General features: G+C 54.3%; 4 protein-coding genes across 8 annotated transcripts in view; 1 reads left to right on the forward strand and 3 right to left on the reverse strand.

Moving 5' to 3' along the window:
* Positions 1–17,053: 17,053 nt before the first annotated feature.
* On the forward strand, positions 17,054–29,598 carry CCND1 (cyclin D1). Its single transcript, XM_010351907.3, has 5 exons — positions 17,054–17,462; positions 18,992–19,207; positions 19,745–19,904; positions 23,760–23,908; positions 26,285–29,598. Exons 1-5 carry the CDS (start codon positions 17,265–17,267, stop codon positions 26,447–26,449), a joined length of 888 nt encoding a protein of 295 aa, XP_010350209.1. The 5' UTR covers positions 17,054–17,264; the 3' UTR covers positions 26,450–29,598.
* Positions 29,599–30,152: 554 nt separating this feature from the next.
* LTO1 (LTO1 maturation factor of ABCE1) lies at positions 30,153–50,542 on the reverse strand. Of its 5 annotated transcripts, XM_074401806.1 has the most exons (7): positions 50,339–50,542; positions 48,737–48,842; positions 47,275–47,345; positions 43,207–43,324; positions 38,194–38,362; positions 31,659–31,762; positions 30,153–31,567 (listed from the first exon to the last, which is right to left on the reverse strand). In XM_074401806.1, exons 1-7 carry the CDS (start codon positions 50,386–50,388, stop codon positions 31,343–31,345), a joined length of 843 nt encoding a protein of 280 aa, XP_074257907.1. In that variant the 5' UTR covers positions 50,389–50,542; the 3' UTR covers positions 30,153–31,342. The 5 variants fall into 5 exon arrangements, with proteins under 5 accessions (XP_074257907.1, XP_074257908.1, XP_074257909.1 ...); XM_074401807.1 differs by having other exon boundaries at positions 31,499–31,762; XM_010351908.3 differs by lacking the exons at positions 30,153–31,567; positions 31,659–31,762; positions 38,194–38,362 and adding exons at positions 40,877–42,285; positions 42,782–42,895 and having other exon boundaries at positions 50,339–50,535.
* On the reverse strand, positions 31,757–33,433 carry LOC101043075 (uncharacterized). Its single transcript, XM_074400315.1, is given in 8 exon segments — positions 31,757–32,382; positions 32,385–32,434; positions 32,436–32,566; positions 32,568–32,643; positions 32,645–32,727; positions 32,729–32,861; positions 33,106–33,227; positions 33,308–33,433. Coding segments are annotated over 8 exon segments (771 nt in total). The 3' UTR covers positions 31,757–32,332.
* An 18,332-nt stretch (positions 50,543–68,874) lies between the features above and the next one.
* FGF19 (fibroblast growth factor 19) overlaps positions 68,875–68,946 on the reverse strand; it is a 4,516-nt gene continuing 4,444 nt past the window's right edge. The window contains exon 3 of the mRNA XM_003941165.3: positions 68,875–68,946. This exon is cut by the window's right edge and continues 243 nt beyond it. Within this exon, the coding sequence (XP_003941214.1) occupies positions 68,875–68,946 (72 nt within the window).

Below are 68,946 nucleotides of genomic sequence, written 5' to 3' on the forward strand. Positions count from 1 at the left end.
CATTGTCTGAGGTGCCCGCTGTAATTTGTTTTTTTTTTTTTTTCTGGAGAATATACTAACAGCCCTTCTTGGCTTCTTGAGAAAAGAACAGAGAAACTATTTATACCCTTTTTTAATTTTTTATCACTTTGGAAAATATGTTCTGGGCAGCATTTTCCAAGTCATATTTCTGGAATACTTCCAAAGGATGTTGATAGATATTACATTAAAAGAATATTCTCATTGCAAACACGGATGTTTCTATATTTCAGGATATGTCAGTGCCTTTTACATGCTAATGTGCATTGTGGATCTCCAAAACGATGTGGCATTTGCTCAATTAATTTGACCCCAGAATCTTTTTCATGGTAACTTTATTAACAGCTTACAGAGCATTAGGCTGCTGGTGATCAGACGGAGAATAAGAAAAGTCTTTTGTTTTGCTTTGTTTTGAGATAGAATCTCGCTCTGTCGCCAGGCTGGAGTGCAGGGGTGCTATCTCAGTTCACTGCAACCTCTGCCTGCCAGGTTCAAGGGATTCCCCTGCCTCAGCCTCCCAAGGAGCTGGGATGACAGGCTCGCACCACCACGCCTGGCTAATTTTTTTGCTGTTGTTTTTTTCAGTAGAGGTAGGGTTTCAACATGTTGGCCAGGATGGTCTTGATTTCCTGACCTCGTGATTCACCCGCCTCAGTCTCCCAAAGTGCTGGGATTACAGGTGTGAGCCCCCATACCTGGCCAAGAAACGTATTTTGTGTAAAGACGTTATTGGCATAAGAAAAATCTTTGAAACTACCTGGGTTGCTGCCAGTGGAGGGAAGTTTATCCAGTTCATCCTCACTTAGTAACAGTCCTTTGAGTGTAAATTCTCTGTCGTTTGCCAGTTAGATAAGCAGGCTTTGTAGATTTTTTACTTAAGTTGTTGAGCCAGGAACTGAACAGGAGCAGAGAGCCCTGTGGCTTGTCACTAGAGACCCATTTCCTTGGTTGCCACTGCTCAGTGGTCCCTGCTTAATTGGGAAGACCCACAGGACTGCATTCTCATCTAGCCCAGAGATGTTATCAAAAATCACATGCCCTGCCGAAGTCAAACCGGAAAGTATATTTGGCGCCAGATGTTTGTGTATCTTTGTTAACCTTTAGAAAGGGGAAGAAGCTAGAGCCTGGTTCCCCATCAGTGGTATCAGCTCGGCTCGCTGACCCCCTGATTAGATCTTAAAGTCAGGATGAGGAGTTTGCACTGTATAAACTCATTCAGGTCTTATTCCTTCTTACGTTACGTTGGTTTGGTTGCCTTCAATTTCCTAGGACGCATTTCTGCTTGAAAATGTCCGGTCTTCTCCCAGCCAAATGGAGGGGCAGCAGAAATTCAGCCCATATTGGTCACAATGGATTGGGCGGAGTTGAACCACAGAAATATCAGTATAAAACCAGAGCCTAGAAGGTTCTACCAACGCCAATGTGTGGCATATGCTCGAAAAGACACTGTGCTGAGTGCAGGCCCAGTGGTACTCTGCAGGGGCAGAGAGGGGGTAGGAAGCCTTGGCCTCGGCTGTGGGTATTTATCCTTCCACCCCACCCCACTCCATCCCTCCCTCCCCCACCCATCCTGCTTCCACCCCATCCCTCCCTATTTTCCACAGTGCTCTCTTTCTCTCTCTCTCTCTCTCTCTGTCACACACACACACACACACACACACACACACACACACACCCATCCATACACAAACACTAAGTTTGTCTTCTCAGTGGCCTTCTGATCTTGCTGATGTAGAAACCAAGAAAAATGCACAAAAGCAGTCATTAGCCAAAAAGAACCCCTGTGTTCCTGGCAACATTCAAATGTCCCTGGTAATCAGGAAGGTTTCTTGTGCAGTCACCCTGCCTGGAATGACCATCACTGCTCAAGCCCAAGATGTGTCTTCAAACACCAGTCCATTCAGTCCTCCATTCCTCGGTCCACCACATCTGTGCGAAGCTCCCACAGTGCACAGCACCCCAGGACACACGTGGTTTCCCTCCTGCCTCAAAATGTTTCTAGTCTAGGGCAAACCTGTCCAACCCATGGCCCACAGGCTGCATGTGGCCCAGGACAGCTTTGAATGTGACCCAACACAAATTCATAAACTTTCTTCAAACATCATGAGACTTTGGGGGGATTTTTTTTTTTTTTTTTAGCTCATCAGCTATGTTAGTGTTAGTGCATTTTCTATGTAACCCAAGACAATCCTTCTTCTTCCAGTGTGGCCCAGAGAAGCCAAAGATTGCACAGCCCTTGTCTGGGGCATGGATGATATCAAACACTGATCTCTAGCAAATATGAAACTCAATAGCCGGGTGCATTTAGAACTAGAAGATAAACATGACCAGTGACTTTTATCTCCAAACTCCCAAAGCCAGCCAGAAAAAGGCTCTTCCCAGCCGCCTGGGAGAGTGCGGCCTTCCCAGCCCGGCCCAGCCTAGGAGCGTTTGCAGTATGTCTTTGATGACTGCTCACGGTGGCCATGTGCTTCGGTCACAAGCAGAGGTTTGCAAGGTTATCACATTAACTGTGCCTGATCCCTTGCACTCAAATTACAGGCTGAAGCCACAAAATTGTCTCCCAATCAGAGGCCTCTTGCCGAACACCCCCGCAAACACCGAGGCTCCTTAATCAGCAGCGAGTGGATGAGACGGTGAACCCTGCGATGGGCAGAACGCTGATTTTTCCAATTTTGCAAAGTACCTCGGCAGCTTCCCTCTAATTTTCCTTTTCATGTTCTTTTGAGGAGGTTTGTGTATTGCCAGTCGAGGTTCTATGGTAAAAAAATGTAAAAACCCACAACAGGGACAAAATGCAGAAAGCAGCAGAGAGCTGCCTGCCGAGCCTCCGCCTGGCTCCATCCAGCCCTGGTGCTCCAGTTGGGCATCTTAGCATGAGAAGCTGGAAGGCCATGATCTCTGTGTTTTCATAACTTGTCACCAGCTGCCCTTGCAGATAGACTCCCTACCTCCTGGTCCTCCATTCTGCTTCAAAACTCAAGCCAGGCCCGGTGCAGTGGTTCATGCCTGTAAAATCCCAGCACTTGGGAGGCTGCGGAGGACACACGATGAGGTCAGGAGATCGAGACCAACCTGGCCAACATGGGGAAACCCCATCTCTACTAAAAATACAAACATTAGCCAGGCATGGTGGCATGCACCTGTAGTCCCAGCTACTTGGGAGGCTGAGGCAGGAGAATCACTTGAACCCGGGAGGCAGAAGTTGCAATAAGCTGAGATAGCACCACTGTATTCCAGCCTGGTGACAGAGCAAGACTCTGTCTCAAAAAAAAAAAACTCAAGCCACTTCACCTTCTCTAAAGAGAAGTCTCCCCTGAGCTGCCAGCCATGTGGGATCCCTCTCCAGAGTTAGTTAACAGAAAGCTCTTGGAGAGCCCGGGGTGGCGGTGGGAGGGAATGGGTGGTCACAGACTCCGGAGGAAGGCACTCTTCCGTAGAGCAATGTGGGCAGCTGTGCGAGCTGCTGAGCCACGGCGTGGTGGGGTGGGACTGCAGTGGGGTCTCGTGTTGAAGGCCCAGGTGCTGGGCTCTTAGGGGCAGGGGCACCTCTCTGCAAGGACAGCTGAGTCCCATGGGCTGGAAAAGAGGTGTGGTGGGCCTGTGGGGGTGGGGAGAAGCTGACTTGGGTGAAGAGGGTCTTGGAATGCCAGGGAGTGATTTTAGAACACCTTCCACCTTCGGGGGTTCCGAGCCGCTCACAGTGCCTGAGTGCAGAGTAGCATCATAAGACAGGTCCTTGGGTGCAGCCTGCCAGGCGGATGGACAAGGGGAGTGGTGACATACAGCAAGCTTCACAGGCCCAATGCCACACCGCGTGATGAGCCTAACAGCAGCTGACACCTTCAGCACCAGCTGTGTGCCAGGCCCCGGTCAGCCACTTTACAGGAATTGACTTGTTAAATCCTCCCATTGTTATCACCCCATTTTACAGGGAAGTAAAGCAAGGCACATGGAGAAAGCAACTTAATCAAGGCCACACAGTCAGCCAGCAGCAGCGCTGAGCTGGAAGCCAGGGGTCTGGCCCCAGAGCCACACGCACCATCACTGCACATCCTTGCTTTGCTGAGCTGTCATCTCTCAGCAGACCTGGAGGCAAGGAAGATGACAGGCCTGTATGCTCGCTTAGAAATGAAAGGACTAAATCAGGAAGTGGAAACATGCCTCTCCTTTTGTATTAGTTAGTCACTGCCATGTAACGAGCTGCCCCAAAATGTTGTTTAAAACAATGCCCATCTGTTATCACCTAGTTGACGTGGGTCAGGAATCAGTGAGGGCCTTAGTGTGGTCCCCGGCTCAGGGTCTCTCACAGGCTGCAATGAAAGGGTCTTGGGGGGCTGCAGCCATCTCAAGGGTGGACTTTCAGGCCTGCTCCCGTGGCTGTCAGCAGCCTGCAAGGACTTGCTGGCTGTGAGCTGGACACTGCAGTTCCTGGCCATGTGGACCACCCAGAGGACAACTCGCAACACAGCAGCTGGCTTCTCCAAGGGCAAGGAATCCCAGACAGCCAGCAAGGCAGAGGGCACAGCCTTTTCAGAACGCAGTCTTGGAAGGGATGTCCTACCACGTTTCCTTGAAAGTCACAGGCCTCACCCACAACCAAGGAGTGGGGGGTTGCAAAAGGAGACTAGTGTCAGGAGACAGGACCACCAGGTGCCATTCTGGAGACGGTCTGCCACAACTTTTCAAATCAGAGCCTATTTGTGTTATTTAAAAAATTCATGTTCAGCACTGAAAAACACAAAAAATCCCTGATCGGCACTGAAAAATGCAAAAAGTGTAAAATTAAAAACTCTCCAGCTTTCCCGTCTCCTCTTTATCATTAGCCCTCGTTGGGCCTCCTTTGTCCCTGCGGCGGCTGTGGCTCAGACTGGGTCCTGCTTCATCCCTCAGAACCGGGACTTTTCTCCCTGTCCGGGCACTTTGTCCTCACGTGCACCCGACACTCCCAGAAGGCCCCCGTCCCTGCATTTGCGCCCACTGACTCTCCTGTCTCTTCCACGGAGGCAGACAAACCATTCACATTCCCAGCCAGAGCCAGCCCCTCTGCCTGTGCACTGTGCCCCCTCCACAGCCTCCTGAAGGCCATTGCAATGTTTGCCTCCCCCTGCCTCATTTTCCCTTTCTCCTGGAATGTTCCCATCAACAAACAAGTATGCTGCTATTTCTCCCATTGAAAAAAAAAAAATAAAACCCCCCCTGTGACCCATTCTCCTCTCCAACTTCCTTCCCTTTCCAGCAAAGCTGATTTCTCCCCTGGCAGCTCTGCTCTCGGGCTTCCTGCTCCTCCCCACAAATACTGACCCTGCTAAGGGCCACTGTCCTTTGCCATGGACTGAGGCTCTGCCACATCAGTGTTCTTGCTTCGTGTTCTTCATGGCAGAGGACAGGCCTCACTGAGGGCCAGGAAGCCTAAGGGGATCGTAGTGTGGAAGGGAATAGGTTAAGTGCCAAACCTTGAGTCATTGCCCATCATTCCTGGGAAGCACCACAGGAAGCTCAGCCCTGCACACGCCCCCCTCATCCTGGTCCCTGTGCCCTAAGACCTGGCATGGCAATTCCACGTCTCTTCCTCTCATCTAGAGCACTGCCCTCTTCAAGCCTCTTGCCCTTCCAATCTCCGCCTGTCTTCAAGGAAACTGCCCCCAACTGCCAATATCACTAATACAAAGTGGCCGAAATAAGACACAAATCTATTTTTTCCTCTCATGTACAAGTATGACTTGGTATGGTGGCACTACTCTGTAATTGAGTAAAGCACGCTCATCGCTGTGACGTTCTTCATCCACATCATTCAACAAGTCACTGCTATGTTTGCACCTCATCAGGAAGAGGAAAAGGAGAAGGGAAGGGCATGTCCCTGCCTTTTAATGCCCCAACCCAGGAGTTTCAATCAGCACTTGCTCTCACTGCCCCATTGGCTAGGAGTTAGTCACGTGGCCATCCCCGGCTACAAGGAATGCTGGGAAATGTAGTCTTTAGCTGCGTAGTAGGTGCCCCGTTAAAAATTCTATTGCTATGAAAGGAGAGTATCAAAGGTATCAAAGGACACTGAGCAATGCCTGACACCCAGAACCCTATCCCCCAGCAGTACTTTTCGCCATCAGTCTGTACAACGCTCCTGGGAGGAGTGGAGGGGCTGGGAGACCCTGGCGGTCCGGCAGCCTTCAAGGCGGTCCTGATTTGCCCTAGTAGACAGCAGGCTGCTGCTGGATCAGACACGCATGTGTCTCCCAAGGACCTCATGAATTCTTAAAGGTGGTGTGGTCAAAGTTCACGCTAAGGAGAACATGGCTGCCCTACTGCTTCTTACTCAGCAGCCACCCCACCGGCCCTGTGGCGAGAGCGCTGTACGTTGATGCTGTGTCTGCCATTTCTCTTTGCATTTCCTCCTGCTTTGGGCCCAGGCTCTGCATCTTAGGAGGCAGAATCCAGGCCTCCTGTGCTTCTCAGTTGCCATCATCCAGTGACACGAAGGCCTGCTTTTGCATTTACATGCAGCATCTGCCCTGGGACCAGACCAATTAAATTCTACCTGAAACACCAGCCTCCCATTCCACTGTCTGCTGGAAAGGAGGTCATGGGGAATTTAGGATCCTCCTGATCCTGGTAACTGGGGGGCTGGGCAAGTGGCTCCTCCCTCTATGATGGAGAGAATCCCATGTGGCTACTGCCCAGTAAACCACAAGGGATTTGGCTCAGGTGTTCCCAGGACAGCAAGGGAGCCTGGGGACTGGAAAATACCTTGGCGTCTTTTGCAGTTGTTTCTAGTTGGATTCTTTTCTCTACTATAAAGGTAGCATTTGTTCAGAACAGAATACAGTATGTGGAAGCACATAACTGAGTATAGAAAAGGGAAAATTTGGCTGGGTGCAGTGGCTCACGTCTGTAATCCCAGCACTTTGGGAGGCTGAGGTGGGTGGATCTCCTGAGGTCAGGAGTTTGAGACCAGCCTGGCCAACATGGCAAAACCCCATCTTTACTAAAAATACAAAAAAATTTTAAAAAGCTGGACATGGTGGGACATACCTGTAACTCTAGCTACTTGGGAGGCTGAAGCAGAAGAATCACTTGAAACCAGGAGGTGGAGGCTGCAGTGAGCTGAGACCGCATCACTGCACTCCAGCCTGGGTGACAGAGCAAGACTCTATCTCAAAAAAAAGGCAGGGGTGGGGGGGGTGGGGAATCACTCCGATCATCCCCAAAGTCTCAGCTCCTACTCTTTTGCTATATGTCCTTCAAAGCAGCTATTTATTTTGCTGAATTGATGCTGGTTTTACCTTTTGTATCTTGCTTTTGCTTGGTTTAATGTTCTTCCACCCAGTGAACACACCGTAATTTACTATTTCCATCTCCTTGAACGTGAGGTGGTTTCTAGGGCGCCTCTTACAAATATAATTAGCAGTGATGTAACAGATCTCCATGTAACTTGCAAAAGTGATCAGTCCTGGTATCTTCCTCATCCTAGTTTTTGGTTCCAAGCAACAGAAAGCAACGCTGGCAGATTTAAGCAGAAAAGGAAAAGCAGATGCAGAAGACATGCAGGAACAAGGGAGGAATGAAAAGAATCACAATGAAATCATGCTGCAGATCCAATCTCATGAGGAGCCAGGGCCACCCCTCCCACCCTGACAACAGACCCTGCAGTAGAACTGCCGTGGCCCAGACCTTGTCACCAGAGCCCATGATTCTGTGATTCGCACCACAGATACTGCTGCTCCTAAACTAGGATGCCCCACCCAGTTCGACACTAGAGGACGTTTCCTATTTTTTCTGATTCTTCCCACCCCCAGCTCTCAATTCAAAATCTCTGTCAAAAAAGATGAAATGTATAAATAATACTATTTGTGATGACATCAAAATATCAAGTACTTAGGAAGAAATCGAATAAAAGATACACAACGCAAAACACACACACGATGAAATTCAAGACGTCCTAAACAACCACAGGGGGCTGTATCACACCCATGAATCACTAGATTGAATGACTCTTTTTGTGAAAGTGTCAATTCCCCCAAAATTGATCTGTAGATCCAATACAATCCCAATCAAAATGCCAGCATCGCGTGTGTGTGCGCATGTGTGCGTGCGTGCGTGCATGTGTAAACTGATTCTGAAATGTTTATGGAGCCCTAAGGGCCAGGAGTAGCCCCGGGCAATCGCAAAGGAGAAACGCGTTGGAGAGCTTAAACTGCCTGATACCAAGAGTTCCTAGTATACAGCTTCCGTGGTGCTCCCAGGTCAAGGACTGAAAAACAGACCAGGATAGAAAGACCGGGAACAAGAGATTTGTGTTAAATAAGTAGATCTTAGCTGCCCTTTTCACACACAAAAAAGGAACTATGTGAGTTGACAGGTATGTCCACCTGATTCGCCACGGTAGCCATTTTACTATGTGTATGTATCTGATAACATCATGCTGTAAAGTGTATTTCACAAATACATTTTTTAGCAGCATTATTCATAATAGCCAAAAAGTGGAAAAATTCTCTTTCTTTAAAGTGCAGACATTTTATTCCTCAAAGGGGAAACTGGTTGATAATAAGAGGAAAAAGGAGAATTAAGGCCAGGCGCGGTGGTTCTTGCCTGTAATCCTAGCAGTTTGGGATCCCAAGGTCAGAGGATTGCTTGAGCCCAGGAGTTTGAGACCAGCCTGGGCAACATAGTGAGGCCCCATGTCTACAAACATTAAAAAATTAGTTGGGTGGGGCGGCAAGTCCCAGCTACTTGGGAGGCAGAGGCAGGAGGACTACTTGAGACCAGAAGTTCAAAGCTACAGGAAGTTCTGATCATGCCACTGCATGCCAGCCTGGGCAACAGAGCAAGACCCTGCAGCTCAGGGGGAAAAAAAGGACGAACGTTGTGAGAGAGAAATGAAAACAGCATCCACAGTACACGTCCACCTCTGTGTTCATGGCAGCATTGTCCACAGTAGCCAAAGGTAGTGAGCAAAGGCCCATCTGCTGGTGAATGGAGACACCAGTTGTGGTCTATCAATACTATTGATAGTATTCGACCATTAAGACGAACGAAGCATGGACACACGCTGCATGTGGGCCTTGAAAACAGGATGCTGAGTGGAAAAAGCCAGACACAGGAGGCTGCAGAGCACACGATTCCATCTATTGGAAATGTCCAGAGCAGGCGGATCCACAGAGAAAGCCCAGGAATGGTTGTCAGGGGCTGCAGGGATGAGGGAAAAGGAGTAATTACAGATGGGTACAGGGTTTCTTCGGCGGCTGATGAAAATGTTCTCAGAGGGTGATGGCGGCTGTCCAGTACCCCAAAATCCACTGAACTGCATGCTTGAAATGGCTGAGCTTTATGGTAGGTAAATTATTTTTCCATAAAGCTGTTTTGTAAAAAATAAAAAGCTGAACTCTGCTCTTTCTAGGTGCTTTGTAGTTTACCGTTTTTCTCTGCATTTTGGAGTCAGAGCGAGAAGGTATCTCAGCTGTGCCGTAGCCGAATGATGTGGTGGGCTTTGGTTTCTTCATCTGTAAAATGGGGATAAAGGGCCTCTCCTTGGAGCTGCCATGAAGATTAAATTAGACGCCCTCTGTGAGGACGCAGTGCGGCTGGAGAGCACAGTAAGCATCTCAGGGGACTAAGCTATCACCGCTAGCAGGACTCATTGGTATCTGCCCGGGGAGCAGCCAGGGTCTAGGGAGCAGCCCGAAGATTGAATTAGACCGCCCTCTGTGAGGACGCAGGGCAGCTGGAGAGCACCGTAAGCGTCTGGGGGGGGGGGGGTCTCGCTATCACCACCAGCAGGACTCACAGGTATCTTCCCCCAGGGAGCAGCCGGGGTCTAGGGAAAAGGGCTCCTACCCTGTGTAGGCTCCTAACTTTCCCATCTCCTCCCTGTTTCTCACCTGCCCACCCACCCTCCTGGCAGTGTGACTCCCCAAGTCCTCCGGCGCCTCCCCTATATTACACCCCCCCAGTACTATAGTCTTATCTCTCATATACTGTCTTATCTCTCATATACTGTCTTATCTCTCATCTCTTCTTTCCGAAAAGCCTCTGTCTAGCACCTTGGAGCTGGCATGGGAACTCACTGGTGGGTGGATTCCAAGCTTGGCTTCATCAGATGGCAACCAAAGGGCAGGGGCCTGGGGGGCAAGGGAGCTCCAGGATCTCTCTCCCTTTGGAGAGGCCCCGGTCCATCTTCCCAGAAAGCTGCTCTGGCCTCACCGCCATGACCTCGCGCCCCTGGCCCCTCAATAACCTTCAGTGGCTGCCTTCTTGCAGCTGTAATTCCCCTCCTGGGATGCTACGAAAGGGATTCCGGGAATTTTTTTTTTTTTTTTTTTTTTTCAGGAACTCAAAAGGGATGGAGGAAACAATATATTTTCCCTGGACAAGGCAGCTAAGGGAAGGCCTCAGGATACCTTTGCCTTTGCCTAGAAGTATACCAACCCTCAGCCCAGAGGGCCAGCAGAGACCCCGTGCTCAGTGTCTGGGGGCACAGGGAATGCCTTCCAGGCTGGCAGGCCCAGGAGCCCTCTCTCTCCAAGGGCCCCCCGTCCGCCTGCCCCCACCTTCACCATAGCAAGATACTAAGAGCAGAGGCTGGCCTGGCAGTCTGCGTCCAGGCCCTGAACAACTTGGCCTTGGTGACTTCTTGACACTTGTGTCTTGTTGTTTCCAGCGGTGACACTGACCCACACCTTTGGCCAGCGTCCCTTGTGACTGCCCCCTCCTGCTTGAGCAGGATGGCTCCTATTACGCAACGGTGCCAGGAACCTGGCCAGTCCATCCAGAGACAGGGCAGAGCCCTGGGCTACTGACCCTCTTGGGCCAGCAGAAACCCTCCCTCTGTCTCTGCCTCTCATCCTGGCATTGACATTTATGCCCTTAATTCAAAGTCTTCTTTTTTTAAATCAACGTTTCTACTCCTTTTGCAGAGTAAGAGAAAGAAGAGTTGGGAGAGAAGAAAGAAGGAAAGATTCATGTGATTGTTTTTTTGTTTTTTTGTTTTTTTTTTTTTCAGGTGAAAGTTTGTTCCATGATTTAAATCTCATGTCCACAAACAGCTCAGGAGAAGTCAGCATAGAGAAGCAAGCTGACAGATTACAAAGTCATTTGTAAAATCCTCTTTCTGAATATAAACTGAACGTTTAATTAATTCCACATACTGCATGTGGCACACGGCCTTCATCCTGCCTAAGAACAAATACATGAATGAATAAATCAGGCAGGCCTTGACACACGCCAGGCCCTGTGCTAAATGCTTTCCACATATTACCTTAATTATTCCTCACCGTGGCCTTGCGAGGAAAACTATCATAGCCCGTTTTACAGATGGGGACAGAGATTTGTCCAAGGCCACACAACTAGTGGCAGATGTAGGTCTGTGTGTGACATTCTTGCTGGATTTCATAAATGTGGCTGCCACCTGCCTGAAATTTTGAAAAAAAAAAAAGAAAAGTGGTTTGGCTTTGCATGAATTCTTGAAAAAGTAGATTTTTATCTTTATCGCCTTCTAGGCAAGCTGGATTTGTTCCGACAGTGCCCATGAGATGGAGGAGGGCGGAGCCCCTACAGACCATCACCACTGCCGATGTCGTGAACCTGAACAAGGCACCTGGTTTCTTTGTGCCTCCACTTCCTTGCCATTAAATGCATTTCCCTGAAATTAAGTGTGTGAAAGTATAAGTTGGCTGGAAGAAACAGCTCGTAGTAGTGAGAAGATGTGACTGGGTGGTAAGTGAAGGCTCTTCTCCAAACCCACAGGAGATGAAGCTCAAAGCAAGTGGCCACGCTTTGCTTGGCCTCAGGGCTAGAGGTGTGTCTAGGAGCACGGGGATCAATGCAGCCTCCTCCACCCTAGGGCACATAACGTGTCTCCCTCCCTGAGATAGCAGAAACAGGTCTCTGGCCAAGCCAGGATTCAGCGAGATGGTCCAGGAGGGGTCTGAGGATTCCTCTGACGCATCCAAGCCTGGGGAGACAACACGACCTAGCCTGGGTCTCAGGGGACCCCAGTTATCCATCCCTGAACCTCATGAGCCCAGGAGGGCATCCTGTGGGTTAAGGTCGGGCTCACAGCGTCCAGGGATGCACTAGATTCTTTATCTTAAACTGACCCGGGGGAGGAGGGGGGCGGGGAAGCCACCCTTTAGGACTTAAAAAAAAAAAAAAAAGTAGCTATAGGAGTATCTGGACGTTTTCGTATTTGTTAAGCACCTTCTTGCTCCCTGCTTTCCAACCACAGTGCACTGGACCATCAGAAGGCTGCAGCTAGTCTTTGGTGCTTTACCAGCGGCTGAGAAGGTGGAATAGTCATGGCCCGGTTCTGTCACATTCCTCAACCGGACTGTCGCCCTATTACAGATGGCCGATCTCCCCACTACAGATTCCAGTAGGGCCCAGCACCCTCCTTCCTGCCGGTCTTTACAGATGAACATGCTATCGCTCCAGCAGTACATCCCGCCTTATTACGTAAAAAAGCAGCCCCCATCTACCAGCACGGAAGGAGTAAGTTCGGCACCACCGTGGAACCGGTGCTAGCGTTCAGCGTCCTGGGAGGTCCGCACGCGCTCGGGAACCGTCATGCGCGCCTTTTCTAAGCCTTACGGTACAAGCGGACGCAGGACAACCACGTGGCGGTGGAACCGAGGCCCCGCGGGAATGCGCGGAATGCGCGGCGCGGCCTCGCGCGGCTCCCGAGCCTCGGCCCAGGGTCCGGCGGCGCGCGCTCTCACCTCCCCTTTACCTCGCCTGGCCGCACTCCGGCCCTGACCCTGCCACGCAGGACTCGCCGAGCAAGTCGTGCCCCGCGTGAACACTCAGGAGCGGAATGGGGACCGAGCACGGCCCATCAGTCCCTCAGACCCTGTGAACCCAGAATTCCCAAACGGGTCCGAATCCGAGTCCAGCCCCCGGCCCTTAAAGCACGGGCTCCAGGAACCCCAGGGGAAGGGCGCGGGGCTTTAGGTAGGCGACCCGTCCCCAGCAAAACAAAACAAAACAAAACAAAACAAAACAAAACAAAACAAAACAAAACAAAACACACCTCTCTTTCCCTCCCCTGCTGGGTGAGTGTCCCCCAGAACTCCGAGGCGCCCCACAATGACGACCCTGTCCCTCCATCCACCCCCAAGTGCCAAGGCGAGGGATGGAAGCGCTTTCGAGCGTTCCAAGGTCGTTAAGGCGCACCCTGGAGAGGCGCGGGCATGCGGGGTCCTCCCCGCAGCCTTCCGGAAAGGGTGGGGGAGGGCGTGGCAAGGTCCGGAGTGGGGCATGCCGTGGGAGCCCCCGAGGGCCTCGGCGCGGATCCCCCGCGGGGAAAACTGGCTCCCGCGAGCCGCCGCCGCAGGTCTCCTAGGCCCCCGGAGTCCCGCAGCGTCGCCCTGCGTCTCGGTGCAGCGCGGAAGTCTACTCAGCCTCCAGTGGGCCGCGGCCAGGCCTGACTGCGGGGGAGCCGGGCGGGACGTGACCTCCGGGGTCACCCCCAACCCGCTTTCTCCCGCGTGGTCGGAGGCGGTTTTCTTCTCCATCTGGGCGCCTACTCCCCACCACTTGGTCTGAGAGGGGCCGGGGCCAGCTGGAAGGCCAGGAAATCCCTAGTGGATTTGGAGGTTCATATTACTCGGGGTATCAGGCGAAGCGTCTTGAGGGGCGGCGGGAGTCAAGGAATTAGAATCGCCTTTCGCCTCGGGATCCCAGTTGTGTCGCTGGAGCCAGGGCCGCCCCCTACCTGTTGGGTTTGAGTTTTAACTCCCGCGCCCACCGCGCCTTCAGCCTTCGGAGCTCGGGGAGGGGTCTCGTTTCCCCGCGGCCCGCCCGACCAACAACTGGGGCGCTGGAGGAAGGGGTGGTCTGTGTGTGACTGAAACTAATTGATCAGGAGCGGAAACGCATGTCTGCGGTTGGGGCGATAGGGGGTGCGGCTGTCCCGGGTGGGCACTGGGGCCGCAGTTCGCCCCGGCCCTCCTCGCGGTTTTGGGGCGCTGGGGATCGGCGCTACGTAACTCAAGCAGAGCTGCCGAAGCACGTGGGCCGCCAAGCGCACCCCAAAAACGAGTCGTGTGGGGGGAAGGGGAGCTCGAGCGCCCTCGGAATCCAGGGGCCGGCTTTCGGAAGCGTTTTCTCGGGCGACTTAAGGGCTTAACAATGGAAAACTCGCGGAGCGGGAGCCAAGTCCTTTCAAGTCGCCGCCAGGTATGCGGCTGCAGGTGACCCCACCTGGGTGCGCCCGCCCGCCAGCCAGCCGCCCCGGTCCCACAGTAGAAAGGCGGGTGCCGGAGGTCGCCGGCGAAGGGTCGGCGCTGGGCCCCACACCACCCGCCCCCAACCCAAGCCCCCAGCCCCGCGGCGCGCAGTCGCGCTGAGTCCCGGGGTCTGCGCCGCGGCGCGCCGGTTCCTGAATGAACGCGCTCCCTTCCCCCGCTTGAATGAAGGTTCCCACAGCCAGGGACGGTGGCGAACACGCGCCTGCAGCGGAATTCGCCCTCTCCGGGCAGACCATCCGCCCGGGCCGCGGGCACCGGGGCGGGGGCCAAGGGGCGAGGAGAGCGGGACGGTGATTGAAGTTACTTTTGGATTTTCTTTCAAACCAACGTGGTTACCCTCCCGAGTGGGCCACTTGCCCTTTGTCTCCAAATGGTCACCAAGAAGTAAGAACAGAGCACTTTAAATGAGCCCAGAACCCGCAATTCCTGCTTCGTGGTGGGTTTTAAAAAGACAGTGTAAAGTAAAACTGCAACAGAAAAGTTTTTTAAAGTTGCTTTTCTCTGGAAAAAAAAAAAAAACTAAAATCAAAATGCTTTCTCTGCGCTTCTCGAAGCAATGGCCCTCAAAAGCCCAGAGCTGTTGGCTCCCTCGGAAGACCCAGGGGCCCGGAGCAGGGCTCCCTGGGGGCTGGGCAGCTGGCGCGCCCCTCCGGGCCCCAAATTCCAGCGCCTCCCCCGCGGGTTCCTGGACGGCTCTTTACGCCCGCTAGCCGGGCTTGCAATTTTGCGCCCGTCCCTGAGCCGGGAAATCAGCGAAGTTCCTCGTTGAGATCTGCCTGGTCCGCCTAGTAACAGCGCCGCGCCCCCATTGGCTCATGCTAATTCCAGTTTCCTCTGTCCTGCGCCCGGGATGGGGGGTGAAGCTCCCTCCAGGACCCGGAGCCGGTTTTGCCGGAGTGGGCGAGCCTCTTTATGCCCTGCTGCCCCTACCCGACTCCAGCCGCTTCGCGCCTCCGGCTGGGCCAGGGCACACGCGGGGCTCGGGGCCCCTAAGCCCCCCGGGATGGGAGAGGCCCGGTGATAGCTCGGGGCCCCATAAATCATCCAGGCGGCCGCCGGGTCCGGATTTTATGAATGAAAAAGCAGCTGGGCCGCCCTCGTGCGCGGGCGGATGCTCTGAGGCTTGGCTATACTGGGGCCGAAGCGATTGTGGGTGCCCGGGGAGTGGGGAGGCACGTCGGTGGGTGCTCCCTGCTGGGGCCACCTACCGCTCCCCATGCGCAATCTAGGGGTAGTTTCCCCCCAGAATCCGGAATATTAGTAATCCTAGTTCCCGGCGGGGGAGGGGGCGCGGGAGGAATTCGCCCTGAAAGGTAGGGGTGGGAGGGGGGTCGCATCTTGCTGTGAGCACCCTGGCTAAGGGGAGGGGACTTTTTCTCTCCGTTTTCTTTGAGCTTTCACTGTTAAGAGGATACGGTGATTTGATGACACTAAACTATATTCAGAAGGAAGTAAATGAACAGTTTTCTTAATTAGGGGCAGATATGGTAAAAAACAAAACAAAACAAAGTTAAGACAGTAAAATGTCCTTTTATTTTTTTTAATGCACCAAAGAGGCAAAACCTGTAATTAAAAAAATAAATAAAACACTATGTATTTTAATTCACATTTGCTTAAGTTTGCGATAATATTGGGGACCCTCTCATATAACCACGAACGCCTATCGATTTTGTTAAAAATCAGATCAGTACACTCATGTGTTTAATTGATAATTGTCCTGTATCATGCCCGCCCTTGCCAGCCCCCCTCACGCTCACCAGTGCAGACCCAGGGCAAATTATAAAGGTGAAGGGACGTCTACACCCCCAACAAACCAATTAGAAACCTTCCGGCGGTCTTGTCCCAGGCAGAGGCGACTAATATTTCCAGCAATTTAATTCCTTTTTTAATTAAAAAATGAGTCAGGACGGAGATCAGTTTCTCGGCTTTCCTTTCAAAGGTGTGTTTGGCCCGATTAACTTGCCGGCACCTGAAGGGAGGGGGTGCGTTTGGGGACCCCCGCAAGGATGGACTGGTCAAGGTAGGAAGACAGCCCGAAGAGTCTCCAGGCTAGAAGGACAAGATGAAGGAAATGCTGGCCACCATCTTGGGCTGCGGCTGGAATTTTCGGGCATTTATTTTATTTTATTTTTTGAGCGAGCGCGTGCTAAGCTGAAATCCCTTAAATGTTTAGCGTTACCCCCTTGGGCATTTGCAACAACCCCCATGTGCGCCGAAATGAAAAGTGCACTGGGTGGTGTGCCCCGTCCTCCGTCCCTGCATGCTAAATAAAATAGTTCTTGAAATTTACACGTGTTAATGAAAATGAAAGAAGATGCAGACGCTGAGATTCTTTGGCCGTCTGTCCGCTCGTGGGTGCCCTCGTGGCGTTCTTGGAAATGCGCCGGTTCTGCCGGCTTGGATATGGGGTGTCGCCGCGCCCCAGAGTCCCCCCTCCTCGCGGTCTCCCTAGGCTGCGTGTGGCCTGTCGGGCTTCCCAGTTGTCCCCTACTGCAGAGCCACCTCCACCCCACCCCCAAATCCCGGGGGACCCATTCGAGTCGGACCAGGCCCCCTGCACCCCTCTTTTCTGGCGGGGAGAAAGGCTGCAGCGGGGCGATTTGCATTTCTATGAAAACCGGGCTACGGGGGCAACTCCGCCGCAGGGCAGGCGCGGCGCCTCGGGGATGGCTTTTGGGCTCTGCCCCTCGCTGCTCCCGGCGTTTGGCGCCCGCGCCCCCTCCCCCTGCGCCCGCCCCCGCCCCCTCCCGCTCCCATTCTCTGCCCGGCTTTGATCTCTGCTTAACAACAGTAACGTCACACGGACTACAGGGGAGTTTTGTTGAAGTTGCAAAGTCCTGGAGCCTCCAGAGGGCTGTCGGCGCAGTAGCCGCGAGCAGCAGAGTCCGCGCGCTCCGGCGAGGGGCAGAAGAGCGCGAGGCAGCGCGGGGCAGCAGGAGCGAGAGCCGAGCGCGGACGCAGCCGGAACCCACAGCCCTCCCCAGCTGCCCAGGCAGAGCCCCAGCCATGGAACACCAGCTCCTGTGCTGCGAAGTGGAGGCCATCCGCCGCGCCTACCCCGATGCCAACCTCCTCAACGACCGGGTGCTGCGGGCCATGCTGAAGGCGGAGGAGACCTGCGCCCCCTCCGTGTCCTACTTCAAATGTGTGCAGAAGGAGGTCCTGCCGTCCATGCGGAAGATCGTGGCCACCTGGATGCTGGAGGTGCGGGGCTTCGGGCGGCTCTCTTAAGACCTCCCTGCAACTTGTTGCCCAGACCCACGTTTCTTTGCTCCTCACTCCCCTCTCTTCTCTCCCGCTAGACCTTTGAAGTTTGCCGGGGTGTTGCTAGGGATCCGTATTTTCAAAATAAAAATTGTGGGTATTTTCTGGAGGAGGAAGGGGTGGGGGTGGGGGTGCTAGGAGTTGCGTTTCCTGGGACGGGAGGAGGGGGTCGGGGAGGGGTGCCTTCAGGGGAAGCCAGTGCCAGGAGCACCCCAATGGGCCCTAGGGTGCGGGCTGGCAGGCTAAGTGCGCTTTGTGCCCCCCGCCTGCGCCCCAGCCATGCTGCGGCTCCTCTCCCAGCCGCAGCGGCCGAGAACTTCCAACTCCGGGGGGAGGGGGCATAGATTTGATTTTTAAATTAATATCCATGGACACGTATGCAAGGGGCGCTCGTGCCAGTATTATGCGCCATCTTTGCTCTTTTATTGCACAGCAAAAGTGTTTATTAATAATTGGGGGCAGGGTGGGGGCGGGGAGCGACTGCCGGGCGCTGGGGCCGCAACTAGGGGCCCGGCGGCCGCCCGGAGCCCGCGGGAGGGGCGCGGGGACGCAGCATGGGTAGTTTGGGGGGGACCCCGCTGGGGAAGGGGGGCCCTTTGTTCGAGCAGCGCGTCCCGGGGCGCCCCGCACGGGCAGCCTGGGCCGGAGAGCACGCCGAGCTGCAAGGTCGCGTGGCCCCCAAGACGCCAGGGCTGGATCCCCGTCTGCAGGGATCTCGGCTTGGGGGACCTTCTCCGAGCGAGCCGGGGGCCTGGGAGCACATTTTCAGACCTTCGGTGGGCGCCTGAGGGGCCCGCAAGTATTTTTAAATAATTTTTGAAAGTGCGGCGTGGTGCCCTTGCGAGAGGGAAACGCCGCCCGCGCTTGGGGGGAAGGGGGTCCCCGGAGTTTGAATTCCTGGGGCTACCCCCGGAGCCTGTAACAAACTCCCGACCCCCGGCCTGGGTAAAGGGCCGTCCGAGGGTCATTTTCAGGGTATTTTTACGCACTTAGTTATTTTTTTAATATTTTTAAATATTTTTTGAAAAGATGACGTCTGGGGAAATGCGGCGCGGCGGCCTGGGACGCCACCTTTGTGTCTCGCAGGCGCGGCGCCCAACGCCGCGGCCCTTTGCGCGGCCCCGCACCCCAGTGGGTGTCGACCCCCAGCCAGAGGGGCCACGGAGCTCCAGGGCGGGCCGGGGTCCCCGGGGCCGGCAGCCCGCGCCGCCGCCCAGCTGTGCCCGCTCCCGCCCCCACCATGCCAGCCTCGCGGGGACTTTCCCTTTCAGTTTCGGGGAGGGTGGATACTGGGGACGCGCGCGAGAGGGGGCGCATCACAGGAAGCTTCTGCCGCCCCCGGCCCCGACCCCTCAGCCCTCCAGAACTGGTGGTCCTGCCGAGCGCGATGGGCGTGCGAGGGCGGGGGTGGGGTGGGGTGGGGGTGGCGCGACCTGGCGGCGGCGGTCACGGGCCCGGTGCCCCCGCAGGTCTGCGAGGAGCAGAAGTGCGAGGAGGAGGTCTTCCCGCTGGCCATGAACTACCTGGACCGCTTCCTGTCGCTGGAGCCAGTGAAAAAGAGCCGCCTGCAGCTGCTGGGGGCCACCTGCATGTTCGTGGCCTCTAAGATGAAAGAGACCATCCCCCTGACGGCCGAGAAGCTGTGCATCTACACCGACAACTCCATCCAGCCCGAGGAGCTGCTGGTAACCGCGGGACCCCCGCCGCCCCCCGTCCCCCGCGAGCCGCAGGACCACTAGGCCGGGGAAGGTGCAGGGGGCGGCAGCCGGCTCGCCTCGGATACATCTGTCCGTCCCGAGGGAGGGCGGCCCCTCTGCCGGGTGTCCCTGTCCGGGGAGCGGGTGGGATCCTAGCCGCCCCGCGCGCGCTTGCCTGCGACTCCCACCGCGTTCGCGCTACGCGGTGTGGCCGAAAAGTGGGCGGCGCGCGCCCTCCAGCGGCTGCACCCGGAACGCCGCGCTCCGCGCTGAGCCTCCCGTTCCAGCTGGTGGGAGGTCTTTCCGTTTCCACTTGCAGAGCCTCTTCACGCGGCGGGCGCCTTTTCTGTTTTGATCTGGGATCATGTGATGCCCCAGCTCCCTGGACCCCTCAGCATTCACCAGTCCTGCTCCCCCACCCCCAGGACCGCACGAGACGCAGGGGCCAGGGCCATGCTGCCGGCTTCCCTGCGTCCCCGGGCCGGCCCGCACCTCCCCTGATAGCCGCTCGCCCTGTGTTCGCAGCAAATGGAGCTGCTCCTGGTGAACAAGCTCAAGTGGAACCTGGCCGCCATGACCCCGCACGATTTCATCGAACACTTCCTCTCCAAAATGCCAGAGGCGGAGGAGAACAAACAGATCATACGCAAACACGCGCAGACCTTCGTTGCCCTCTGCGCCACAGGTAGGGCAGGCCCAGCAGCCCCTGGCCTCCCCTTGAGAGCCAGCACCTTAGGTGGCCTGGCTGGCTTCTTGCTCTGCACCTGGGTGCTGTCCGGGAGGACGTCCCTAGGCCCCCACCCGCGCTGGGAAGAGTTCTTCCAGCTCTGGTGAGCAGAGGCGCTGGCTCGTTTGCGCTGGATGGAGGGGGATTTGCCCTGAGGGCCGCGCCACCACGCAGCCAGCCTGTGTCTAGATGCTGTGGCCTCACCCTCCGGGCCGGGCAGCCTGTGGCCACTCCATGCCGAAAGGGGGTTTACCTTGGCCGCCGGGCCGCCTCCTTTCCCCACCCACCTCCAGCCCTTCTTGTGTCCTTAAGGAGCCTGAGCTGCGGGGGCCCCCTCCTGGCCTCTCCCAGGCTGGGCCACTTGCCAGAGGCGCCTCCAGGGGCGGGGAGAGCTGTCGGCCCGCCTGCACCACGTGTTCTGGGCTGCTGAGTGCAGGGGTGTCCAGCAGAGGAGCTCAGCTGCCTGAGGCCCTGCCAGGGGTGCTGCCAGTCTGCTGGGCTCAGCTGAGCCCTGGGGAGCACTTCAGAGCAGTCTCAGCTTGGGCCGCCACCGTGGGCAGCAGAAGTACCCAGACCTCACCTCCACTGGCATGGTCCCCAGACCCCTTCCTGGCATGGCCCTGGCCCCAGAACCCAGTAGGGACAGACACATGCATACTCAGGGTGCTGCCTCCTGCTGTCCCCAGCCCTGCCTCTGACCCCTCTGTGACCGCCTCCTTCCCTGGTTACCCTGCTGGGGGGCCCATGCCCCTATCCCACCCAGCTCTGCTGTGGCCCACTTTTGGTCAAGCCTCAGTTGTCACATCTGTTTGTGGGCTCACTCTGGGTGACCTAGGCCACAAGGTCCGGGACATCAAAGACGCAATAGCATCTTCTCCCCCCGTCCCGTGAGGGCAGAGCCCCCCAAGCCTATTTCAGCGCTCCTCTGACACATAGCCAGCAGCTACTATTCCAGAATGGTTTCTGGTTTAGGCGTGAGAGCTCCCCCACCTCCTCCACCTGCTTGGGGCATGACCCCCTCCCCCACGTTTCTAAGCAAGTCCCCACCGTGGTCAGATGAAGATGCCAAGAATGCCATCCAGCCTGGATGGGTCTGAGGGGTAGGGGTGGTCCTGCAGCACACAGGGAGGCGTTCTCTGGCTGCTGCTCCTCAGAGAGAGGCCTCCGGAGACTCCACACAGCCTTTTATGGAGCTGAATGTGGCTTCAGAGAAATGCAGTTTCCTGGAGACATGGTGGGGACCGTCCTTGCACAGCATCCCTGCAGGGTGGCTCCAGCGGCGGAGCTCCCCTCCCAGGGTCCCCGGGTGTTGGTGGGAGGCAGGGGGCAGGTGCAGTCTCGCCCTCCCCGCTACTGCACACGCTGTGTCTGTGAAGGCGCCCCCGGTGGTGGGTAAAGGAAGAGGAATACTTGGGGACCCAGCTGCTCTCGGTGGCTGTGGAGTCCGCTCCAGGGTGGGCCCCGAGGGAGGGGCAGGAGGCTAGGGCACCCACCCGTGCAGAGTGCTCCGGGTCCTGACCCATGTGCACCCCATTGAGCCTAACTGCCTGGGTCCTGCTGGAAGTCCGTGGAGACGAGAGTGACTCAGGGCTGCTTAAAGTCAGAAACGGGCTGAAGGAGGTAGAGGCGTGGGAGAGTCTAGGAAGGTGTTTCTGCCCTCCACGTGGCGCAGGTTACATTTAAACGTGATGCCAGGGCGGCTTCTCCCTGCGCCAGTCATCCCTGGCCCTGGGTCCCCAGCAAGTGTGCACATGGCACATACGCTCACACATGTGGGTTTCAGGGCACGTGCCCTCGGCGCTGCAGGGGGCCAGGTGAGAAACGTCCAGTGCCACGGAGCTGCCAGGACAGCTGTCACCTCCCTTTACAACTGGGCAGCAGAAAGGGTCCAATCCTGGTGCTTTGGTGTTTCATTCTGGGTGGCTCCTAATCTAAACACACTGCCACACACTTGGGGGTGGGGGGAGCAGGAGCTTCCGGAACGAAGTGGGAGTGACTCCGCTCTGCGTGTGCCCCTGGATGAGATGGGGCTCTCAGGGTGCGGGGCCAGCTCAAACCCGTGGCTCCCTGCAGAAGCAGTCTCTGTGTGCAGTTCTGATTTGCCTCATTGAAAAGGTTTTCATTCATGGCTCCCGGCTCTCAGACTGTGGAACTGCTCCCATTTAAAGGGGAAAAGAGGTGGCTCAGCTCGTTAAGGATTTCTTTTTTTAAGTCCTTGCGGCGCCCAGCAGCCAGCTTTGTCTCCCCTTCAGGGTGGCTGCCTTTCTTCCCAGCCCCTCGCCGGCGCCCCTCTCTCTTTAACAAGGCCGAAGTTGTTGATTCTCTCGGGATGAAGTCTCCGATGGGCCGCCGCACCCCTGGCGGCCCGTGGGGGCCTCTCTCCCTTTGTGCCTGGGTCGGCTCCCATTCAGCTCCCCCGACCCCCCTTGTTCCCGGGCGCTCAGTGGCGCGAGATGAGGCGATGGGGCCGGCAGAGATGCCACACTCGGCCCGGCCGGCGTCCAGCTCCCGCGTCAGGCCCCCGGTTCCCGTGCAGAACTCCTCGTGGGTGCGACCCAAAGGCTGCCCCCAGGCTCTGCTGGGGCACATTCCACGCTGGCCCACCTGTCCACGGTAGGTGCGCGGCTGCCCTGAGGAGGGGTGGCCGGCGTTCCCTGCCGCAAATGGGGACATGATTGGTGGCGAGGCTCTCTATTGGAAAGAGCCAGCCTGCTGTTTGTCTGGGAGGTCAGTCGTGGAGTGACCTGAGGCACCCGCCTGGTGGGCAGATGAGCCCCAGTGTCTGACAGTGACCATGGGGGTTTTGTGCAGACTCCAGAGCCTGATGAGCCACCCTGGATTGGTGTCCCCCTTGGAAGTGGGCCTAGATGTGGGGAACAGTCCCTGGGAAGCCCCAGGGTCGGGGATGGGCACCTTCCTAGGAAAGCTGCTCCCTCCAGGGCCCGGCTCCTGGCCCAGTCCTCCAGGGGTGTCCCATGGTGACTGGGGTGGGAACCCCACACCTCTTCCCTTACTTAGGAAGTCGCTGGAATTGCTGGGCTACATCAGATGGCCCAGAGAAGCCCTTTTGTCACCCGCCAGATACACAGTGTTGAGTGGAGGGCTGGGGTGGAGTTGGGTTGTACTTGGTCTGTGCTCTGAAGGTCACCGTGACCGTCACATGGTCCCATGGTAAGGGCCGTGGGTTGCTGGAGAGCTCTTCCTTCCCTAGTGAGCCAAGCCAGGCTCTCCTGATGCCGGGGCCTGACAGGGCGCCACACCATCACGGCCACCCTTAAGGCCACCAGCCAGGGCTTGCCCCTCGACGGACATGGGGAATGGTTTCATCAGTGCCCTACAGCCCCATGGCCTGGCCCAGGTGGAGGCCTGGGTGTCATCCATGTGATGACCCTTCAGAATATGACTTGTCTCCAATCCCTACTGCTGGAGGGTGGCAGGTACTCGGATTAGGGTCGCAGAGGCACCATCTCTGTCCTTGCGTTCATATCATCTCGTTTTGTTTTTGTGAATAAGTGATGACGTTCACAGGCTGGAGATGCTGATAGGGATGTCCCATGGCTTTCTCTTTGCTTGATTGTGTTTGAGTCGACAGCTGACGTTCCAGGAGGGTCCCTGGGCCGGGCTCCTGCTCTCCCGGTGCGCAGGGGAGGCTGGAGGCTGGGGAGAGCCTGGATTTGGAGCCTCGCAGTCTGGATGGGTCCCTCCAGGCCGGGTCGCTTGCTCAGAGCCAGCACTCAGGGACGCCCGGATCACCGAGGCCCTGCGTGAGGGTCCCCTGCCCACAGTCCCCTTGCCTCTCTCCTTCTGCTGCAGATGTGAAGTTCATTTCCAATCCGCCCTCCATGGTGGCGGCGGGGAGCGTGGTGGCCGCAGTGCAAGGCCTGAACTTGGGGAGCCCCAACCACTTCCTGTCCTACTACCGCCTCACCTGCTTCCTCTCCAGAGTGATCAAGTGTGACCCGGTGAGTGGGGGCGATGGCCGAGTGGGCTGGCGGGCAGCAGACATCCAGTGCCACAGAAATGCTGAGGCTGGTGCCAAGGCCCCCAAGGGTGAAAAGGTTGGGGCTGGGTCCTTTGGACGCCAGGCCACGGGCTCGGAGCACCACCAGCTTCTTCCCCTGCTCCTAGAACTCACCGACCGGCTGGGAGTCCTCACAGGTCTGTCACATCCCCTGGGGCTTCCAGGAGCTGGAGCGTCTTCCTGGGCGAAGCGTCCAGGACAGAGGCCCCAGGCGGCCCCAGCCAGTGATCCGTGTGGTGATGGTGTGTGGGGATAGGCCCAGGCAAGCTTTGTTTGGGCCACAATGTGCGTGGCCAATAAATAGATGCTTGAAAGGGGCTCCTGTGAGGTCCGAGAGGCAGGACAACGGGCGGATAGCGACAGCCTCGTTGTTCACGGCCTCTTTGAGAGGCGGCCGCTGTCAGACCCGGGGATGACTGTGTCTTTCTTCTTAAAAATGCCATTGTTTTATTCCCGAGTCTTTTCTTAAAGAATTAAAATGACAATCAAAAGGGTTTGTGGCATTTACCAAATTAGACCGGAGAGGTGGCCGGGTCAGCCGTGAGCCCCGCGGTGTGTGAGGGAGTGACCGCCTGACCCCCGCTCGGGGCCGGGTGGGCCTGCGAGCCCTGTTTGGGCTCTGGCCTGGGCCGTCTCTTGGTGGTCCGCCCTCCAGCCTCCCAGGGGCTCTCAGCAGATGCTGTGTCGGGTCCACCTGCCTGTCCCCTGCCCGGCGGTGCCTCTGCCCAGGGACACTGCCCGGTGGTGCCTCTGGAAGAGGAAGTGTTTTTGCCACGGGATGCTGGAGGCGGCCAGGGCACCGTCCCCTCCCTGCTGTGACCTGTGCCGTGGCCTCTTTGCACCCTGCCCCGTGTCATCCCGTGGGGGTGGTGAGCTGTCCTCACTTACTGGAGGGTGGAGGGCAGCAGCCCACAGTTCACTCAGAAAAATGGCTCAGAAATGCCATCTGAGGCCTCCCGAAGCCCAGCAAAGGGAAAGCACCCCGCACCACCCTCCCATTCTTCATGAAACTCAGCATCTGCCCTTCTCACTGCAAACTCCACGCCCTGACCGGAAACCGCCTCCCCCCAGGGGCCTCTGCCCTGCGACGCCCGGAGCCTAGCTACCGGTGTGGGCTTGGAGTAGGTCATGGGGGGACGGGGGGCTGCAGGTGAAGGGGGGCTACAGGCGAAGGGTTCCTGGGTAGAGCTGCCAGGCCCCTGGGGCTGGGAACTGAGGGTGGCTGGCGTTTTAGGTTGAATATCAGGACTCTTGGGTCTCACTCCGGGTCTCTGGCCTCAGTTTCCCCATCTTTACAGTGGGACTGTTTTCGCTGCCAACGCGGCCAGCTTCATTTCCGTGAGAATGCATCTGAAAGGCAGGAGAGGAACGGCCTCCTTATAGAGGCTTGGAGCTCTAAAATGTCATGACTCCAGGGGTCCAGCTAGAAGCCCTTCCAGCGTGGGTCGTAGCCTGTCACGCCATGCCTTCATGCGCGGCACATGGAGGGCTGTGGCCCCGCTCTGCTCCTAGTGGAAAGTCTGTTTCTGCTGCCTAGAGACCTGCCTTCAAGCCCTCGTGTGGCTTCCTGGCAGCTGGGACGCACACAGCCCCAGCACCTGGAGCTGGTTCTCTATCCAGAAGCCCCCAGGGCAGAAAGCAGCCGCTTAAGGCTGTCTGGGACTTGCCCGTAGAGGAGCCTGGGAGAGGCCCCTGGGCACAGGGGTTCCAGATTTTCACCGCTGCCCCTTCCCACTGCTGGCATGGTGTGGCCGCTGCCAAGGAAGTGTGGAGCCCCCGAGGGTACAGGAAGGACTTCCAGGAGCTTCTGTTGCAGTCCGCCCTGGGCTGAGCATCTCTGCGGCCGCGGCAGTGGTTGCGGGCCATGCCGGGCTGATGGGTGGCCCAGGACGCAGGCCTGAGTGGGAGAGGTTGGAGGGGGAGAGGTCAGGGCTCCAGGTCCCCCTGGCCGCCTGTCCAGATCAGATCAGATGGCACTGAATGCCCCAGGGAGCTGACAGGCCAGTGGGAACAGGAGATCCAGGTGCTGTTGGGCATGGGGACGGGCAGGAGCGGTGCAGGGTGGGTGGGCAGCATCTGGTGTCCTGTGGCTCGGGAGGCCAGGCAGGAGGTGGAGACTCGGTCCTGAGTGCCCCGTTGACAGGTGACGGCAGCTCCCTCGTCTCACTCGGGTTCGGGGGAGGCAGCATGGGCCGAGGAAGTTTTTGGCTTAGTCTCGCCCTTATAAAAGCCTTCCAGGTCATGGCGCCTGGGAAGGGGCCCTTGCTGCAGGCCCTTCTAAGGCTCCCTCTCGCCGCCTGTCCCCACCCCGTCTCAGGACTGCCTCCGGGCCTGCCAGGAGCAGATCGAAGGCCTGCTGGAGTCCAGCCTGCGCCAGGCCCAGCAGAACCCGGACCCGAAGGCCTCTGAGGAGGAGGAGGAGGAGGAGGAGGAGGTGGACCTGGCCTGCACACCCACCGACGTGCGGGACGTGGACATCTGAGGGCGCCAGGAAGGCGGGCGCCACCGCCACCCGCAGCAAGGGTGGGGCGGGCCCCGGGTGCTCCCTGACAGCCCCTCCTCTCCGGGGCACTTTGATAGCAGAAGGGAAAGCTTCATTCTCCTTGTCGGTTTTTTTTTTTTTTCCTTGGCTCTTTCTCCCTTCCATCTCTGACTTAAGCAAAAGAAAAAGATTACCCAAAAACTGTCTTTAAAAGAGAGAGAGAAAAAATAGTCTCCGCGTAACCCTGAGCGGCGGGGGGCAGGAGAGTTGTGCTACAAAAATAGAGCATTTTCTACCCCAGTAATCAACTAGTTTTTATATTAACGTACTTGTTTCTCTGTTGTAAGCGTAGGTATTAACACAAAGGAGAGGTCTCGGGAGAGGATTAGGTTCGATTCTTTGCGTGTTAAAAAAAAAAAAAAAAAGCATAAAAACATTTTTAAAAAAAATAGAAAAATTCAGCAAAGCATTTTTTAAAGTAGAAGAGGGTTTTAGGTAGAAAAAGGTATTCTTGTCCTGAGGAGCACAGCTGTAGCGCGGTTGTAGGCGTCTCTGTAACTGGCTTGCTCATCTGCATGTAGTCACTTTATAAGTCATTGTATGTTATTATATTCCGTAGCTAGATGTATAACCTCTTCACCTTATCCATGGCTGAAGTCGCCTCTTGGTTACAGTAGCGTAGCGTGCCCGCATGTGTGTCCTTTGTGCCTGTGGCCACCACCACCGTGGGGGTTTGTGAGGCACCAGCCAGCGTGGCGGGGTCGGGAAAGGCCACCCGTCCCACTCCTACGATACGCTACTGGAAAGAGAAGACGAAATCGTGGCATAATATATTCTATTTTTATACTCTTCCTATTTTTGTAGTGACCTGTTTATGAGATGCTGGTTTTTTTACCCAACGGCCCTGCAGCCAGCTGACGTCCAGGTTCGATCCACAGCTCCTTGGTTGTTGGTTTTCTTTACTCCATATTCTAAAACCATTCCATTTCCAAGCACTTTCAGCCCGATAGGTGTAGGAAATAGCGCTGTTTTTGTGTGTGCAGAGGGAGAGCAGGTTTCTAATGGAATGGTTTGGGAATATCCGTGTACTTGTGTGTGAGTAGGACTGCGAGGCAGGTTCAGGCCACCGTGGTGGCAGCGGGGGTGAGTGTTTGGGAGGCTGCGTGCCAGCCAGGAAGAAAAGGTTTGCATTCTCACATTGCCAGGATGATAAGTTCCTTTCCTTTTTTTTTTTTTTTTTTTTTTCTCTTAAAGAAGTTGAAGTTTAGGAATCCTTTGGTGCCAACTGGTGTTTGAAAGTAGGGACCTCAGAGGTTTACCTAGAGAGCAGGTGGTTTAAGGGTTATCTTAGATGTTTCACACCGGAAGGCTTTTAAACACTAAAATATATAATTTATAGTTAAGGCTAAAAAAGTATATTTATTGCAGAGGATGTTCATAAGGCCAGTATGATTTATAAAGTAATGCAATCTCCCCTTGATTTAGACACACACACACACACACACACCCCTTCTGCCTTTGATGTTGCAAGTATCATACAGTTTGTTTTAAAGCTAGGTCCTTTTATAGGTGAGAACAATCTGGAGGAAGACCGCACGAAGACATGAACTCAGCCTGTTTGGCGTTTCCCAAAGTCATCTGATTGAAAAGGTGTCACAAGGAAAGTTAGGGTACTTGGCAGAAGTTCAGTTCCTAGATATTCTTATCCTTGCCCCTTCCTTTACAAAAACTTAGCGACAAAATAGACCATTTGCACATCTTGGCTATGGAATTCTTGTAATTTTTATTTAGGAAGTGTTGAAGGCAGGTGGCCAGAGTGTGGAGGCTGATGTGTGAGGGATGATGGGCGGGAGGAGGGAGGAGGCTCCCGAGGGGACGGGCAGTGCCCACACCAGGGACAGGCTGCAGCTCCTGGGGGGACGGGGCGGTGCCCACGCCAGGGACAGGCTGCAGCTCCGTTTTCTTTCTGCGCTGCTACCGTTGACTTCCAGGCACGGTTTGGAAACATTCACATCGCTTCTCTGTATCTCTTTCACATTGTTTGCTGCTACTGGAGGATCAGTTTTTTGTTTTACAATGTCATATACTGCCATGTACTAGTTTTAATTTTCTTTTAGAACATTGTATTACGGATGCCTTTTTTGTAGTTTTTTTTTTTTTTTTTAATGTGATCAATTTTGACTTAATGTGATTACTGCTCTATTCCAAAAAGGTTCCTGTTTCACAATACCTCATGCTTCACTTAGCCATGGTGGACCCAGCTGGTAGGTTCTGTCTGCTTCGGCACACAGACACGCGGGCGCGATCCTGCACCAGTGACCCCGGAGACCAGGCTGTGTCCATCTTCTCTTCCCTGCGCCTGTGATACTGGGCTCTTCATCGGATCGTAGCGTCATCATAGTTTTTACAGCTGTGTCATTCTTTGCGTGTAGCTATGGAAGTTGCATAATTATTATTATTATTATAACAAGTGTGTCTTACGTGCCGCCACGGTGCTGGGCCCGTAGGACTCTGCTTAGGGATGATTGGAATAGCTTCTGGAATTTGTTCAAGTTTTGGGTGTGTTTAATCTGTTATGTACTAGTGTTCTGTTCGTTATTGTTTTGTTAATTACAGCATAGTGCTGATTTAAAGAGACTCCAAATCTCAATGAAGCCAGCTCACAGTGCTGTGTGCCCGAGTCACCTAGCAAGCTGCCGAACCAAAAGAATTTGCACCCCTCCCCCACCGGGCCCGCATGGCTGGAGCCCTGCCCTGGCAGGGTCATCCTGTGCTTGGAGGCCATCTCGGGCACAGGCCCATCCCGCCCCACCCCTCCGGAACACGGCTCACGCTTACCTCAACCATCCTAGCTGCGGCGTCTATCTGAACCACGCAGGGCCCTTGAGGGACACTTTGTCCGTCGTGATGGGACGAGGGCACGAGTCCTAGATGTGTGTGTTGAGAGGCCAAAGGCTGGTGGCAGGTGCACGGGGCACTGCAGAGTCTGTCCTGTGACGCACAAGTCTGAGGGTCTGGGCGGCGGGCGGCTGGGTCTGTGTTTCTGGTTGCACCGTGGCGCTCCCTAGCACCAACATGTAACCGGCATGTTTCCAGCAGAAGACAAAAGACAAACATGAAAGTCTAGAAATAAAACCGGTAAAACCCCAGCATGGTGCCTGCCTGTTTGTTTCCTGGGCTGGTGGGAAGCCAGGGGCGTGCGTCCTGGTGCCTCGGAACCAGGGCGGGGTGGCAGGCTCAGCAGTGCGGGAGGCCACATGTGAGCTGTGAGGACTTCCGCAGCATCTCAACCTCCACCCATAAGACGATCCTCACGCCACCCACTGTGACAACCGTGAGTGTCTCCTGACACTGCCACACACCGGGGGCTGGGGACAGTCCAGCCAGGATTGGGCACACTCCTCCGACTGGTAGGAAGCTCTGAGCCCAGGTGTGTGAAGTGGGAAGGGGTCTCCCGTCCCAGGCAGGATGGCTGGGTGAATCCACCCACACGAGACAACAGGTCTGGCCTGGGTGACGTGAGCGGTGCCCATTGATTGGGAATATCTCCCGCCCCTTGCCTCGCCAGTTTGTCTTCCCAGGTTATTTGCAGATCAGAGAATAAATAACAGCCAGCATTCGTTAACCCTCTTCTGGCGCAAACTTCTGTTTGCTCTGGGTGAATCACCGTCCTTTGGCGACGCCAGGCTCCGGGAGAGCAAAGTTTTTTTAAAAAAAACTTTGATCAAGAGTGTCAGGGTCATGATCCAGGGACCTGAAGGCCGTCTTATAGGACGTCCATGATGTCCCCCTTTGGATTTTAGGAGCACGTGACTGGACTTAACTTCAAACCCCGGGTGGAGGTGGGCAGCGGGAATGCCCTGGGAAGGTGTCCATGGACCTTGGTCACAGCTCCTGGACCCATCTGTGAGGCTGGTCTCTCCTCACCCCAAGCCAGGTGGAAGCCCAGGCCCCACGCCACTGATGAGTGCTACTTGTCAGCTGCAGGTTGAATCTCCATGGCCTGTCTGCCCTTTCTGCCTCATAGAGCGCTTCTCCCAGGGCCCACAGTGGGGCTGGGGTGGTCACTGTGTTGGCTCCACAGGCGGCCGCCCTGGGAGGAAGGTGGGGTGTGGAGGGGACACCTGGCCCTCGTAGGTCACCAGCCTCTCCCCTGAGGGTGGGGGCTCCGGGAGCCTTCCCCAAGGGAGCCCCATATTGAGTGGGTGGGGGGCCTGCATGTTGCCCCGACAAGTCACACCAGCAAGAGCTCGAGGGACAGTCGGAGCCAGAGGGGACACTGGTGGCCAGTCGGGTGGCTTCCGAGGCCCAGCTCCTTGCTCCTGGGGCAAATCACCCTGAAGGCAGAGGGGCCAGGTCAGCACCATTGCAGCTGTCCAGACATAGGGCAAGGGCCAGACCCTGTGTCAGGGCACATCCCCACCTCCGGCCTGCAGCTGGGTTCATGTCCATCCCCTGAGAGCACACGGGCGTAGCAGGAGGCCCGAGCAGGGAGGGAACTCCAACCATCGCACAGGGAACCGGTGGTTGTTTCACGGAGCACGCAAGGTCACCAGCAGATCCTGCCAGGTTTGAGCAAGGATGTGGAGAAGAAGCCCAAGAGCCACTTTGCTGGGCAGGGAGAGGAGCCACATGGGTCTAGGAAGGTACTTCGGTGTTTGCAAGTGTTTTAAGATGGAAGAGGGATGTGTAGGCTGATAGGTCTGGCAGAGCCAAAAGGCAGCGACGCGTCTACTGGGAGAGATGGAGCTGAGCGCGGGGCTCAGGCAGGCTGGCAGCGCACGGCAGGGGCCCTGAGTGGGTCAGGCAGGGTCACAGCCAAGTGCAGGGAGGGCTTGGGGCCCGAGTGAAATGATTGCAAGCTCCCCCCAACCCCAGCCCTGTCTCTCTGTCTCAGCATCTGTGGCATCCAGTGATGAGCGAGTCTGTACACCCCGACCCTGGGCTGTGCCAAGATGGGTGGGTCTGTACATCCCCCTGGTTATGCCATGAGCTCCAAGGCTGTATTAGCCCTTTTTCACACTGCTGATAAAGACCTACCCACCTCGGAGGCGAACGCTGCAGTGAGCCAAGATCGGGCCACTGCACTCCAGCCTGTGCAACAGAGCCAGACTCCACCTCAAATAAAATAAAATAAAATAAAATAAAAGACATACCCAACACTGGGTAATGTATAATTTATAAAGAAAAAGAGGTTTAATAGACTCACAGTTCTACGTAGCTGGAGAGGCCTCACCATCATGGCAGAAGGCAAAAGGGCTGTCTTCCATGGAGGCGGGAAGAGAGAATGAGAGTCAAGTAAAAGGGTAACCCCTGTAAAACCAACAGATTTCCTGAACTTACTCACTCCCGCGAGAACGGTCTGGAGGAACCGCCCCAAAGAGTCAATGATCACCCACCGGGTCCCTCCCATGACACGTGACTACAAGTCAAGAAGACATTTGGGTGGGGACAGCCAAACCATAGCAAAGGTGTCGTCTGGCCACTCTGGGCCTTCGTTTCCAACTCTCAAACTCCACTGACATCACCCAGGTGCCTGCGGCCGCCTCCTGGGATACAGTGAAGACCTTGTCCCTTGTTGAGGTATCTGTGCTGCCCAGGAGGTGACAGTAAAAACTGACCCTTGAGGAGCTTCAGAGACAAAGCCCGAAGCAGTCAGCCCTCCCTGCAGCCCCTTCCCAGAAGCCTGCTCACATGCGCCCTGCCACCCCTATGGCTCATGAGGGGCCCTGCCCTGCCTCCTGGCCCATCTTCCTGCAGCCGGACAGCCCTTACCCACTCTTCACCCTCTGCCCCCACCATGCCACCTTCCTGTCTCCCCTCAACCCTGCACAAGATCCCTGGGACTCAGCCCGTCTCTCCCCAGCCTTACCCCCCGCCCCGCTAACCTCGATGTCTTTGTCCAGGGGCTCCCGACACACCAGATGGCATCACGCATCTGTCCTCTGCCCACAGGAACCTTCATCTCCACACTCCCTGTGAGGACCGTCTCTGAAGGCTTCCCCACCTCGCACTGGACAGGTGGCTCTGGGAGCCCAGGATTGTCATGCCTGGGTGCTTTCCTGCTCGGGCTGAGCCCCTCCAGGATGGAAATCTCCCCGGTTCCTGTCTGCCACCCTTGGTCCCACTCTGGCAAACAGTGGGTCCTAGGAAGGGGGCCGAATGGAAGGGAGGAGTGCCAGCTCCCACAGGACAGCTGCTGGGCTGAGTTGCAGAGCCATAGGTCCAGCCTGCCCTGCGTGCTGGCAGCTGGCTCCACAGCTGAAAGGGCTGGGGGTTTCCCCAGGGACCCGGACAGCGCCTACAGTTGTGACAACGAGAAGTGGGCGGCCCCGAGGGGACAGAGGAAAGCGGCTGGGTGGAGTGGGCACTGGGACTTCAGACCATGCTTGTGGCATAACAGTGGGTGGGGCTGCCGCAGGGGTGGGGCAGTACCCGCCCGTGGGATTCCAGAGCAGCCAAGCCCAGCAGCGGTGCGGTGGTGGCATGTGTGCGGCACTCCCTCTAGCCACCCTGCATGCGGTGTGACCCTCCTCGAAGCACCCCAGCAAGCAGAGTCACAGCCTCGCTCCACACAGCGCCGGGGGGGCCTGGCCTCCAAGTTTGGTGGGGAAGGCTGGCTTGCCTCCTGGCACCCGCTCCTTCACCGGTCCCACCGTAAGGCTGTGTCCTCAGAGTCAGCGCTGCAGCCAGGGCCAGCAAGGGCAGGCCTGTGCAGGGGCAGCAGTGTGGGGCGCGCGTCCCCGCACGCTGGGCCAGCCTCGCAGCTCACAGGGCTCTGTCATCCCAGGAATGTCTTTGATCGAGAGTTTATGCAAGACGAGGAAAGCAAGCCCAAGACCTCTAATCCGTTCCCACAGTCCCCTGCCCGCCGGGGCCCCACAGACCCAGCGCCACACCGCCAGGCCGGAGCAGACAATAGCCGGGGATGGGTGGGCGGGCAGCGCCGGGGCCGCTGGCCTTGGGGCCCACATCCGGGAGCATTGTCACTGCCACTCACGGGGGCACACAAGGAGGGCTGGGGAAGACAGAATGCGGAGCCCTCTGCTGAAGGGGCTTCGGTGGGCCTTGAGCCTTTCAAAGACGGCCGTGTCCATTAATCCTTTTAATTTGCACCTAGCGGCAGCTGAGACAAGCCTCTCAACCGACAGCCACTTTAAGAGCTGAGTGGTCTCACCCGAGGATCAGCTCCTATTCGGGACCCCGGGCCCTCCGAGCCCGTCGGGCAGTCCCCCTTGCCTTTGTTTAATCATGGGAGGCACCGCGGCTGGAGGTTCCTGAGCACGCCCTGTGTGCCAGGCCTGTGCCCAACGCCGAGCAGTTTCTCTCCAAGTGTTGAAACGGCCCCATGGCTTGACGACACGGAGGGGACACCACCCTGGTGAGAGCCACCGATGCAGCCCGGCCCTCCCAGCGCCTGCACTCTCTCTCCTGCAGTCATCCCAGCGCTAGGTCAAGGACTGGCAGGCTTCCTGTGAAGGCCACATAGAGGCTTTAGGCTCTTGCCCTGTGCCAAAGCAGCCGCAGCCGCTCTGTGAACGAGCGAGCGTGGCTGTGTGCCAATAAAGCTTTATTTACAAAAAGAGGCAGCAGACTGGATTCGGGCTGAGGGTGGTAGTGTGCTGACCCCTGCTGTGGATGAGTAAGTGACTGAGCCAGGACCGCACAGCTAGTGCGTGACCAACCTGCCTGCTGGGTCAGCTTCACGGAGAAGAAAGGGCTCAGGCTGCAAAAATGAAAACACAGGAGCCTTCGTCCGGCCGCCTGCAGCCAGGCCCCATGCACGCAACTCAGGGCCCTGCTTCGCCAGCTCCGCCTGTTGCGAGGCTCCCAGGCAGCCACCCCTGTGAGCAGTGTCTTGGCCAGTGGCCTGGAGAAGGGCAGCCAAGCAGGCTGGCAGTGGACGGCTGAGGGCGAGCAGTGGTTTCAAACTCACAAGCATGCAGAGACACACGTTAGGCACATGTGTTGCAGTAAAAGGCCCTGGAGTTGATCTCAGATCTGCAACTTCCCAGCTGAGCGGCTTCTCCCGGCTTCAGTGGCCACATCTGTGGCATGGAGAAAGCCTGCGGGAGCACAGCCTGTGATGGGGAGCTGTCTCCATCTCAGACCCACAATGACCAGCACAGAACAGGGGCTCCACATAAATGAATTATTTCTGGGGTGCTGAGGATTCACTGGCTCAGGGTGTGTGGAGCGCTGCGGAGCACGGAGCCTGGGTGCGGTGACTGCTCCAGGAACGCCATCACCCCCTCGGCGCGTCGGCATAATGACCATCGCGGCTCCACGTGCCACCTGGGCCTGGAAGCACAGGCCCCATGCCATGGTGGCCCCCTGGGTGGTGGTACTGAGGCCAACCTGATGTCCCTCCTTTGGCCCATCAAGTGGGCAGTTCTGGGTTTTCTTGCCACCATGGATGCCCTCTCCTGCTGTTGACAGTGCCCAGATTTTGCTCCGCCATTGCCAGATCTGTGGCTTGAGTGGGACCAACGCCATCCCCGGCTCCAGGCCAGGCCCTGATAAGCTCAAACCAACAGCACATCCACGCCCAGCAGAGGAGCGGCAAGTTCATGGATGGGTGAGAAATCAAACAGAGCCAATGAGTCTCGAGGAGACATTTTCTGGGGTTTCTGAAAAAGAGAATGCTTCCCCCTCTTCCTTAGGATTCCCAGAAGAGTAACATGAGCCTGGGGAGGGCGATGCCCCTCTGCAGCCCCAGGGGAAGACTGTGTTGCCCCCAGGGCCTCTGAATGGAGACTGAGCACAAGGCCAGTCCTGAGGGAAAGCAGAGAATGGGTAATGGGTCTCCAGACAAGCTGCTGGATCAAGCCTTTCCTGAAGTCATCCCCCTTTTGTTCCAAGAGCCAATCATTGTCCTTTATTGAGTCAGTCTGATGTGGGCACCGTGTCATCTGGTTTTCAAAGACCCTTAACTATGATAGCCTGTGTGTTTTCTACCTCTTCTAGATTTAACTAGCATGACCAATATAAACAACAGGAGCTGCTGACAAAATTGCCATCTGATCCTGGAATTTTAACACGTCCATCTTGCTTAGCTGGGAGTTCCACAGGGTCAGGGAATGACTCCTCTTGGGGCCACCAGTGCCCACAGGTTTGCCTAGAACTGCTCTGCCTGAAGGGACGGGTCCGTCTTCCACAGCACACTCTGTGACCAAACTGACTTGAAGACAGGGCCTGCCCGCACCTGTCTCCCGAGTTCCGAGGCCGGAGAGTGCCCGCAGGGGCTGAGACTGGGGGGCAGCTCAAGCCAGCCTGCTCTGGTGGAGACTGACTCAGGCCCCCGTGTAGGGCAGCTGTGCCTCCCAGAAGGCAGAGGCCTCTTGGGGAGGGAGCCTTGAGGTAACAGCATCTTTTGGGGGCTCCCGCCACCTGCCCTCAGTGGTGGCCGAGGCCGGGGGAGCTGAGGCAAATCCCTGAAGAGGTCCGGCGTGCAGGGCCGGAAGGGTCTGGATCCTATGGTGCAGCCGCCCGGCACAGGGGCTCCAGCAGAGCAAGCTGGCTCGAGCCGCCCCCGCCCCGCCAGCCCCCGCGGGCTCTCTCTGGCACTCGGGCGGGCCCTGCCTCCAAGTCAGTCTGGTCACAGAGTGTGCTGTGGAAGATGGACCTGTCCCTGCAAACAGAGCAGTTCCTGACCGGCAAACAAAAGCCCAGGCACAGAGAGGGCCGTTGTAGGTTTTTTTCTCTGACTGCTGTCATGAATTGTCACAAACTCAGTGGCTTAAAACCCCCGAAGTTTCTCTCATCATTCCAGAGGCCGCAGCGCGCGCAGGGCCCAGCTCTCCCGCTGCCGCTGGTTTCGGGCCACCTTTGGCTCTTCTCGGCTGCTCCACCCTCACAGGGCCAGTGGCCATGTCTCACATGGCAGTCTCTCCCCTCTCCTCAAGAAGACACCAGTCATATTGGGCGAAGGGGCCACCCAACTCTAGTATGATGTCATCTTAACTTTTATCTTTTTTTTTTTTTTTTGAGATGGAGTCTTGCTCTGTTGCCAGGCTGGAGTGCAGTGGTGTGATCTTGGCTCACTGCAACCTCCGCCTCCCTGGTTCAAGTGATTCCCCTGCCTCAGCCTCCCAAGTAGCTGGGATTACAGGCACACACCACCATGCCCAGCTAATGTTTTGTATTCTAATAGAGATGGAGCCTCACTATGTTAGCCAGGATGGTCTCAATCTTCTGATCCTGTGATCCGCCTGCCCCCTCTCAAAGTGCTGTGATTACAGGTGTGAGCCACCGTGCCCGGCCAACTTACATCTTAATAAAATCTACAAAGACTCTATTTCTTATTTCCAAATAAAGCCACAGGTAGCAGAGGCTGGGACTTCAACATTTCTCTTTGTGGATACAATTCAATTGGCAACAGACTTGAGCTCTCAAAGCCTAGAAGCAGGCTCCACAGTCCCCTCGAATTCCAGGGGCACATGGTCGCTGGAGCCAGCCAAAGGACATCAGTCTGTGAGCCTCTTCCTCAGCGCCTATCACATACTCTCCACGTTCAGACATCGCCCGGAATAGAGGCTGCCATCCCTGCAATCCAAGGCCCTGCCACTCTGGTAAAGGGTGCCAGGGAGACACAGCCAAGGCAGTGTCCTGATGGGGTCACCAAGGGGCAGACGGGGCAAGGGCTCCATGCCGGCTGAGTGTGCCAGCCAGAGAGTTATGGAAAAGTTTAGGAGCAGGGAGCGACTTTCCTTCTTGGAGTTAATCTGAGAGGTCCGGCTGAACGCCTTAGTCACGTCGGCTTGGACAGCTCGCCGAACGCTCGGGGCCTGGCTTCTCGCCTGCAGGCCCCGTGTCCTGTGAAGCACCGAACACAGTGACCCATTTTTCTCAGATATTAAGAGTTCTGTGACTTCAGTTTCCTGAGTCACAATCCAGTTCCTCATTTGATCCATTCAGGATCAGAATGGCTGTGGCAATTAGGATAAACGTGCGTGTTCATGACACTTTTGGGTATCTCCAGATGACGCTGGTGTTTTCAGGTAGAGTGGAGAGGGTCCTCTGTGGTGGCGTGAGGCCAGAGGAGCGCTCGCAGACTCAGTATGAAGGCCGTCGCCTCCTTTCCCACCTTCTCATTCCCTCCCCTCCCCTGGGCTCCCGAAGTGCCATGGGTGTCCCTAGGTGAGCCCTGCTCACAGGGGCTGGGGCAGCTAAGGACCCATTCAGTCACGCCTCTCCTCCAGGTAGCCAGCGTGGGTCTTCTGTAAATTCATTTTTGCCTCAGTCTGGCCTCAGTCTGCTAGATCACGGGTCCCCCTCCCCAGGCCGTGGGCCGGCACCAGTCTATGACCTGTTAGGAACGGCCACACGGCAGGAGGTGAGCAGCAGCCCCGTTGGACGGGACCGCCTGAGCTCCGCCCCCTGTTAGATCAGTGGCCGCATTCGATTCTCACAGGAGCGTGAACACTGTCGCGAACTTCTTCCGTGAGGGATGGAGGCTGCACGCTCCTTATGAGAATCCACTGTCTGATGACCCAACGTGGAATGGCTTCATCCCAAAGCAACCCCACCCCCAAGCCCCAGCCACGGAAAACCTGTCCTCCACAAAACCAGTCCCCCACGTCAACAAGGCCGGGGACTGGTCCCAAAAACAGGCTGCAAGAATCTCAGAAAAACAAGGCTCTGCCTCGGTGAAGACATATGTAAATTAACGGGTCAGGAAGCGAGTCATTGAAACAATCTGCACCAGCCCTGCTGCGCCCCGCAAGCTGAAGTCGGCCACTTACTGTGACCACTGGACTTGTCCTCAGCCGGGCCACCTGTCTCTGCAAAGTGAGGGCGGTAGCCCCGCCTCCAGCTCCGGTGGGTCATCGGGGACAGGGCGGGCCGCCAGCAGCCACTCAGCACACAGGCCTCTCGTTCCCTGTTCCGAATCTTCTCATTCTTTTCTTGCCACTGGTCAGAGAAAACATTTCGAGGGATGAATGTAAAATCAAGCGAGACGTGCCCGTGTTTTAGGACAGCAGCGGGCTCCCTGGGCAGTTCCCTTGGGCCACTCAGTGACTCCGACAGGTGACTCTGAACTGAGGTGAGGACTTCAGCAGAGGGCTGACTACTCTTGCTGGGGCCTCAAGGTTAACATTCTAGAAAAACTAATTGAAGTAACTTCAACTTTTACATAAAATGGCTTTCTTTTCTCCCAAGTCCCAATTTAACGATGTACCCAGCAGCACAGCCAGGGTCCTGGCAGGGCTGAACTGTGTCCCACGAGCCTCGTGTGGAAGCCTCAGCCCCCAGTGCCTCCGAATGTGACCGTGTTTGAGAGTGAGGTTTTTAACAGGTCACTTAGTTCAAATGAGGCCGTCAGGGTTGGCCCGAATGCGGCCTGACTGGGGTCCTTGTAGAGACGAGGACACACACACAGAACGACCACGTGAGGACACGGGTCGTGAAGGCAGCTGCCTGCAAGGCACGGACAGAGGCCTCGGGAGGTGGCGGTCGTGACGCCTGGGGCTCGGACTCCAGCCTCCAGAACTGAGGTGGACTGCTGCTGAAGCCACCCCAGCGGTGATGTCAGGGCAGCCCGAGCCGAGACGGTGGCAGGAAGCACACTGGAGCTCCTGACGGGGAGGCAGGAGCAGGCCGGAGCCTTGGGAAAGCAACCAGAAGGGAGGAGTCCAGCCCCAGCAGCTCCCAAACTCCAGGCTGGACAGAGGCTGACACCCAGAACTCGCGGGACGGGACGGGACCGGCAGGGATGGGGAAGACAGCCATCAGACTGTCCGCAAACAGCGCAAAGCCGGGGCAACGGCCTCCAAGGACGGGGACGTGCGGCGCTTACACGTGCGAGCGAGGTGGCAAGGCACCGCCGGCATCGAGGACGCGGGTTCTTCCCAGCTCTTGGCTCTGCCAGGCTCGGGGGTGCCTGCAGCAGCTCTAGTTGTCACAGCCCAATGGGATGGTGTCCACAACAGCACCGAGCCCCTTTTCTTTGGCATGATGTAACTTTCCCAGAAGCCCCTGCAGGACCTCCTGCCCACTCATCTCAACCCAGGACACAACCCACCGTGCTGGGGACTGGTCGGACCCTCTGCCACCACCTCATTAGCGGAAGACGAGACACAGAACTGCTCACTCCTGGTGCAACTGCTGAGGACGGTGCCGCCTGGACAGGGTGGAAGCGCCTGTTACTGCAGGCTCTGTCTGCAACGTCGGGGGTGACCGAGGGAACCTGGAAACGGGGTCTCATCCTCTAGAGAGCGGGCAGGCAGGCACAGGTCAGGAGAGTGTCCGAGAACCTTGAAGACGACGAGGCAGCCCTGCCTCCATGTGACGCAAAGCAGAGGAGGAAGTGGCAGCCTGCTACTCAGCCAGCTGCTGGGGGGGAGGCTGAGAGGGAGGAGGAAGAGGCTGAGAGCGAGGAGGGGGAGGCTGAGAGGGAGGAGGGGGAGGCTGAGAGGGAGGAGGGGGAGGCTGAGAGGGAGGAGGGGGAGGCTGGGAGGGAGGAGGGGGAGGCTGAGAGGGAGGAGGGGGAGGCTGAGAGGGAGGAGGGGGAGGCTGGGAGGAGGGGGAGGCTGGGAGGGAGGAGGGGGAGGCTGGGAGGGAGGAGGGGGAGGCTGAGAGGGAGGAAGGGGAGGCTGGGAGGGAGGAGGGGGAGGCTGGGAGGGAGGAGGGAGAGGCTGAGAGGGAGGAGGGGGAGGCTGAGAGCGGGGGAGAGGCTGAGAGGGAGGGGGGAGAGGCTGAGAGGGAGGAGGGGGAGGCTGAGAGGGGGGAGAGGCTGAAAGGGAGGAGGGAGAGGCTGAGAGGGAGGGGGGAGAGGCTGAGAGGGAGGAGAGAGAGGCTGAGAGGGAGGAGGGAGAGGCTGAGAGGGAGGAGGGGGAGGCTGAGAGGGAGGAGGGGGGAGGCTGAGAGGGAGGAGGGGGAGGCTGAGAGGGAGGAGGGAGAGGCTGAGAGGGAGGAGGGAGAGACTGAGAGGGAGGAGGGAGAGGCTGAGAGGGAAGAGGGGGAGGCTGAGAGGGAGGAGGGAAAGGCTGAGGGAGGAGGGGGAGGCTGAGAGGGAGGAGGGGGAGGCTGAGAGGGAGGAGGGGGAGGCTGAGAGGGAGGAGGGGGAGGCTGAGAGGGAGGAGGGGGAGGCTGAGAGGGAGGAGGGGGGAGGCTGAGAGGGAGGAGGGAGAGAATAGGAGATGGAGAGAAGAAAGAGGAGAGGAGGGGAGAGAAGGTGGGGGATGGGGGATAAGAGTCTCGGGGAGGGTGGGTTAGTAACAGCTGCTGACAGGTGGCTGCGCAGGGGCTGACCAGTCCCCACACAATGGGACCACGCTGGCAGCGGCCGTGCCTACGCTGGGATAAGGAGGGGAGCTGGTGGAAGAGGAAATCTAAGGCACATCTTCCATCGTGTCCAGATGCTAAATACCTCGGAGGAGGAAGTAAAGTGGCTGGATGTTGTGTTACAAATGGTCCCAGACAACCTTTCGCTTTAAAATATACTATTTATTTTTTTTCCAATTATAAAAATAACACATTATCAAAACAGAAAACTTACAAAATGCAAAAATCCCCCAAGAAAAACACAACAGAGACCCCCGGTCCCACCACCTAGAAAGAACGGGAGTCTTTTTGGCCGGAAGGCGGCAGCTCGGATGAAGGCACGAGGCGAAGCTCAACGTGGACTTCCCCGGCCGCGAGGCGAGGCTGCAAACGAGGGGTGCACAGCCGCACACGCGGGCTTAGAGTCCGGGGGGAGGAGACCTAAGTCTTATCTTCAAAAACAAAGCGGTGGGCCGGGCACGGCGGCTCGCACCCGCAATCCCAGCACTTCGGTAGGCTGAGGCAGGTGGATCACTTCAGGCTAGGAGTTACAGACTAGCCGGGCCAACATGGCTAAACCCCGTCTCTACTTAAAATACAAGTCAGCCGGGCGTGGTGGCAGGCCCCTGTGATCCCAGCTACCCGGGAGGCTGAGGCAGGAGAATCGCTTGAACCCGGGGGGTGGAGGTTGCAGTGAGCTGAGATCGCGCCACTGCACTCCAGCCTGGGCAACACAGTGAGACTCCATCTCAAAACCACCCTCTCTGTCCTCCTGAGCAACGGGCAAGGTCCGCCTGCTGCTGCTCCCGTGGGAGTCCCCGCTCCGGCTCCCGTAGCCAGCAGCTGCACAATCCATAGGACATTCGGAATGGTTTTAAAGCCGAAGTGGATTCCTGGCGACTCCTTCGCAATCCCACAGACTACTTTCAGACATGCTTCCTGGAAGAGGAGAGGTGGGGAGAGCCAGCGTGTGGGGACTCTGCTGACCCTGGAGTATACACAGGAGGGTGTGTGAACACATGCCATTGCACAGGACCACGTAGCTCGTGGGGACCCAGGGAACCATCCACTCCGCTCATCTGTGCCCACCTCACTGCCTCTGTATGACGCCTCGTAAGGACTGGCAGAGAGAAGAGCGCCCAGCAGCAAGGAGGATGCAGGAGCCGGCACACAAGTTTCCGCAAATATTACGATGGCCTAACATTTGGTCTTTGCTTCAACGTATTTCCCCGCTTCACCACTCTCCAAGGCTGCAAAGTTCCTCGCCCCTCTGGGGACAGTGTGAAGGATATGTCCGGGTCCCCTCAGGATTGGGCTGGCCTCTCTTCCTCTCAGCCAGATGCCCAGGCAAGCTGGCCACCACGGACTCCCCCGTGCTCCACGAGGCTCGGCAGGACGGGTGCGGCCTGGGAGGGAGGGCAGGGACTCCCAGCACTGCAGGTGGCGGCCTATGCATTCCAGAGGAGGCTGTTCCTGGTGGTGGCGGGAGGCAGGGCCTCAGGATGGACGTCCCAGCTCCACTGCCGGGTGCCCTCAGGCCAGGCAATCCCTTCACGTCTCAGCTTCCTCCTCTGCAAAATGGGAATAACAGCCACCTTGCGGGCTCTGGAAGGGATTAAATAAAACACAGGACACATGTCCCGCAGCGCCGGGCGCACACGGCCTCAACATGCGGCAGAGCACCCATCAAAACCTCCCACGAGCCTAGTTCAGGGCAACCGCCTCTCTCACTGGAAAAAAAAAAAAAAAAAACTGCCTCAAGTCCAGGCCTGGGGAGTGACCCGAACCAGAGCCAACCCCAGCCTGAACCAGCTGTGCTGCCGGAGCGGCCACCAGGCCAACGCGCACGGGCCAGCAGGAGCAGCCAGCAAGGGCTCTGCGAGGGATGGCTTCAGCCCAACGAAGGGCACGTGTGGAGGCCCCGAGGCGGGCACCGAGCTGACCTGGGCTGAAAACCCTGGGGAAGGAGGCTCTCCCATGGCCGGCTGGAACCCTCGCCCTCCCCACCCTACAATCCCCTCGCAGCACCGCCTGGCCCAGCACCACGTTTCTAAACACTTCACACACAGACAGCTGGTCCTCGAATGTCTGGTCTTTGTTCATCCATCGTCCTCAAAATGAAAGTCCGGAACCTTCTGCACTAATTTTAAAGTCTGGCTGAACGTTGAGTAATGAACAAAACTAAAAACACGAAAGAAAAGAGATGGTATTTTTAATCTTGGGTATTTTCACTGAAAAATGAGAAGACGACTCTATCTCTAGCTAGAGCTTTTCCTGTCTACGTGGCCCACCCATGAGTAAGTCCTAATTCCCGTTCTCCGGACCGTCCTCAATTTTCCTGCATTGCGACGCAAGGATGAGGCGCCTCTGTGGACGGTTCCAAGGGGCACGCAGCCCCCAGCCATCGCCGCAGCGGCCACGGGAGCACATCACCCCGCCCAGGACAGGCACAGTCAGGCACTCCCAGCAGGAGGAAACCACAGCGCACGCACCTGTTTAAATTTCCCTCTGATTTTGTCCAAGTCTTCATGGAGTTTATCGTAAGTCGGGTCATCGTAAGGGAACTTCTGGATCATTCCAATCAATGATTCTAAGACTTTCATCTTTCTGCTGTAAAGCACAGAAATACGGATTCTCTCAGTCATGTGCACATAACAGGCTCAACTTACACACGGCTATGTCGCTCGCTGACCAAAACCCAGCAGGTGCACTAAGAACGTCGCTCCGAAGCTGATGATTTTCTCATTACACGAAATCGTATTTATGTACCTAGCAACGCGCTTCTGCCCACACCCAGCGCCTGAACAGCAAGCGTGTGCCTAGCTTACAGACACGCCTCCATCCCGGCCACGGGGCTGCATGGCCGAGGCCGCCTGAAGCCCTGCCGACTCTCGAGGTCACACAAGCAAGAACAGACAGAACTGGGCAAGAGGGCCTGGGGCAGGGCACAAGCAGGCCTGCTCTCTGTCTGGGGATTTTCCAGGATCTGGAATCTTTGTGCGCAAAGCCTTCTCGAGGTCATCTTCAGGTAAACCAGCAAACCCCTTCCTCCAAAGGGCGGGAATCGGCACGGTCCTCTCCCCAGGGAGGACAGAGCTTTGCTGGGGAGACAAGGAGGTTCTGCAGAAAGGGTGTGTGCCCAGGAGACAGCAGCCCTGGGCATGGCTGCTCCCCTATCTTCTTGCTCTCAATCCTTCTGGTCTCGTCTGCAAAATGGGGAGCATCCCAGCCTCCAGACCGTGAGAAATTCATTTCTGTTATGATTTTTTTTTTTAATGGGGACAGTAACAGCAATGTCACAGGCTTTCAAGAGGATTAAATAATTGACATGGACCTGGCGCAGTGGCTCACACTTACAATCCCAGCACTTCGGGAGGCCAAGGCGGGCGAATCACCTGAGGTCAGGAGTTCAAGACCAGCCTGACCAATATGGTGAAACCCTGTCTCTACTAAAAATACAAAACTGAGCTGGGTGTGATGGTGGGCCCCTGTAGTCCCAGCTACTCGGGAGACTGAGACAGGAGAATAGCTTGAACCTGGGAGGTGGAGGCTGCAGTGAGTTCAGATTCTGCCACTGCACTGCAGCCTGGGCGACAAAGTAAGACTCTGTCTCAAAATCAATTAATTAATTAATTATTTATTAACTGACACAAAGCCTGGACTCTAGCACAGAGTAGGTGCTCAATAAATGTTAGTCTCTTGGTTCCCACCAGATCCTGGAGATCAGGGCTCTCATCTGCGGGAGTTTAAAAACAGTCTGCACACGTGCGCATCTGGTGGGGCCAGGTCTGGTTGATGAACCACAGGTGGTCCTGAGAAGCATGCTGCCCCTGTGCCACACGGGACCACGTGAGTGGCCAGAGTATGCAAGATACTCAATTAATGGGAATTTTTTTTTTTTTTTTTTGAGATGGCGTTTCCCTCTGTTGCCCAGGCTGGAGTGCAGTGGTGTAATCTCAGACCACCGCAACCTCTACCTCCTAGGTTCAAGCAGTTCTCCTGCCACAGCCTCCCGAGTAGATGGGATTACAGGCGTATGCCTTCATGTCCAGCTAATTGTTTTGTATTTTTAGTAGAGACGGGGATTCACCATGTTGGCCAGGCTAGTTTCAAACTCCTGATCTCAAGTGATCCACCTGCCCCGGCCTCCCAGAGTGCTGGAATTACATGTGTGAGCCACCGCACCTGGCCGATTAATGGGAATTTTAAAGAACTGATGGTTAGGATGAATCAACAGCAATTCAAAGCAACCAAGACCTCCTGTGTCCATGTGAACGGCCGGTGCTTCTGGACACACAGAAGAGTAAGTTTGCCAGCAGTAAACCAGTTCACAAGCGCTAACGATGGCTACCTCTCTGAGAAGACACAAAACTGTGAAAGGTCAAAGCAAGTCAATTTTAGCAACAAAGCACCTGGTTTTCGGGGAGACCAAAGGGAGATGCCAAAACATGGGAGGCGGCTGGATGCCGACCTGATGGAGGACCCTCCTGTTTCCACTGGGCAAGCAGGGACTTCTTTGCTCAGTGATGCTGCCCAGACACACCGAGCCAGGCGCGTCATCAGAGGCGGCACACATCAGGCAGGTGTGAGCAGCTCAGGCCAACGAAACAGAAGTGATGGCGCTACAGCCCCCATGCTCAGCCCCGAAGCGTGCTGTTCCGCAGAAGAGTTTCACCAGGAGCTAGTTAGTCCATGGAAAGCACCATCTTCTGGCCTGAGATGCCGCTCTCCTTGGTTTCTCTGGTGTTAAAATGCCCAGCATTTTGCTGAATGACAGTGCAGGGGGCAGGTGTTTTTCTCTTAACATGCTTATGTGGAAAAACTTACAGGTAGAAGATGCAGTATCAGCCCTTCACCACTAAAAAAAAAAAAAAAAAATACTGGCCGGGTGTGGTGGGTCAGGCCTGTAACCCCAGCACTCTGGAAGCCCGAGGCAGGCAGAACACGAGGTCAGGAGTTTGAGATCAGCCTGGCCAAAATGGTGAAAGCCCGTCTTTACTAACAATACAAAAATTATCCAGGCGTGGTTGCAGGTACCTGTAATCCCAGCTACTCAGGAGGCTGAGGCAGGAGAATCGCTTGAACTCGGGAGGCAGAGGCTTCGTGAGTCAAGATTGTGGACTGTGTCTCAAAAAAAAAAAAAATACTGACATGTAAGATCCAAATATCCGTGAACCACTGCCTACATAAAGGCTTAGGTTCCAAAGAGACCTCTGGGTACTGTGGAGGGGTGAGGGTGGCCCTCGCAGGGGCTCGGCAAGGCTTCCACCAGCCCTTCGTCAACCAAAGCGCTTTTTCTCCGTGAGCTAAGCTGAGTGTGCTACTTTAAGAAGTCAGCAAACCCTGCTCTGGGGTAAGGGCTGGCGACCTCCTGGCATGAGACTGTGGACACAAAGCTCCTGCTTCTCCAGGAGCAGGCAGATTCTGATGTTGTGGGAGAAGGAGACGGGTAGAGAATTCCAAGAACACACCACCTCTCGTGGCCTGAGTTGAGAGCCAAGCCCAGCTTTGACTGCCACCCAGTGGCGGCCCAGGCTGCCAACAACGATTCCCGTGGGAGCCCTCGCTGCCTGCCGCTCCCTGAGAACCAAGCAGAAAATGCCCTCCAGTGCCCCTCTGCTAACCCAGAATCCCACCAACCCCCAACTGCTCGTACGAACGGAGTAGAAAGAACCACCCGTATCACTTGCAAGCATCCTCGTTCTTGAGCATTTGAATATTCAAGATACTCAAGGTATTTCTAGAAATTCAAGCAATTTCAAATAAAAGCGCAAGTCACATGGTGAGGGCGAGTGTTACCCACTCTTGCTGTGCCCCTCCCACGCTAGGCGAGGCTGCCAGGCGTCAGAGTGACCAATGCAGAGCACCAGCACAGGCCCTGTGTCTGCTGCCGCCCGTGAGCGGCAGAGTGTCCAAACCATCTCTGCTTTCTACTTAACGTTCACTTCCAGCTTCAGAATGAAGACAGACAAACAGGGGCACGTGGGGCTTCAGTAAGTAGAATGCAAGAAGAGTTCTGAAAGGCTGAAAACAATTCAAATGACAGCTAACGCTTACGGAGTGCTGACAGGTCCCAGAAAGGAGTTAAATACACGTAAACGCGTTTTCTTGTTAACAGACTTAGTTGGCTGTGTTAAAAAGAAACTGGTGACAATGGCATCATCATTTCTGGGCCTAAGTCACACCAAAACTGTTGTAATCTGTTTATTAGAAGCTCTGGAGAAAGACGAATGGGAAAATATAATCAAGGTCAACCTTATTGTATTGGCAGGGTACCTAAAAGCCACCTGGTGCACGAATGACTCCAGGTAAAAGGCAGGTGCACAGACCTCTTGAGAAGCAGCAATGGGCAGCGTTCCTCAAACACCCCAAATGTGCCTGGCACTTTCTATTCGGTATTTCTGTGAAACCTCCCAACAACACTCAAGCTTGACATTTATTATCTTCTCCATTTTGCAGATGAGGACCAGACAGACTGATTATTCAAGGTCATGTTGGTAGCCTATGAAATTAGAACTCCTGGTTCCTACGCTGAAAAAGCAAGCCATCTCCAGCTTTACCTGTCTTTCTCAGCGGTGCAGCTGTGCAGCAGACATTTCCATGCAAAAGCAAAACCTTGGTAGCACCCGATCTGTGAATTTGAAAAACATTTAAGAGTGAAATTAATAAGCAACTAAGTGCACTTTAATGACTAAGATCTCAAAACAAAAGGTGGGAGCAGAGGGCAGCGGTGCTTGTGACATTATCGTTCTGGAAGTACCTGTTGAGCACTGAGCGGTGGAAATTAGGAGATGAGGTCATCAGTGGGGCAGCCAGCCTCCCGGCCACGCCAGTCCTCACCTCCTGGTACCCATGCCCTGTGCAGGCCCCTCGACACTCGACCAGGGTGGCTTTCACAACCAACAAAATGTGGAGGAGCAGCGCCAAGCTCCTGAGTCCAGGGATAAAAGCCAGTGTCACCTGCCTCACCAGCTCTCTCCGGTCACTCGCTCCTGAACATCACGAGGACACACAAGCACCCCTATGGAGACGTCTGCGCCCAGTCAGGCGACAGCACCACCTAGAGGCAGATCCTCCAACCCTAGTCCAGCCTTCAGGTGACGCGGCTCTGGCTGACCCCGAGACAGCACCACCCAGCAACGCTGCTCCTGGGTTCCCAGCCCTCGGAAACAATGTGAGATAATCAATGTCTGCTGTGTTAAGCCCATGCGTTTTGTGGTGATCTGTTTCAAAGCATCAAACATCCAATATACTCATAACTGCCTCAACTCAGACTTTGCCAGTAAGGACCACTTATGTGTTAAGTAAGGTCCAATCTAGGACAAAGACAAGAAAATAAAAAAATATCATGAAGTTAATGAAATTTCAACATAAACACAAATGAAATATTTTCACATGACAGAGGGCACCCATTCTTTGGACAGTGATTCAGCTGGCTTAGTTTATGAGCCAGCACCATGACACTCCCAAGTAAACTAAGGAGACCAGGATTTGTTTTCTCTTATCCAGCCCGCATAATTTAATTATGTCTACACAGCAAAATGCGTTCTTGGTTCTGTACTAAGAATACTCCACCAACAGAACATGTAGTCAATTAACTTCCACACAAACACTGGGATTTTTTTTTTTTTTTTTTTTTTTTTGAGATGGAGTTTTACTCTTGTCGCCCAGGCTGCAGTGCAATGGTACAATCTCCGCTCACTGCAACCTCCGCCTCCCGGGTTCAAGCAATTCTCATACCTCAGCCTCCTGAGTAACTGGGATTACAGGCATGCGCCACCACACCTAGCTAATTTTGTATTTTTAGTAGAGACGGAGTTTCACCACAGTCAGGCTGGTCTCAAACTCCTGACCTCAAGGTGATCCACCCACCTCAGCTCCCAAAGTGCTGGGATTACAGGCATGAGTCAGGCACTGTGATTTTAAAAGGCCTGACATTCTTACTCCATCACACTGAATATCAAAATAAATTATCAACTGTAAATGAAGAGGCTTCATCTCTAAAAGGGGGTTCCCACTTACCTCAGACCCGATTCTGGCTCCCTGCAGACTGCCATGCTGCCTTCCCTCCATCACACCCAAACTACTGCCTTCTTCATAGCCTTCCCGATACCCTTCCCCATGAAACCTGTGAAGGAGAAGCATGCTTCATCAAATCAGCAGGAGAAAGAATACTTATTCCAGAAAAACTTTTTTCTATATATTACCCAGACCCAGTAAGACAAGTCAGAGTAAAATAGGAAAAGCCTAAAATTCAAGTCAAAAGGCACAGATTCCAGTGCCAGCTCTACCCCTTCCTGAGTCTCCTCTCGCAAGTCACTGTACCTCCTGTAGCTCAGTTTCTTCATCTACCACAAAGGGCTAAATTAGTGAATCCCAAACCTGATAGAGTACTAGAAACACACAAGGAAAATTCAAAGATATTAACTCAAAAGCCTCACCCCCAGAGACTCAGTAAGCCTGGAGACAGGGTCTCTGCTGCCCTGCCAGGAGTGCAGTGGTAAGATCACAGCTCACTGTAGCCTCAAACTCCTGGGCTCAAGCTGTCCTCCAGCTCTGGCGTCTCAAAGTCTTGGGATTACAGGTGTGAGCCACCGCACCGGGCCGCGAATCTACTTTTCAGTCTCCTGAGTCTGGTGTACAGCCAGAGTGAGGGAGCCAAAGTTTTTTGAGTGGACAAGTATTACTAGCCCAGGTCAACCACTTCCAAAAACCTGCAACATTCGCAGGGTTTTACATCACATGAGTGGACAACAGCGAGAAATGCCATCCAATCACCACAAAGGGATTAGGACCGACCCTGAGGACCAACAGTGGGACCAGCACTATCTTAACCTGCAGTCACCAAAGATGTAAGGGGTGGGGCTGCAGCACCCCACGAAGCAGAGTGCACAGCTCCCCCCACGTTATTAGTTGTGTGACCCTGGAAAGTGACGGTGCCTCCTCCTTTGTAAATTCCCAAGAATAATAGGATCCATTGACCAAGTAGGGCTGAAACGGATAACCAGGGTGGAACGTTTAGCTCAGTGTCTGACTCACAGCGCGAGCTAAATAAACGTCAGCGACTGACTGCTAAATGTTCCGTCGCTTTCTGAACGAACATTTATGGGCGTGTTCTGTGGGCCGGGCACTGGAAGTCAGCCAGGAGGCACCTCACAGCTCCCCCACTGTCGCAGCACGAGGGGCTCCCCAGGGGCTCTGGAGGGAAAGGGGTGGGGTCGGTCACATCCATCGGCACATCCATGAATACTGCCGTATGTCCTACGATCGAGGAACATGAAAAAGAGGCAGTTCCCAGATGGCAAAGGTCTGGCCTCCCAGGGGACGGGGCGGCCCCGGAGAAGGGCAACCACAGACCGAGCAGATGCTCAGGGCAGCGCCGACAGGGGAGGCGGGTCTGGAAGAGCAGCTGGGCACGTGGCCCGCCGGAGCTGGCGAGGAGAGGAGGAAGACCACGGCATCTCGGCCCACCCTTGTCCCAGCGTCCACGGCCGCCAGACGCTCCCCCGATGCGCACGCCCGCGGGACGCCAGGCTCCAGCAGTCGCCCCGGACCACAGCGGGCGGCAAACCCGCTGGGGGAGAACCGCGCAGGGCGGGGTGCCGGCCCGATCTCGCCACCCACCTCTCATCCGCCATCACGATGGCGTCGAACATGTCCTGACTCCCAGCCATGGCGGCAACCAGCCCGCCCCCGACCCCCGGGCGTCTGCAGCCCTTCGGTGCCGTAGCAAACCCGCTGAGTTCAGGCACAAACCATCTACTTGGGAGGAGACGAGGTCCACTTCCGGAAGCGGCGGCGCGGGGCAGGCCGGGTAAGAACGGCACGCGGGAGGGTCCAGAAGTAGCCGGCTCGGGGCGCGCAAGTGGCTGCCGCGGTGGGAGGGGCGGGGCTCGGGCGAAGCCCCGCCCCGGGGCCCCTTCGCCCCGCCCCGCTCCCGCAAAGATCCGGTCTGTCCGCACTGGGAGCGTCCGTTGGCTGCGCGCGGGGGGAACCGACCTGTATTTTACCACCACGGATGGCACCGAATTTCTCAAAGTGGCTCCGGAAAAAAAACCCAGGAAGAAATGAGAAGTCATCACCTGGGTGGCTCACTTCTGTCATCCCAGCACTTTGGGAGGCCGAGGAGGGCGGATCACGAGTACAAGAGTTCGAGACCAGCCTGACCAACATGGTGAAACCCCGGTCTCTATTAAAAATACAAAAATTAGCTGGGCGTGGTGGAGGGCGCCGGTAATCCCAGCTACGACGGAGGCTGAGGCAGGAGAATTGCTTCAACCCGGGAAGCCTAGGTTGCAGTGGGTTGAGATCACGCCACTGCATTCCAGCCTGGGTCGAGAATCCATCCAAAAAAAAAAAAAAAAAAAATCTAGGTGGAACATTCAGATGAGTATGAAGATGCTCTTTTAACACATACAAGCCATGAAGGAATTCTCCACCACCAGCAAAACCAACATTTTACCGTGTGAAAATGCAAACTTGCGTGTACCCAAAGTGATAATAAGCAACATTTAAAGTGAAAGAATATGGGGAAATCTTTGTCATAAATATTGTAACTAAAGGAATAATATTTCTGGTAAAGAGTTTATTTAAATGGATAAGAAATAAATGCATCCTAACAGGGGGCAAAAAAAGACTTGAAACATTATTCACAGAGAACATCATCTGGCCAAGAGGGAAAAGCAGACCCAGCCTTCCTAGTAACCAAAGCAATGCTAAGAAATAACAATGAGATGCACCGTTTACCTTTGAAAATAGTGTAAGTTCTTTTTCTGCTTTTTCAGAATTAAAAGATACTTTTATTGCGCACAGGGGCATAAATTTAAGGTACCTCTTCTTCAGGCAGTTCAAAAACATAGGAAGGGTATTTTAGATTTTTTTTTTTTTTTTTTTTTTTTGCTGGCTGGGTGTGGTGGCTCACGCCCAGCACTTTGGGAGGCCAAGGTGGGCAGATCACCTGAGGTCAGGAGTTCCAGATCAGCCTGGCCAACACAGTGAAACTTTGTCTCTACCAAAAATAAAAATTAGCCAGGTGTGGTGGCATGCACCCGTAGTCCCAGCTATTCTGGAGGCTGAGGCAAGAGAATCGCTTGTACCTGGGAGGTGGAGGTTGCAGCGAGCTGAGCTCATGCCACTGTACTCCAGCCTGGGTGACAGAACAAGACTCTGTCTCAAAAAATAAAATAAAATAAAATAAAATAAAACAAAACAAAACAAAATAAAATAAATCTTCTTTTATCTCTTGACCTAGTCATTTCACTTCTAAGACTTCATCTCTAGGAAATAATCAAAGACAAGTAAAAATATTATACACAGTGATGTTGAGTACAACACGATTTGTAAAACTTAGGGCAAGGAAAGCTGCTAACGTTGTCAAAAATGGTAGAAATATGACATGCACCATAGGATACTCATGTTGAAGACTCCTAAGCAACCATTACAAATAATGTTCCAAACAAAAGTTACCTAAAATGCTCATGATATTTCAAGAAAAAGAAAAAACCCTCTATCTGAGGCTGCAGTGAGCTGTGATCACTTCACTGCAGCTAGGCCAGGACAACAGAGTGAAAGAAAAAAAGAAAATAAAAAAACTCTATGTATACTCAAATTCCAATTACACTAAACACTTTTAAAGAATGAAAGTAGCCAGGTGAAGTGACTCATGTGTATAATCTAACACTTTGGGAGGCCAAGGCGGGAGGGTCACTTGAGCCCAGAGTTCAAGACCAACCTAGGCAACATAGTGAGACTCCATCTCTACCAAAAAAAAAAAAATAGAAAAGAATAGCCAGGTGCAGTGGTGTGCACCCGTAGTCCCAGCTAGCTGGGAGTCTGAGGCGAGAGGATCGCTTGATCTCGGGAAGTTGAGGCTGCAGTGAACCGTGATCATGCCACGGCACTCCAGCCTGGGCAACACAATGAGACCCTATCTCAAACAAACAAACAAACAAACACAACAACAACCAAAAAAAACAAAAAAAAAGATAAAAGGAAAAGATAAAAAACTGTGAAAGTAAGTACACCAAAATGTTAATAGAGAATATAGCTCGATTTTGGAATTACAGTGACTTTTTTAATGTCCTTATTTATATTTTTTGGAACATCTCATGTTTGCTTACACATTGAATGTAAGTTTTTATAAAGCATGATAAAAACAAAGTTTTTTGGTGGATGAAATTAAATAGACTTTTATTTTGTTCTTAAGATGTCTTTAATTTTTAGGATTTTTTAATACGCAAATGAAATCACGAAACACTCGGAATGTAAGGAAAAGGCAGAGACAAACCAAAAAAAAAAAAAAAAAAAAAAAAATTCACTCTGTCCACCTACTGATTGTTGCTAATTTGTTATTTTTCCCTTGCATTTTCATATAAACATAATTTTAATATATAAACAATGTAATATCCTTCCCCCTGCCTGCCTCACGTTAGATTACACACACCCCACAAATAAGGGAACTGTTCTCTTATCAGTACATATTTAAAACACAATTTCAGCATAAATTTCACTAGCTGAAATAAAATAAAATAGATATATCTTTTGGCACAGGAAAACAGCTAACCTTGTGAGAAAAATCAATGACCACTTACAGAGTAAAGCCAGTGGACACAGAGGCCTATACAGAAGAGCATAGGTTTTAATTTCTAACTTTAAAAAAATTTGCAAAGCATTGAACGATTATATGTGCTCTAAAAATCAGCACTATTGATTCCAACTATTAATTTGAAATAAAGCTTTGGAGAGATTTCCCGTCCCTAGTCATCAATTTGTTCCTTGGTTTTGTTCCTAAAATATTTTGTTTTGAAGCCAGACTGTCCTAACATTAAAGACAAAGAAGGACCGGGCAAGGCGACTCACGCCTGCAATCCCAGCACTTTGGGAGGCCAAGGCGGGTGGATCACCTGCGCCCCGGAGCTCAAAACCAGCCTGACAAACATGGTGAAACCATGTCTCTACTAAAAACACAAAATTAGCTGGGCCTGGTGGCGCATCACTGTAATCCCAGCAACCTGGGAGGCTGAGGCAGGAGAATTGCTTGAACCTGAGAGGCGGAGGCTGCAGTGAGCCGAGATCGCGCCATTGCAATACAACCTAGGCAACAAGAGTGAAACTCCCTCTCAAAAATTAAAAAAAAAAAAAAGAGATCATTTTTAAAATTACAATAATTCCAAAATCTAGATACAGTATCCATTAACATTTTGGTGGACTTTCTTCTAGCAGCAAAATACGAGTTTTCAAACCACACTAAACCTGACGATGTATATCTACTGTGTAACCTGGAAACACACTCATTTTAACAGAAAGAGGGGAAAAAAGCAAGTTAAAAACAAAATATCATTTGTTCTTATTTTGGTTCAAGCAAAAGGGAAAATGCCCTTGAGCATGGCAACAGCTTTTTATCTACATATAGAATAATCTGCAAGGGTTGCAGCCCTGAGGTTGCAGTGGTCATGTTTGGGTGACGAATTACGTGTCATCTTAATTATTTTCCTTTGTATGTTTTTGTATTTTGTGATTTGGGTTTATTTTTTTAAAGCATGAAGCTGCTGGGTGCGGTGGCTCATGCCTGTAATCCCAGCACTGTGGAAGGCAGAGGCAGGTGGATCACCTGAGGTCAGGAGTTCGAGACCAGCCTGGGCAACATGGTGAAACCCCGTCTCTACTAAAAATACAAAACTTAGCCAGGCATGGTGGCGTGTGCCTGTGGTCCCAGCTACTCAGGAGGCTAACATAGGAGGATCATTTGTGCCCAGGAGGTCAAGGCTGCAGTCAGCCATGATGGCACCGCTGCACTCCAGCCTTGGTGACAGAGGAAGACCCTGCCTCAAAAAAAAAAAAAAAAAAAAAGGTAGCATGAAGCCAGTGCAGCTTTCATAATCCGAAAGAAAAAGAGGCATTTTTAAATTCTGAAAAGGAGTCATTAAATGACAGTTCGCTTCAAGGAACGAAAGCTTCATCTCATGCGCTGTTCATCATAAATAAGTAACTCATTTGGAAAAGGAGGCCAGATGCAGGCAGGCTTCCAACCCCAGCATGACCCCATGGGGCAGGCGGAGGAGAGCCCGAGGCTGGAGTCACCTCTGTCTTTCCAGCTGGCCTCCTCTCTGCTCCTTCCCTAGGGCACCTGCTGGGGTGTGGGAGCTTCCCTGGTGGCCAGGACGCACAGTGGCTACCGGACACCCAGCAACCTGAGGTGTTGTCCCTCTAGGTGGGAGCGTGTAGGAGTCATGCACCCCCAGGGAGGCTCTAAGAGGGCCCCCCATTTGACCAACACCCCTTCATTCTTAGAAGGCCCTGACCCTGGGCCTCCAGCGTCTGGCTCCGGCCGGGCTCCGGCCTGGCTTGTCCTCTCCTCTGCCCGCCGCCTCCCCAGGCTCAGCCCTTCCTCCTCCACAGGTCCCCTTGTCCCCGCAGCCTGGGGAGCCGCCTCCTTTCCTCCCTTGGTGGAGCACAGATTCTTGCTGGGCTCCTTCTCCCGCACCGGGAGCGCTGTGAGGAGCGACCTTGCCGTCTCCACCTTCTTTCTCTGCACGGACTGTTCCCCTCCCCAGCCGGACAGCAGCATCCCAGAGGCAGGGCTAGGGGCCCTCCACACCTCGCTGCCCCCAGCCTTGCCCAGTGTGGGGCCTCCGGCATGAAGTCTGCTGCAACAAAGGATGAGCAGTTCTCCTTACCCACCTTTCCCTGTCCTCTCCTGGTCAGGGGGCTGTGCCGGTCCAGGAAGCCAGGGATTTTTGGCTTCTGAGATGCAGTCTCCACCACTCCACATGTCTTTTTTGGTCTTTTTTGTTTTGTTTTGACAGAGTCACACTCTGTCACCCAGGCGGGAGGGCAGTGGCATGATCACGGCTCACTGCAACCTCTGCCTCCCAGACTCAAGAGATCCTCCCACCTCAGCCTCCCAAGTATCTGGGACTACAGGTGCATGCCACCACCCCCGGATAATTTTTATATTTTTGTGTAGAGATGGGGTTTTGCCATGTTCCCCATGCTGATCTCGAACCTCTGGGCTCCTTCACCCACCTTGGCCTCCCAAAGTGCTAGGGTTACAGGCGTGAGCCACTAAGCCCTGCCAAACGCGGAACGTTTCTTGACAGCGTTCGTGAAATTCACGTTCCTGCACCTCAGTGTGCTCATCTGTAAAATGGGGGCGATACTGGTACCCTCTTCTCAGAATGACATGAGGACAAATGTCTGCATGTAGGAAGTAGAAGAAATACATTGACAGGGAAACACTGTGAACATAATAAATTCCTAACACAGCAACAGACGTTGTGGAGGTGATGGCGCCCGCCCCTCCCTTGCCCTTTGCTAGGGTCCAGACACACAGCAGGGGCTTTGTGGGTGCTTGTGTATATCCAGTGTTCTTTCTCTTCCTGGGGGGCTTGTCTGTAAAAGTTGCGGGAGCGGGGTGGAGGGCAGCTGGTCAATCCCCAAATCAGCCTGCGGGAGGGGCGAGACGGAGCGCGCAGCTGCTGGGCGCGCTCGGGGCAACCTCGTGGCTTCCGAGTCCCCGGCCCGCGCGGTAAAGGGGCACCCAGGGCACCTTGCGGACCTCGCCCTGCACACCCTGCCCTTGGCCTTGAGCGGGGCCCATTCCAGGCACCGCCACCAGGGGCTGCCATTGCGCCGCGGACGGCCCCGCTTCTCCGGGGAGCTGCCTACCACCTCCCTCCCGGGCCCTCTCCTCGCCGCCCTGGGACGGTGTCCCCGCGAACCTCCATTGTCCCAGCCAGACGTCACCCTGATAATCAGACCTATGGGGGATCTGACCATTTACTTTATTTATTTATTTATTTATTTATTTATTTATTTATTTATTTATTTATTTATTTTGAGACGGAGTTTCACTCTTGTTACCCAGGCTGGAGTGCAACGGCGCGATCTCGGCTCACCGCAACCTCCGCCTCCTGGGTTCAGGCAATTCTCCTGCCTCAGCCTCCTGAGTAGCTGGGATTACAGGCACGCGCCACCATGCCCAGCTAATGATCTTTGTATTTTTAGTAGAGACGGGGTTTCACCATGTTGACCGGGATGGTCTCGATCTCTTGATCTCGTGATCCACCCGCCTCGGCCTCCCAAAGTGCTGGGATTACAGGCTTGAGCCACGGCGCCCGGCTATTTATTTATTTATTGAGAAGGAGTCTCTATCTGAGGCCCAGAGCTGGCTGGAGTGCAGTGGCACGATCTCGGCTCACTGCAACCTCAACCTCCCGGATTCAAGCAATTCTCCTGCCTCAGTCTCCCGAGTTGCTGGGACTAAAGGCGCATGCCACCACACCTGGCTAATTCTGTATTTTTAGTAGAGGCAGGGTTTTACCGTGTTGGCCCAGCTGGTCTCGAACTCCTGACCTCAGGTGATCCGCCCGCCTCTGCCTCCGAAAGTACTGGGATTATAGTGAGCCACGCTCAGCCAGAACAGTTTTCTTAGATCCTTACTTGAAGATCCTAATAGCCTGCTTTGGAGATGGACGTCACCAGCCTCGGTAGAGTAGACGCCTGCTGGGGTGGGGGGCGGGGAACACAGCACAGCTCCTAGAGGCAGGTGGCAAGGCTGGACCACAGCAGGCTGCCCCTCACGTCTCAGTCACCATTGGCCCAGCCCCTGCCTCCTCCACACCATTAGGCTGAGGCTGATCAGAGGGACCCTGGTCCACTGCCGGGGTCCCTGCCCGGAGGCCCCACATGGCTCATGGGAAGAATGAGCCGTGGACCCAGTGACCGGTTACCCAGTTCTGAGGGGAGAAGGGAGGTCGTGGAGCCCTGCCTGTTCTGGTTCTGCTTCTTTTCATCAGCCTGCTTGGGTCTGGGCTGCCCCACACCAAGTCTTAGCCTCCCCAACTGGGTCAGGATTGGGGACCAGGCTTCAGCCAGGTCTAGACTCCCCACCAGCCACTTAGGCATCAGTCACTCCACTGGGGGCCCTAGGAACCACAGGGCGGACCCTCTGACAAGGAAGGGGCCCCGCTTCACCCCAGCCTGCCTTGAGCCGCCCCTGCCTGGCGAGGACCCTACCGCCCCCAGTGTCTGGAGAAGGCAAGACTCCCTAAGACGGGGGCCTCCCAGCCCCAGAAAGTGTCGGTGGCGGGGAAAACTCAGGGCCTGGAGATGTCATGATCATTCTCAGTATTCCTGAAAGTAAGCAGAGCATACACGATGCTGATGACTCAGGCTCCATGCCCAGGTGAGCGTTAACATTTCCCTGGGGAATGGCTGCGCATTTAACATTTCCCTGGGGAATGGCTGGGCGTGGTGGTTCACGCCTGTAATCCCGGCACTTTGGGAGGCCGAGGCAGGCCGATCACGAGGTCAGGAGTTCGAGAACAGCCGGGACAACATGATGAAATCCCCATCTCTACTAAAAATACAAAAATTAGCTGGGCATGGTGGCACACACCTGTAATCCCAGCTACTCAGGGCGCTGAGGCAGGAGAATCGCTGAAACCCAGGAGGCGGAGTTGCGGTGAGCCGAGATCACACCATTACACTCCAGCCTGGGAGACAGAGCAAGACTCCATCTCTTAAAAAAAAAAAAAAAAAAAAAATCCTGGGGAAAATTGAGAGTGAAATTTGGCAGCCTCTGGGGGGATTTTAGAGGTGCACTCTCTCAGTCTAGCATGACTCATGTCTTTCCATGGTGCGACGGTGCCCCCCAAAGAGACACGTCCAAGTCCTAAGCCTGGGAACTGAGAATGCGACGTTATTGGAAGAAAGGGTCTTTGCCAATCAATGTAACTAAGGGAAGCTTGAGATGAGACTGTTCTGGATTGCTCAAATGGACCCTAAATGCAATGACAAGTGTCCTTATGAAAAGAAGAGAGACAGAGCAGAGGGGACCATCTGATGACAGCGGCAAAGACTGGGTGGTGTGGACACAGCCAACACAGGCCTGGGGCTGCCAGAAGCTGGAATAGGCAGCAAGGAGCCTCCCCCAGAGCTTTCCAAGGGAGCAAGAGCCCGCTGACTCTCGGTTTCTGTGGCAGCATCCATGCCTGTTCTCAGCCTCCCAGTCTGTGGTATTTGTACGGCAGCCAAGGAAATATATACAGCAGCTTAGAAAAGTCCTTGCCCATGTGCACAGTGAGTTATACTCAAGGACATTTCCAGAGTGCGGGTGGCAGCCACCCATGTGCTCACAGCTTGCCCATCTTAACCAGTGCTGCCAAGGTGGGGCTGTTTTAGTTGGTGTGATCAGGGAAGAAACACTGGAATAACTAGATGAAGTTGGGCAGCATTTGGGGAAGGAGCTTTCTAGGCAGAGGCAATGAAAGACCCTAAAGATGAGTGGTCAGTTGGAGGCACAGCAAGGAGCCCAGAGGAGCTGGAGCAGAAGGAGGGTGGGCTGGAGTGCTCCAGGAAATGGAGCGTTAAAACCTGCCTGTGCAGAGAACGTTCTAGGAAAGACGGGAGATGGGCAGGCTCCTTTATCTCGCTTATTTTTCATTCTTAACAGAATATGTATAGAGATGAATGTGTGTATTAGCCAGGGTTCTCCAGAGGGGTGGGACCATAGGATGTACCTGTGAAAGGGAGTTTATTCAGGAGAATTGACTCACATGATCACAAGGTCAAGTCCCACGACAGGCTGTCTGCAGGTTGAGGAGCAGGGAAGCCAGTGGTGAGTCAGTCTGAGTCCCTAAACCTCCAAAGTCAGGGAGCCGACGGTGCAGGCTCCAGTCTGCAGCCGAAAGCTAGGACGGGCATGCGCCACCAGACCGGGCTGATGTTGACCTTTTTTTGCCGAGATGGGCTCTCACTAAATTGCCTAGGCTATTAGTGATCCTCCCACCTCAGACTCCCAAAGTGGTCCATGTCCTTTTAAATGTCAAATTACGCTGTAGACATTGTCCTCAATTTACTTCTACGACACAATATACTTTGGATAACAAACCAACTATGATATTTCTAAGACTCAATATAACAAAGGTTTATTTCTCCACTGTTCTCCTCCAAGTCCAGCACAGGTCATCGGGGGTTCTGCTCCACGTGGTCACGCAGGGATCCAGACCTAGGATCCCACCAGCTTGTGGCACAGTAGTTGTAACCTCTTCCACGTGGCTTGGTAGAGAAAGACAGAATGTGAAGAATCCACACCTGGTTTTTGGTTTCCTTTTTAGTTTCTATTATAGACATTTCTAACATTCCGATGTGTAGGTAATATAATCAAACCCCCATCCACTAATACCCAGCCTCAGCAAGGTTCAATATTTCACTGTTCTTGTTCCATCAATGACCTCATTCCCCACCCCCACCATTTTTGCTGAGTCATTTCACCTATAAATACTTCAGTGCCTATCTAACAAATAATAGGTTTTTTACACAACCGTCATATATGATCCCACCTAGCAAATTAACAATATAATGCAATTTCCAGACCATTTTCATTTGTTTCAGTGCTTAAAAACTGCCTTTTGAAGGTTGTTGTTTTTTTTTTTTTCACGGCCTCACTCACATGACTTTATTTAACTATCTTTCAAAGGTCATATCTTCCAGTACAGTCATGCTCTGAGGTGCACTAGAGGTCAGGTTTTTCACATATGAGCTTTGGGGACACAATTCGGTCATATGTGCAGATATAAACATACACATATATATGTATATATACACACATACATGCGCGCGCACACACACACACACACACACACACACGTGGTTTTGGAAAAAAGAAAGTCAAACAGGAGAAAAAGCTTCTAGTGAAAGTTCTCCTTCCAAGCCCGTCTCCAGTCCTCTAATTCCTGTCCCAGAAGCACCCACAGTTTCATCATTTTCTGTACTTCCTTCCAGAAAGTTTATCTTCATATATAAACATACATATGTGTAGGCCTTTTTTTTTTTTTTTTTTTTTTGAGATAGGGCCTCACCCTGTCACCTAGACTGGAGATGAACGGCATGATCATAGCTCACTGCAGCCTTGACCTTCCGGACTCAAGGAATCCTCCCACTTCGCTTCCCAAGAAGCTAGAATTACAGGCATGTGCCACCACACCTGGCTGATGTTTACATTTTTTGTCGCGATGAGATCTCACTATATTTGCCCAGGCTAGTCTCAAACGCCTGTCCTCAAGTGATCCTCCCACCTCAGCTTCTCAAAGCGGTACATGCTTTTTTCAATGACAAATTGTGTTATGCTATAGACAGTGTCCTGAATTTACTTCTTCTACTCCACAATATACCTTCAATAAAAATCCAACAGTGAAACTGGCAAGACTCAATATAACAAAGGTTTATTTCTCCACTGTTCTCCTCCAAGTCCAGCACAGGTCATCGGGGGTTCTGCTCCACGTGGTCACGCAGGGATCCAGGCCTTGAAGGTTCACCAGTTTGTGACACAGTCTTTGTAACCTCTTCTACGTGGCTCGGTAGAGAAAGACAGAGCATGAAGAATCCACATCTGGTTTTGGTTTTCGTTTTAGTTTCTGTTATAGACATTTCAAACATTCCCAAGTGGAAGTAATATAATCAGACCCCCATCTACCAATACCCTGCCTCAGCAAGGGTTGATATTTAACTGTTCTTGTTCCAACAGTGACCTCATTTTTGCTGAGTCATTTCACCCGTAAATACTTTGGTGCGTGTCTGACAGACATGGATTTTTCACACAGCCGTCATACATAATCCCACTGAGCAAATTAACAATATAATTCAGTTTCCAGATCATTTCCATGTATTTCAATAGTTAAAAACTGCCTTTTAAAAGTTTTTTTTAAACAGTCTCACTCCTATGACCTCATTTAACCTTAATCATCTCTTCAAAGGTCACGTCTCGAAGTACAGTCACACTCTGAGGTACGCTGGAGGTTAAGTTTTTGTTTGTTTTTGAGACGGAATTTCACTCTTGCCCTCCAGGCTGCACTGCAGTGGCGCGATCTCGGCTCACTGCAACCTCTACCTCCTAGGTTCAAGCAATTCTCCTGCCTCAGCCTCCCAAGTAGCTGGGATTATAGGCGTGCACCACCACGCAGAGCTAATTTTCTGTATTTAATAAAGATGGGCTTTCACCATGTTAGTCAGGCAGCTCTCAAACTCCTGACCTCAGGTGATCCACTTTCCTTGGCCTCCCGAAGTGCTGGAATTACAGGTGTGAGCCGCTGCGCCCAGCCAGGGCTCTTTATTTCCAACTTCAGGGATGAGACTGCTCGGGAGGAGAGGGCAGAGAAGGGAAAACTTGAACCGTGGGTGGTTTAGAGCGAAGGTTGAAAGTTGGTGATGTTTCACCCTAAGCTGTAAATGAAAGCGAGGGAAGGCAAGCAGGCAGCCTTAACGTTAGTGTGGAAATGAAGAAGACAGAAGAAAGAAAGAAAGGAAGGAGCAGGGAGAAAGGGAAGGCAGGAGGGAGCGAAGGTGGAGCGAGGGAGAAGGAAGCTATCAAAATTCACACATCAGGCTGGGCGTGGTAGCTCACGCCTGTAATCCCAGCACTTTGGGAAGCCAAGGAGGGCAGATCATCTGAGGTCGGGAGTTCAAGAACGCCCTGACCAACATGGAGAAACCCCATCTCTACTAACATTACAAAATCAGCCGGGTGTGGTGGCGCACACCTGTAAGCCCAGCTACTTGGGAGGCTGAGGCAGGAGAATCGCCTGACCCAGGAGGCAGAGGTTGCGGGGAGCCGAGATTACGCCATTGTACTCCAGCCTGGGCAACAGAGCAAGACTCTGTCTCAAAACTAAGGAGGGGGCAGCAATAAAAATATGAGACTGTCCTGCTCATGCCTTTTAACAATCATCTTTGCTGGCTGACACCAAAAATCATGGCATCGGATGTGGTGCTCCATGTTTGTAGAGGAAAGACCTAGTGGTAATTTAGAAGTGGACAGGGAAAGAGACCTCAGGAAAGGAAACGTCCTTGCACCTCACTCACAATGTTGAAGTGCTGGTGGCCTCAGACCATGGCACGTTACGCATGCAGGCACGTACGTGCACAACCACGCGAAGCTGAACGATGGGGTGCATCCTGAGCAGGGCAACACTGGGTGACTGTGCCGTTGTGCGAACATTATCGAGTGGACTTGCACAACTCCGGGTGGTGTTACCTGCTACACACCTGGGCTATCCAGTCCAGCTAAGTGCTCCCAGGCCACGCACCTGCACAGCGCGGTACCACACCGAATACTGCAGGCAAAGCCAGTACAGGCCCAGGTGAAGTAATTCCCTCTCCCTCAGCTGAAGCCACCGCAGCCCTGCGGAGACCAGGCCACAGCACAACAGAGATGCCGAGGGAAGCACAGAGGGCACAGCCTGGGCATCGCTGGGCCATTGGGTCCCTCTGAATTCTTGCTGGACAAAAAAAAAAAAAAAAAAAAAAAAAAAAAAAGTCCTGTCTGTTCAGACCAGTGATTCTCCGTCAAGGGTGATTTTTTGTATCTGAACATATCTAAAAATATAGTGTTTTAGATATGTTTACATATGTTTAGATTTCTGTACCTAACACATCTAAATATATCTAAAAACATAGGGCATTTGTGTATCTAAACATGAGCTAAAAACATAGAAAAGGCATCGTCAAAATGTAGAATTGGAATCTCACGGGCCCACTGTTGTGTATGTGGCCACCAGGAATAGGTCATCGCCATGGGGTGCACGGCTGTCTCAACACACCGGTGTCTGTCCATCTGTCTTTCTCCCTCTCTTTCTGTCTCTTCCTTTGCCTCTGTAGCAAAAGGCATAGCTTCTCTCCCCACTCCCCTGATTGAATTCCTTTTTGGTCAGCTTGACAGTGGCGGGGGGAGTGTGAGGCTGAGGAAGGAAGGGCTCTGTCCCCCGCCCGCCGTAACGGAGTGGACAATTCCTGCATCTGGGGTGGCCCTGTCCCCACCCACTGCCTCTCCTCTTTGGTCTTAGAGAACATTTCTGGCTGGCCTTTCCCAGTCCCAAGAGGGAAGCTTGCCCAGTGGATGCTGAATGGTAGGAGCTTGAGGAATACCTGGGCCCTGGGTTTTCCTCCGGGGAAGTGTTTCTCCCTGATTAGTCCTCGCATCCCATGGGGGCTGACTCTTCCCTGGGTTGCAGGAGGGGACACAGCCCAGCCGGTCGGAGCCTCCTGTGCCCAGCTGAGATGAACAAGGGACACAGGAAGGATCCCTGAGACCCCGTCCGGGGCTCTTGCTGGAGTTGTTGTGAGAGAAGAGAATTGGCCATCATCTCTGCCGTGGCTGCTGGGGCCAGCTTGTCACCACAAAGGGAAAAGATACCTGAAAGCTGACAGACAGACAGGTGATGCCTGGTGTCGTGCCAGCGGCCAGATCCCGCACACTTAAAGCCTGGCACCAGCTGGCCTTTCCAGCAAGGTGAGCCAGTAAGTTCCATTTTTTTCCCACCTCAAGTCAATTGGAGTTGTATTTTCTTTTCTTTTTTCTTTTTGAGACAGAGTCTTGTCTGAGGTCAGGCTGGAGTGCAGTGGCACAATCTCGGCTCGCTGCAACCTCCTCCCCCCAGGTTCAAGTGATTCTCCTGCCTCAGCCTCCTGAGTAGCTGGGACTACAGGTGCGCGTCACCACGCCTGGCTAATTTTTGTATTTTTAGTAGAGACGGGGTTTCGCCATGTTGGCCAGGAAGGTCTCCATCTCTTAATCTTGTGATCTGCCCGCCTCAGCCTCCCAAAGTGCTGGGATCACAGGCGTGAACCATGGCGCCCGGCCTGAGTCGTGTTTTCTGTCACTTGCAACCACGAGAGTCCTAATGCCAGGGTCTTGGGTTCCAGCCTTCTTGGATGAGAGGCCTTGCCCAGCTCCTGGCGCTTTGCCAGAATCTCCATGAGTGAACAGGCCTGGAGGCGACGAAAGGGCTCTCGCTTTACAGATGGAGAAGCAGGCCGGAGGAAAGAGTGGGATTCACTCGAGGCCTCCCTGCCCATGGGATCTTCTGAATTCCATTTTGGATTCTCACCCGCAGAGACGCTTGCTCAACATAAAGACTTTTGCCCCCTTCCTCTCTTATTGTTCACTCCAGGTCAGTGGTGTGGGCCTACAGCTAGGCTTGCCAGAGAAAACACAGGACACCCGATTCCATTTGAATTTCAGATCAGCAACAAGTAACTTTTTAGTATGCATGTGTTCCAAATACTGCACACGCTGTATTCCTACTAAAGAAATGCATTGCTCATCTGAAATTCAAATTTAGCTCTGGATGCTGGATTGTTGTTTATTTGGCAACGCTATCTAAAGCAGGGTCAGGGGTTCAGGAAGGAACAAGGCTACCTCTTTATGAGGAGCAGAGGAAGGGTGGGGGAGGGTGGGTGCTAAGATGTAGCCTCAGAAAAACCATCTTCCCCGTCTCCTGCCAGGATGCCTCCACCACCCACAGTCTGTCTTCAGGGCTTCGCAGCTGCCAGGTCAGTAAAAATGTGGCCTAGAGAGCAAACATATTAACCATCAACACTCTAGTGTGAATTAGTTTATGAAGCCTTACATTTACTTGTTATCCTCAGCCGTGCAGAAGGAAGAAGTCTCCAGAGAGAGAGCTGCTGATAAACCTCTTTCTTCATTTCTCCCTGACAATGTAATGAGACTTTAAAAGTAGAGAAAGAGACCTAAGTAAAGGTAAGGTTCTTGTACCTCATTCCAAATGTTGAAGTGGGTAGGAGGTGCAGGAGCGTGGGTAACACCTGAAGTGCTGGTCTTCAGAGCACAAATAACGGAATTCGAACTGGTTCCGTGTGGTTCCCTACACATCAGAACCACAGGAGAGCTTTGAAAAAAAAAATCCCGATGTCCAGACCACACCCATTCCCATTAAATCAGAGTCTTGGCCAGGAACAGTGGCTCGTACCAATCATTCCAGCACTTTGGGAGGTCAGGCAGGAGGACCACTTGAGCCCAAGAGATCAAGACCAGCCTGCGCAATATAGCAAGACCCCATTGCTACAATTTAAACAAACAAACAAACAAGCAAACAAAAAAAAACAACAAGCTGGGCTTGGGTCTTCGGTCCCAGCTACTTGAGAGGCTGAGGCAGCAGGATCACTTGAGCCCAGGAGGTGAAGACTGCAGCGTTCGGTGATTGCGCACCGCACTCCAGCCTGGATGACAGAGTGAGACTGTTTCAAAAAACAAAACGAAACAAAGGAAAACAAAAAACCCAGCATCGGCCAGCTGTGGTGGTTTACGCCTGTAATCCCGGCACTTTGGGAGGCCGAGGCGGGTGGATTACGAGGTCAGGAGTTCAAGTCCATCCTGTCCAAGATGGTGAACCCCATCTCTACTAAAATTACAAAAATTATCTGGGTGTGGTGGCATGTGCCTGTCATCCTGACTACTCGGGAGGCTGAGGCAGAGAACTGCTTGAACCCCAGGAGGAGGTAGAGGTTGCAGTGAGCTGAGATTGCACCCTGCACTCCAGACTGGGCAACAGAGCAAGACTCCAACTCAAAACCAAAAATAAAAACAAAACCCAGAATCTCCATGAGTGGGTTCCAGCCGTCGTATTTTTCCCGAGGTGACCCCAGTGAGCAGCCAACTTTGAGAACCGGTGGACATCATAACTCTGGACAGCTGGCTGTATCCTTGGCGAGGGCTGCTGTGGGTAGGCGGCTGGCTTTGTGCCAGGCGTCACGCAGACACCATTTCACTGAATTCTTCTATAGCTCCACCATGCAGACACTGTTAACCTCATGTCCGCAGCAGGACAGGGTCTGCATGGTGGGGCTGCAGAGGGATCCAGCGAAATGGTATATGCAGGGCAGAGCCTCATGTGGGCAGGGCCCTGCCCACAGCCCCTGTGCTGCCCCCAGGCTGTGTGGCTCCAGGCGAGTGCCTTCCGTGTCTGGCCCTGCCAAACGTAGAGAAGGCTGTGTCCACAAGTGTCATCCAGCCCTGCCTGCCAGCTCTCCAGTCACCATGGCCACGTGGCGAGGGGCTCAAAGAGTGATAGGGGCATCTTTGTTTTTTTGAGAACGAGTCTTGCTCACTCTGTTGCCCAGGCTAGAGTGCGGTCTCTGCCCACTGCAACCTCCGCCTCCCAGGTTCAAGTGATTCTCCTGCCTCAGCCTCATAAGTAGCTGGGATTGCAGGTGCATGCCACCACGCCCAGCCCATTTTTTTCTATTTTTAGTAGAGACGGGGTATCACCATGTTAGCCAGGCTGGTCTCGAATGCCTGACCTTGTGATCTGCCTGCCTTGGCCTCCCAAAGTGTGGGGATTACAGGTGTGAGCCACTGCGCCCGGCCAAGAGGGCATCTTGATTAGCAAATGGAGACAGAGAATGGCCCAAGGGTCAACTCTCGGTGTCCTGGGCGTGTCATCAGTGAGAATGAGGTCCCTTTGCTGGAGGGCTGGGAGGCTTATCTGAAATGGCCTTCATAGGCTTGAGCAACGACCTTATCCCCCTCACTGCCAAAGGCAGCACCTGGGAACTAGTGCCGTGAGCGACCCGACCCTCCTCCCCGCTCTCTCCAGCGGCCCTCATCCCTGGCAAACACTCACTTGGAATCATGTTTCGTGCACACTTTGGTCTGTGGTTGCATCTGCTCCACTTGCACTCCGGCTGTGGACCTGGTCACCCCGACCACTAATTCCTGTCTTCCCAGCTTGACTTGCAGCTGAGGCTGGCCTGGCCCTGTGGTGCAAGCCTGGCTCCTAGGATGTAACCGGAATTTGCTGAAAGGGTCTAAAGAAGTTTTGGCTTTCTTGGTGAGAGAGGCCCAGGTGAAATGATTCCCTCTCCCCGAGTACAGAGCGCTCAGCTGAAGCCACAGCAGCCCTGTGGAGACCAGGCCAGGGCACAACAGAGACACGGAGGGAAGCTCAGAGGGCACAGCCTGGGCATCGCTGGGCCATTGGGTCCCTCTGGATTTGTTGCTGGACAAAATCATCTATCTGCTCCGGCCAGTGGTCCTCCGTCAAGGATGATTTTGCCCCCCAAGAACATGTAACAACTTCTGGAGGTATTTTGGTCCTTGCAACTTGGGGGTTGCTACGGGCATCTAGTGGGTGGGGGCCGCAGGAGCACCTTCCCCCCGCAGTGAAGAGGGCAGAGGGCAAGAGGCCCGGGCTGAGTTCTGTGTTCCTTGGTGTTTGTTTCCTGCAGCCTAAAACACTCCTGGCGGAGAGGCCGCCCTAACCACTGAGATTGCTAAAGGGAAGGTGGTCTGAGGAAGCCAAGCCCCTCGGCATGAGGAAAGGGCAGGACAGCAGGGCCGGAACCAGCCTCTGCCACTAGTGCTGGCTAGCCCAGACCTGGTGAACTTCTCACCCAAGCTTTTGGTGTCAAGGGGCAAACACATCAAGGGTTTCCTCCTGTGGACGGCACTGTCCCCACCAGCCCCTTCCGCGCCCTCCCCAACACTCCAGGCGGATAACAGAATGCGACTTTTGATATAAACAAACTCCGTCTTAATGTAGAAAACAAACCTCACTTACATACATAAATATAATTTGGGGGCATAAATAATGTAAGAAAATAAGAGATGTACGTATCAAAATAAATTACTCATAAATAGCATGTCGGAAAACTAAGTGCTGGGGAAAAGGGTGGAAGTCTTTCCCCGCTGCTTCCGCACCGCAAGTCGCTGGCAGGACTTGAGGTCTTCAGAGCTTTTCTTTTCCCGATTTTCGAATGAGAAGTGCAGGCTGATATAAAGCAGGGGCCTAGGAAGCCCCAGTCCACGGGGAGACGTGTGAGGACGGTAGAGGGCCAGGTGGGCTGGGAGGTGGAGGCAGTGACATCTGGGACAGCAGTTATTCTCAGGACAGCATCCACAGCTCTCACGAAAGGAGAGAGCGATCCCAGGTGAGATGTGGCAGATTTACCTGCTGTTTTACGGAGCTGATCGCCTGTTCCTGAAATTAAAACCACTGCCTGTCTCCTGGCTGCTCCTGGGGAAGTGATGAGAAAAAAATTAGAGAATTTCAGCTCAACATAGGAATGTTTCCAAAGGAAGTAAGTTCCCGATCGGTGCAGGCGTTCAAGCCTCGTCCGGCAACCTCGGGGGAGTGGGATGGGAAGCTGGGCAGGCGTCAGGCTTCCAATGTTATGCTCAGCCAAGGCTATCAGCTAGAAACTGGCATGGCCAATGGATAACTCTGCATATATACACCTTCTAGATGTTTCTTCCTAAAGCTGAACAGAGCGCGGACTCAGGACGGTTCTTGTAGACGCACAGCCCCCACTCTGCCGGTTCCACAGCCCCCAGGCGCAGTGAGGAGGCCCAGGCCTGGCCTGAGTTACTTCTCAAAGCTGGGACTGTTCACCGCCTCCAGTCCCGTGACAAGCCCAAATGGGTCCATGCTATCAGT

This window comes from Saimiri boliviensis, chromosome 6, assembly GCF_048565385.1.
Source record: "Saimiri boliviensis isolate mSaiBol1 chromosome 6, mSaiBol1.pri, whole genome shotgun sequence".
In the NCBI taxonomy this organism is placed as follows: Eukaryota; Metazoa; Chordata; class Mammalia; order Primates; family Cebidae; genus Saimiri; species Saimiri boliviensis.

Excerpts from the sequence above, each read along its gene's own strand:
- CCND1 (XM_010351907.3), top strand. The coding sequence starts at position 17,265 with ATGGAACACCAGCTCCTGTGCTGCGAAGTGGAGGCCATCCGCCGCGCC. Across the intron at positions 19,208-19,744 it reads TCCAGCCCGAGGAGCTGCTG|CAAATGGAGCTGCTCCTGGT; the intron begins GTAACCGCGGGA and ends CTGTGTTCGCAG. Across the intron at positions 23,909-26,284 it reads GAGTGATCAAGTGTGACCCG|GACTGCCTCCGGGCCTGCCA; the intron begins GTGAGTGGGGGC and ends ACCCCGTCTCAG.
- LTO1 (XM_074401806.1), bottom strand. The coding sequence starts at position 50,388 with ATGGCTGGGAGTCAGGACATGTTCGACGCCATCGTGATGGCGGATGAG. Across the intron at positions 48,843-50,338 it reads ATCGTGATGGCGGATGAGAG|GTTTCATGGGGAAGGGTATC; the intron begins GTGGGTGGCGAG and ends TCTCCTTCACAG. Across the intron at positions 47,346-48,736 it reads GAGCCAGAATCGGGTCTGAG|ATCGGGTGCTACCAAGGTTT; the intron begins GTAAGTGGGAAC and ends TCAAATTCACAG.